The 72089-nt window shown below is 45.0% G+C and overlaps 2 protein-coding genes across 2 annotated transcripts; one reads left to right on the top strand and one right to left on the bottom strand.

The window, feature by feature from the left end:
• Positions 1-36110: 36110 nt before the first annotated feature.
• On the top strand, positions 36111-37106 carry CLAFUR5_06788 (uncharacterized protein; the record flags this gene model as incomplete). The annotated part of the gene is made up of 1 exon (XM_047905936.1): positions 36111-37106. One exon carries the CDS (start codon positions 36111-36113, stop codon positions 37104-37106), a length of 996 nt encoding a protein of 331 aa, XP_047762969.1.
• An 808-nt stretch (positions 37107-37914) lies between these two features.
• CLAFUR5_06787 (Transcription factor 1) lies at positions 37915-40885 on the bottom strand (the record flags this gene model as incomplete). Its single annotated transcript, XM_047905935.1, has 2 exons — positions 37915-40426; positions 40491-40885. 2 exons carry the CDS (start codon positions 40883-40885, stop codon positions 37915-37917), a joined length of 2907 nt encoding a protein of 968 aa, XP_047762974.1.
• Between the last annotated feature and the right edge of the window lie 31204 nt (positions 40886-72089).

Raw genomic sequence — 72089 nt, 5'->3', positions numbered from 1 at the left:
TCAGGACCCGGGATGGAGTAGATCGTAGTCACCGGAACTATAGGAAGAAAGTCAAGAAACTACCGGGCTAGATACTATCGAGGAAGACTAGGATCCGGAAGAATTAAGCGAAGAAGATTCCTCCGAAGGAGAAGAGAGCGACACTAACGACGATAACGAACAAATGACCTTTACCGTAGACGTACCGAAGAAGCTCTACGGCATAATAATTCACCTATAACGAAGGTATAAAGGATTCCTACCGAAGATAGGCGGACGACGAATACTATACTCTATTAAGTTCGATAAGACACTCGACACCCTACGAGGCATAGCCTAGAGATATCTACTTATAGAAACGACCGAAAACCTAGCAACTGCCGTTATAGAGCGACCGCCGATAGGAAGTAGAATAATAGGTACCGGATACCTCACACCGTTAGGAACATTCGTATTAAACGAATTGCGTAATATAGTACAGTACGTACGCGTACTCTACTTAGAAACGTAGAAGATCTAGGAACGTTAACGAATATAGATGTGGACATAGAAAGGCTCGCGCTAGGTTTAGGCGGAGGCCTTAAGACACGAAGCACGACGCTCCTTATACGAACAGGGAAAAGGATCAACTCCTTAGGAATGAGCGACCAAAAGGAGTTATATAATATATATAATGCTTAAGTATCGACAATAGTGTTTCGAACGAAGATTATCGTTAATAGGCATCGGACATATACTATAATAGATTCCGGAGCGAGCGGGAATTTTGCCTCCGAATTATTTGTTATAAGAAACAGGATCGCTACCTATAAGAAGAAAGAGGGTTATAAATTGATCGCGGTAGACGGATCATCCTTACCTAGCGTAGAGCGCGAGACGATACCGCTACCACTTGCTATCTAACGGCACTACGAGGAGATTGCCTTAGATGTTACTAATATAGCTAGTCATAACATCGTACTAGGTATACCTTAGTTAAGAAAGCACAACCTAGTAATCGACTAGAGAAGAGGTGTCAGGGCGAGAGCCTGGCCTGTGAGATGTAAGGGTGAAAGCGAGAATGCAGGTGCGAAGTGCAGATGCAAAAGGGTATGGTATGATTGCTACACAAAACAAAAGACGAAGAAAGCAAGAGAGGCCTGGGGAAGGCCAGATATTTATACGCGACCCTCGCGAGTGCGTGTCCCCGCATCAACAGGGCTAACCCGTGCGAAGCCGCGCTCAGCAGCTTTGCTCAAAACCTTATTCCAACCTGCCCTACGTTCCGAGTCTTCCACGTGCTTCAAGGTTTGGTAGAGGGGTGAATCTGGAGGGCTGGGTCCCGTAGTGAATGTTGCGGGGCATGTGATTCTTGGCGTTCACACACCAAGCTAGACTGTCACTTCTTGACGACTTCTGAGCGCTCTGAGGCTCTTCTGTCCCCACCTTCTGTACACTCTGTGGGGAGACCATGACAGTAGCCCCCCCGAACAAAGCTGAGTTCCTACGAAGCCGTAGTAGTTCCACATATCGAGGATGTTCAGCTTCAGTACCAGGCCTAGGCCTGATGTCATGGTCGATACACCATTGGTAAGCCCCGTCGAAAAGCTCAGATTCGAAGAGCCTGCCGATGTTGACTTCTGGGCCGTCTGCGCGGGCGTGGTATTCTTCGATTGCTTGACGATTGAAGATGATATGTTGGATAGGTTCCCATGAGGTATCCCACTTAGGGCAACCTTGCCATTCGACTTCATACTTGATCGGCGGTAGTCCTTCAACGTCGTTGGGCTCTACGCGGATTCCCCGGATCTTGCGGACGGCATAGTCGTCAGAAGGTAGGTTAACAGGCTCGTCGACTTCTACTTCATCGGGAGGACCTGGCATGTCTTGGTTTTGGTTCGGGAATGGGTCCTTAGCCGACGGCCGAAGGCGTACGGGATGGAAGACGTCGTGGATCTTTATGTTCGCAGGAAGAGCTAGACGGTAGGCGTGTGAACTGATACGCTCGGTGATCTCAAAAGGACCTAGGTTCTTCCAGTTCAGCTTCTTGGAGGGGCGGTCTGTCTTGATGTTCTTGGAGTTGAGGTAGACCATATCGCCTACTTAGTAGTCGGGAGCTGGCTGGCGACGACGATTGGCTTGATCCTCGTAGATTGCTTGTGCGTACACCATCTCGTCGTGAACTTCTTCATGGATCTGTGAGAGCATAGTAGCGAACTCGTCTGCTGCTTGCTCGTTTGCGTCTTCGGTAGGCGGGAGAGGTTCTTCTGGTTCCATGCCTGTACGAGGGTGGTAACCTCTCGTAGTATAGAAGGGAGAGTAGCCAGTAGTCTCCGAGTCCCAGTTACGAGTAGCGAACTCTACCGCAGGGATATGCTGAGGCCAATCCTTCTGGTGGTAGTCGACGAAGCAACGAAGGACCTGCTCGAGGATAGCGTTCGTAATTTCGGTCTGGCCGTCGGTCTGTGGCTGAAAACTGGTCGAGAGGTTATGCTTGATGCCTAGGATAGCACACAGACGCTTCCAGAAGTGCGAGATGAACTGGGTGCCTCTGTCAGAGGTGATGCTATCCGGGAGGCCTTGAAAGCGCCAGACGAATTCGTAGAACAAGCGAGCAGTCTCCTTTGCGGTCATGCTCCAGCACGGGATCATGTACCGGTCCTTGGAGTGACGGTCCACGATCACTAGAAGGGCCTTTGCTTTCACGCCGCTGAAGGTCTTGCCGTGAGGAAGATCGGTGATAAAGTCTATAGTGATATGCTTCCACGGACGATCAGGAGCCGGGAGAGGGTGCAAGAGACCGTGGGGACGGTGGCGGTTAGCTTTGGCTCTTCGGCAAGTAGCGCAGTTCAGCACGTAGCGGCGGACGTCCTTCTAGGAATGCGGCCACCAGTAATACCTAGCGAGGAGCTTGTGGGTCTTGGCTACGCCTGGGTGACCCCCAGAGGCGGAGTCGTAGATGATTTGAAGAATCTCAGCTCGGATATTAGAGCCTTCGGGCTGCGGTACGTAAAGCTTCTTACGGAAGTAGACGACACCTTCCTAGAGCTCGCACTCGGACAGCGAGAAGCCCGGGAATGTCCTCGCGCCAGATCTAAGGGCCTGAACTAACTCTTGGGCGTCTATGTCGGCATCGTACGCTGTTCGTACTCGTGCCATGATGCCTTCGGGCTGCTCCTCATTATCAAACCCCTCAAAGTCTGATTCGGATAAGCCGTCGGTCGTTACTAAGCCCTCTTCATCGTCGTTCAAGTCCTCAGCGTCCGAGGCGTATTCTTCAGGCTCGGATTCATCGTCACTCTCGTCAAGGTAGGCAGGAGCGAGCACGAGAGTAGCAAAGGAAGCGGCGAGCGTAGGCTGGCCGTTCGATAGGTACTCTCGAAGCTCGGAAGAGAGGTTGTGCTCTTTGATGACTTGTTGCCCTGCGATTTGCCGGCCCCCTCTTCGATCAACTGGAGAGTCTCCAGGGCGGCGGGTAAGGGCGTCGGCCATCGAGTTGGCCTTGCCGGGCGTGTACGAGATCACGAAGTTGAACCGGGAGAGGAACTCGCTCCAGCGGGCCTGGCGACGATTGAGCAGCTTGCTCTTCATAAAGTAGACGAGGTTCTTATGGTCGGAGCTTACTTGGACGGGCATAGCAGAGCCTTCGAGCTCGGGGCGCCACTCTTCGAAAGCTTTGACGATGGCGAGAAGCTCCTTGTCGTAGATCTCGTAGTTACACTCCGTGGCGGTCAACTTCTTAGAGAGGAAGGCGACAGGTAACCAGGGGGATTCAGGCGAGCGGCGTTGTAGCAGGACACCGCCCACCACGCCGTCGGATGCGTCTGTCTCTACACGGGTCTCCAGTTCGAAATCGAAGTGCTGTAGAAGCGGGTTCTCAACAAACTTCGCTTTGAGCAAGTCAAAAGCCTCCTGGCATTCGTCGGTCCAGGCGAACTTCTCACCCTTGCGCGTGAGCTTCGTCAAAGGGCGTACCACGCCCGAAAATGCGTGGATGAAGCGGCGGTAGAAGTTGGCAAAGCCTAGGAAACCCTGGACCTCTTTGACGTTCGTAGGAGCATCCTATTCGACGATAGCGTCGATCTTCTCTTGGTCTATCTTGATGCCGTCTGCGGTAATGATCAAACCAAGGAACTTGACTTCGGTCTTCTCAAACTCGCACTTGTCGATATCGAGCTGCAAGCCGGCGTCTGCGAGCTTCTGAAGGACCTTACAGACGTGCTCGCGGTGCTCCTCCTTGGTCTCGCTGTAGACTAGGATGTCGTCGATGTAGGCAGTGCAGAACTGATCGAGGAACTCCTGAAGGATGTCGTTAATGAAGTTCTGGAAGGTACTAGGCCCGTTACAAACGCCGAAGGGCATAACGAGCGACTCGAACAGCCCGTAGCGAGTACGGAAGGCTGTGAGATACTCGTGTCCTTCTGCCATTCGTAACTTGTTGAACGCAGCGATGACATCGAGCTTGGTGAAGTACTTGGCCTTAGAGAGGCGCTCGAGCGTCTCCTGAATCAACGGTATTGGGTAGCGGTTCTTCTTTATAACAGCGTTCAAGCCTCGGTAGTCTACGTAGAAGCGTAGACCACCGCCGGGCTTCTTGACGAACATGACGGGACTGCCAGCGCTGGAACGGCTCGCTCGAATGAACCCCTTCTTTAGGTTCTCTTCGAGGTATCTCTTGAGGACGATAAGCTCTTCTCGGGACATGGAATATAACGGTCCGAACGGTGTCTCTGCACCTTCTTCTAGCTCAATCTTGTGGTCGTGAGGGCGATGAGGAGGCAGCTCGTCTGCGGCTTTAGCATCGAATACGTGGAGGATGTGGTGTGCCCAAGGAGGGACCTTCGTAGCAGGGTCGGTAGGTGTACGCTTCTTGTCGAGCTTCTCGAGGGCGATGTCGATATCGCGGAGAGAGGCGGCGAAGACTTGAGCTTTGGGCTGCTTAGCAGCAGTGGTGAAGGCAGCGGCGTTCACCTGGAAGATCTTAGTATACTCAGGACCGCGCTGAGGCGGCGGAGAAGGCGGAGGTGCCGGAGGAACTTCTGGAGGGAAGCTGACAGTAAGGGAAGTCCAGTCGATGATAGGTCGGTGTCGTCTGAACCAGGGGAGGCCGAGGATAAACTTCTGATGCGGTAGGGACGTAAGGAAGCTGGTGATCGACATACGCTTGCCTCCGAGGGTGATTGACGTGTGTACAACATAAGTAATCTTACCAGTGGTAGTCTCCGTGCCGTCAAAGAGTTCAAGGGTGCGAGGGTACTTAAGTTCCTGGGGTTCGAGGTTGAGAGAGGTCGCGAGTTTATAGTCCATAAAAGACTCGCCTAGTGCGCCAGTGTCCATGAGAGTGAGATTGGAAGAAGAGAGTTTCTTTGAGCCGATATTTACATTCGTGACGAACGGTTTGCAAGCGTGGTCCTTGCCCGTCTCGTCGTACAGGTCTAGCTGTGCTGTATTGATCCTCAACTTCTTTCCTCTCTTCACTTTCGGTAAACGTTGTTCTTGGTCTTCATCGCGTCGATGAGGAAGACCTAGGCTTTTTCCTGCTTAGCGGGAGCAGCAGGAGCAGGCTCGATAGCGCCGACAGCGCCGCGAACCGGGTTGCGGGCGTTACGGGCAGCGAGCTGCGGACAGTTAGCTGCGATGTGGCCTGGACCGCCGCAGTAGGTGCAGAGTCCGGCCTGGCGACGGCGAAGCTTCTCTTCGGGAGTAAGCTTACCGTTAACGAGGCCCTGGACTCGAGGGACGGCGGCACCAGCGCTGAGATCCATAGCGTCACCTACAGAGACGGGAGGGAGAGCCGTAGGAGCGGCGGCGCCTAGTGGAGCAGCGAAGTGGCTTCCGGGACCACGAGGCTGACGACCTTGAGAACGGGAAGCGAGGAGAGAGGCGGTGTGTTTTATGTTGGAGTCGAGGCGCTGGCAGGTCTCGACGAGCTCACGGAAGCTCATAGCACTAACGTCCTTGTCCTCGAGGGCTCGAAGAAGCTCTGCTGACAAACCACGGCGGAGAGTGCTCTTCTTGGTCTCTTCGTTGTAGCCGGTGAACCCGATGTCGCGGTTGAAGGCCGCGAGGTACTCGGCGAAGCTCTTGTTCTTCTGGAGGAGGTTGTGGATGGCGTTCTAGGCGGTGGCTCTACGGTCTGGATCACCAAAGGCAGCACGGAGGTCCTGCATCAAGGTGAGGACGTCCGGGCAGCCGATAGTCTGCGTGGCGTTGTCGATGTAGTGTTGTACCTGAGCCGCGGCGTCTCCCCGAAGGAGGGAGAAGACGTACGTGACTTTGTCCTTCTCTTGCGGAAAGTGGTCGGCATTAGCCAACAGCTTGATGGTGAGCTGTGTCTCAAATGCCTCAAACTTGCTCTTGTTGCCGTCGAACTCGTCTGGGTCGTTGACCTTCTTGGAGAAGTGCTGGCGGCGGTTGTCGTCGGCGTGCGGGGCGAGGTTCTGGAAGGTGTTCACAATACCTTGAAGGTATGTTGCTTGGTTGTTTGCTTGCTCGACCTGCTAGGCGGTCTCGCGGAAAGAGGAGACGGTGCGGTTGATGAGAGCGTAGGCGGTGTCGGGGTTGGCGTTTGCCCAGGCACCGAAGGCAGCGGCGTTCGAGAAGGGGATGTCAGTCCACTCACTGAAGTGGAATGGAGTGTCTTGGTTGTCGAGGTTGACACCTCTATCGGTGGCGTGGTCACCCATGAGGATGACTCGAGTGGTTGACGGTTTGTTGGTCTTTTGTGATGTCAGGGCGAGAGCCTGGCCTGTGAGATGTAAGGGTGAAAGCGAGAATGCAGGTGCGAAGTGCAGATGCAAAAGGGTATGGTATGATTGCTACACAAAACAAAAGACGAAGAAAGCAAGAGAGGCCTAGGGAAGGCCAGATATTTATACGCGACCCTCGCGAGTGCGTGTCCCCGCATCAACAGGGCTAACCCGTGCGAAGCCGCGCTCAGCAGCTTTGCTCAAAACCTTATTCCAACCTGCCCTACGTTCCGAGTCTTCCACGTGCTTCAAGGTTTGGTAGAGGGGTGAATCTGGAGGGCTGGGTCCCGTAGTGAATGTTGCGGGGCATGTGATTCTTAGCGTTCACACACCAAGCTGGACTGTCACTTCTTGACGACTTCTGAGCGCTCTGAGGCTCTTCTGTCCCCACCTTCTGTACACTCTGTGGGGAGACCATGACAAGAGGAGTACTCACATTTAGGGAATGCGAATGCGTTATCGACATTTAGCCTACGTAGTAGTAGCGTTTACTAGTAGATAAGGCAAGGAAACAGCTTAATAGGATATAGCTTACGCCGACTAGAAGGACAGAAGAACCACCTTCGACCGGGACAGATACTAGCGTAGGGCCGCCGGGTCACGAAGTCACTAGAAGTGATAGAAGTAACGCACTATCGAAGGATACTAACATCTTAGAGTTGAGTATTCCTAAGGAGTATCGCAAGTAGTCGCGACTCTTTAAAGAGGAAAGAGGCAAGGACGCCTTACCTAAGCACTAACTATAGGATCATAAGATAAACATTTAGCTAGGGAAAGAGCCTCTATAGGGACCCCTATATCAAATGTCTAAGAAAGAGCTATAGACCCTACGAGAATAGCTAAAGGAGAAGCTAGCTAAAGGATAGATACGACGATCCACCTCGAGCGTAGGAACTCTATATATATTCGTTCTAAAACCAAACGGGAAACTACGACTCGTATAAGACTACCGAAAGCTAAACGAGATTACGATTAAGAACCGATACCCGCTACCTAACATCGAAGAAGCACAAGACAGATTAACCGGATTAGACTAGTATACGAAGATTGACCTACGAGATGCCTTCTATACTATACGAATAGTAGAAGGGGAAGAATAGAAAACCGCTTTTAGGACAAGATACGGACTCTACGAATTCTTAGTTATGCTAATAGGATTAACTAACGTACTAGCATCCTGCTAGGACCTTATTAACGAAATACTTAGAGACCTACTTAATGTATACGTCATCGCTTATATAGACGATATACTGGTCTATACGAAAGGACCCCTTTAGGAACATATTAGACAAGTCTAGGACGTATTCGAAAGGCTTACGAAGTCCGGGTTCAAGATAGCACCCGAGAAATACGAATTCTATAGGAAAGAAGTCAAGTTCTTAGGCTTCATTATTAGTACTATAGGGATCGCGATCGACCCTATAAAGACACAGTCAATTAGAGAATAGCTAGAACTAAAGACAGTTAAGGAAGTACAATCGTTCCTTAGACTCGCTAACTATAACCGGAAATTCATTAAGGATTACTTAAAGACAGCAGCACTAATAACGATGCTTATAAGAAAAGACGTCAACTAGAAATAGGGAAAGGAACAACACGAAGCGTTCACGAAACTTAAGGAACAATACGCTTTAGCCCCTACGCTTCGATTATTCGATAGTAGTAAGGAAGTCTATATCGAGACCGACGCGTCCGATATAGTAATAGGCGTATGTCTTACGTAGACACACGATAGGAAATGACACCTAGTGGCCTATTACTCCCGAAAAATGACTATAGCGGAACAGAACTACGACATCTATAACAAAGAGCTTCTAGCCATTGTTGCTACTATACAACATTAGAGAGTATACGTCGAGGGCCTACCGAAGTTAACGATTCTCTTAGACTATAAGAATCTTACGTACTTTACGACGACAAAAGAACTTACCCGTAGGCAAGCCCGCTAGTCGGAGCTACTAGGACAGTACAAGTTCGAGATTAAATACACTCTAGGAACAGAGAATGGCCGCGTAGACGCGTTAAGCCGAAGAAGCGACTATATAGAAGGAAAAGAACCAGTATAACACAAGATACTTAAGACAAACCCCGATAGAAGTCTTAGTACTAACACGAAAGAGTTCAATAATATCGTACGGATCCTAGGCGATAAGGAAGAACAGTTCCCTATATCGTAAGGAAAGTACTAGGTACTAAAGGACCGAGAAGAAGAATGTATACGATAACATCACGACGAGCCTATCTACGGACACCCTAGAACGTCGAAAACAGTTGACCTTATATAACGCAGCTTCTCATTCCTATAGATAAGATAGAAGGTGCTTCGCTATATCAAGAAATGCGTACACTACTAACAGAGCAAAGCTATAAGACATGCTAAATATAGTCACCTATAATTCAGGACACTACCGACAAAACTATAGGACGAAGTTATAATAGACTTTATTACGAAACTCCCTTTGTCTAAGGATCAAGTCATAGAACAAACATACGACATAATACTAGTTATAGTCGATAGACTTACGAAATACGTACACTTCATTCCTACATCAGAGACATATATAGTAGAGTAGCTCGGATACCTCGTACTAGACAGATTGATCCGATACTACGGATTCCCGGAAACCTTTATTACGGACAGAGATAAGCTCTTCACGTCAAATTATTAGAAAACACTTATAGGAACGATCGGAATCAAGTATAAGCTGTCTATAGCATACCACCCGGAGACCGATAGACAGACAGAACGAACGAATCAAACACTAGAACAATACCTACGGCACTACATTAACTACGTACAAGACAACTAGGTTTCACTACTACTAATAGCGCAAATTGTACTAAACAACTATAAATCAGAGACAACTTTAACGACGCTATTTTATACGAACTTTAGTAAGGATCCTAACCTATTCGGAATACCTAGATCCTACCTATAAGCCGAAAGAGCAATCGTGACGACGGAAACTCTTAAGGAAGTGTATAAAGAAGTACGTAAAGCGATCGAAGATGTATAACAAAAACTGTCTTAATAACGGCAAGACGAAAGAAAAATGGCACCTCTACTAAAAGAGGGGGATAAGGTCTATCTCCTCGCAAGGAATCTTAGAACAAGGAGAAAGACTAAGAAGCTAGATTATATCAAGGTCGGACCATTTCTTATTAACAAAGTCGTAGGACTAGTTAACTACCGACTACGACTACTACCCGACGCGAAAATTCACCTAGTCTTCTACATCTCTAAGTTAGAACCCGTAGACGCTAAAACACCTTACTAGGAGAACTTCCACTTTGAGCCGGAAGTAGAAAACGAATTCGAAGTCGAAAAAATCCTAGACAAGAGAGGTCAGCGATACCTCGTCAAATAGAAAGGATACGACGAGTCGGAAAATACCTAGGAACCAAAACGAAACCTATAAAACTGTTAGTAGAAGATCTAGGAATACTACTACAAAAAAGAAAATAGGAGAGCATGTCTACTACGGACCACGAGATCTATATCAAACATACTCGCTAGAAGCTAAGGAAGGGATCGAACCCTCGACCTTTAGGGAAACTATCGATGAACCATTACCCTAGGGGCAAGGCGAATTCATCGACACCTAGGTTATTACCTAACGCGCTACCGCTACGCTACCTAGCCGGATTTCTTATAACGGAAAAAGGAACAACGTAAATATATACCTTAATAACCGGACCTATCCACTATAAAAGATTTCGATAATAGATTAGGAGGTTATAGGAGGCTTAACGCCTAGAGAATCTATCTATAGCTCCGCCCTAGAGATAGCGGCCTAGTTATTTATAGGCATCTCGAGGATATCTAAGAACGAAGCTAATAAAGGCGACGCCTCTACCCCGGACGATTACTCGAGAGACGCTAACTCCTCGCGCGCCTCTTCCTCCTCTAGTTCATCTAACTCCTTGGCTATAGTATCGTCGGTACGACGTTCCGCTAACCGTAGCTACTTTCGAAGACAAATTTTGCGTATCTTTAGACGTACCTCCTCCTCTTCGATCCTTTTAAGCTCTAGTTTAAGCTTGTCGCGCGAATTATAAAGACGTTCCTACTCCGGACGGGAAAGACGAACATCGTAATCCTTATAGCCCTTACGAATGTACGCCGAACACTTCCTAGACCGAGAGCCTACGATATACTTTACTACCGTACCCGACGATCGCGCCTTCTAACAATTCGTATACGGAGCTGTTTCGAGACCGGAAGCTTCGGTATCTAGAGCAAGTCGTTAACGGCGTTTATAGGAAGAAGAAGACATAGTTAATCACTACTATAAGAACTAGGTAATAGCTTATAAAGCTTCGGGACGAAGCTAGGCTAAGAAGGGGATAGTATTACGGAATGATTCTAGGAGACCCTAAATTATAGGAACAAGAGCTAGTACGTGACTAATCCTACCTAAGCGCTTATACTTAGGGTGATTAGACTACTTATGCTTAGAGTGATCAGACTGCTTATACTTAGACTAATTAGACTAATTACCGAGATCTACGAATCTCCTTTATATTTAGTAACGCTAAGAAACCGCTATAGCTTTGGCGCGTACAACTTACTATTCAATATTACTATTTAGAATACACTATAACCTAACCTCTACCTTACTACTACTTAGTCCTTACGAGACAAGACAGCTACTACTTTATTACTCTCCCTTAACTTCCTATCGGCCCGAGAACAAACCTGATTGAGCTTAGTCTTCTAATCTTATGATATTATTAGGTTATACTAAACCTAATACGGGGTAGTAATATAGACTACGTACGTTTAGAGGGAAAGCTAATCTAGATAAGGAGTAGTCGAGAGCGGGAAGGGTTTTCACCTATTTAGGTTTCCCTTTATATATAACAATAGATATATACCTATATAGGCCGGATAGGGTCCTAGAATAGGGGAATAACAAATCTATCTATCTATAAACACCTTGCCTTAATATCTTTAACTATATTAAGCGTTATACTCTTAGTACCCCTAGGGATATTATCCGTACGGCTATTAAGAACAACGAATAGGTAAGCCTTGAGGATATATAGGACGAGTTAGACGACAACTTCGGTAAGAATCCTCGAGACATTAAGCTTAAGGCTAGACGCGACCTATACTAGCTAAAGTAGAAGTACGGCTAGGAGTTTAGCAAATATATCGTCGAATACCGCCGCCTTAGCGCTAAGGCCGGTAAGCCTATAGTATCGTACGAGCTATAGATTAGCCTAAACGAGTTCTAGATAAAGAAGATAGAGGACCACTAGCTTATAGACCCCGTTAGCCAGTTTATTTATATCGCTAAAGACAAGGAAGAGGTATATAATACCGTAAAGAGTATATATAGTACGAGGGATAAGGATAAGGACACCTAGTAAGGCGGTAACGGGCGTCGTAGTAGTTAAGGACAAGGCTAATAGGGCTTTAGACAATAGAGCGCTAGTATAGTAATACGAGCCGCGCCGCCTACTATAAATAATACGCTTACGGTCTCTACGCGTACCTAGAACGCTAGCCCGGCCGTACGCCTTATCCCCTAGCGTTATACTATACTACCTAAGCTTATAGACGAACTCCGTAACTAGCTACGCTAGTAAGGCCGCTACTTCCGCTATCGTAAACCTAGATATACCGGCCTCGACCCCGTATATATTCTTTATAACTCCCGCGGTAAGTAGCGTACCGGCGACGTTAACCGCGAGACTCCTATCGCTCTTAACGTTATAACCGACGCGCTAGCCCTCTAGATCGAAGTACTACCCGTTTAGGGAAATGCCTAGCTCCTTAGTACCGTCGCGCTAAAGGAGTAATATACGAATCTACGAATTATAAACACGAAGAATAAGACTACGAGATATATATCTAAGAGGAAGAATACCTATATATATATATTATTCATTAAGCTGTGATAGTGCCTCCTAGCCTATATAGCTATTCTACGTACTTCTGTCTTTCGAAGGGGAAACCGCTCGCGGTGAAAACCCCTCTCCTCTCCTATACTACTATTGTCCGTTATTTACCTTCCCGCTTTCCTTATAGAGGGTATACTAGTGTTATAGGCCTGCCCTAATAACTACCTTGTCTATATCCCCTTAGTCTCCCTCCTCTTCGCTATCTACTCCTCTGTCTCGTTAGCTAGTTTAAACTAGGTAAGGTATCCTTATCTTAGGACCTAACGTACTATCCTCTATACGTCGCTCTTATTCGTAACGATCGACGAGTAGTCGCGTCTAGCTACTCTTACTCTCTATATACTCCGCCCTTCTACCTACTATAGGTACCGTTTGACTATATATTCCGGGTTCTACGACGTATAGCTATACTTATACGCTAGGTTATCTATGTCTAGGACGTTCCTCCTATATAAGTAAGCCCGAAGCCCGATATATTCGGACCGGATTTAGATTGTTACGCTTACTTCTACCCTTATAAGGTCGCGGTATAGGAGGTAGTTATGTCTCTAGAAGGTTCGTAGGGCTAGGGGGCCTATTCTCGCTAGCGGGTTACTATTCTATTCCTGTTCCTATAGGTAGCCGGCTACCTACTCTACGAGGCTCTAGGACTTTCTCTTATTCCCCTTCCTTTCCCGGGTTCTTCGTCCCTCCTCCTCCCTCGCTAGCTACTCCGGCGTTCCTTATATTTTCCTAAAACCCGTAAGTCGTCCCGCTTTTAACACCTCCTTACGTACGGTCCTATATATAGCCGGCTATATCTCTATACGATTCGTGCTGTCTTATCGTAGATAGTTTACTATACTAGGTACCCTATCGTCTTTACCGTATATTAGATCCTTATCCCTTAGATATAGTAACGGATAGGTAGTGTCCCGGTCTCTATCTCGGCTACTCTCGTCGGTATAGTCTTATACGCTCCGAGAATTCTTCTTAAGTTGCCTACTTAGGTTCGATTAAGAGGCTGTTCGATCCGTCGCGGTACTAGCTTATCGACTCCCCCTATACTCTAGATTTATACCCCGTAAAGTATCGCTAGTCGAACGATTACTTTATATATTATTCTTACTTTGTCGAAGGTCGCCCCCTACGTTGACTTAGTAAGACGTGTTATTAATGCCTCGTTTACTTATACTCTATTCTAGGCCTTCTTAATCTATAGGTTCTAGCTTAGCTTCGGGTCTAGCTAGATTTCTAGTACTCGGAGTTCGGGGAAGGGCTTCGTCTCGTATCCCTAGATTATTATAGTTACCTATATATTATAGTAGGTCCTCGCTTTACTAAAGTAGATCAGCTAGTATTTCTCTAGGGCAAAACGGACGCCGTAGCGTCTAGCCTAGTCCTCGTATACTCTATATCTCTCCGTAAGTAGTCTATAGTTTTCCTCCGTTATCGCGGATCAGGCTAGGATGTTTATGTCGTCTACGAAGCCTAACGCTAAAGTCTAAGGTAACGTAAGTAAGGGGATGAGGTCGGCTATAAAGATTAGGAATAAGATCGGGGATAGCGTAGATCCTTAGGGGATTCCGGTCTCTATATATATCCTATCAGATTTATACCTCCCGAGGACTATTCTTATAGTCCTCTCTTTAAGGAAGGAGTATATAAATTTCGTGGCCTATACGGGGACTCCCTTCTATCGGAGTATATAGAGTAGTCTTTTATAGTAGACGTTATCGAATACTCCGGAGATGTCTAGGGAGAGTAGCGATGCTATTCTATTCCGTCTATAGTACTAGAGGGTTTAGATCTATTCGGTTATTAGTTCTATTACCGTAAGGGTTAAGCGGTTACTTCTCCCTCCTATCTATATCTCCGGGAGGATGTTGTTCCCCTCGACTAGTAGTATAAGTCTCTAGGCTACTACCTTCTCTAGGATCTTCCCTACTATATTTAGGAGCGTAATCGGTCGATATAACTTAAGCCTATTATAGTCTTCCTTCTATAGCTTCCGGATAAGTACTATTAGGGACTCTCTATACGGCTTCGGATAGTAGCCTTTCCGTAGATAAGTAGTAAAGAGCTTAGCTAGGCTCGGGGCGATTTCCTCTTTATATTCCTTTAGTAGGAGGTTTAGGATTTTATCGGGCCCTAGGGCCTTTCTTCCCTTAAGCTATCCTATTACGGCCTTAACCTCGCCTAGCTAGACTGTCTAGTATATGTCTAGTAGTTCCGGGTACGACGTGCCTACTATATCCGTTAGGTCCGCGTCGACTTATATTAAGAAGAAGTAGTCCGTAAACGCCTTCGCTTTTACCTCCGGCGTTAACCTTAGCGTCCCCGTTATATCTACTATAGGCGAGAGGTAAGGCGTCTTCTCTGTCCCTCTAGCTCTCGCCTACCTCGCTAGTCGCTATATCTAGTTAGGATTCTCTATTACGAGCCCTACCGTCGTTCTCTAGTCTAGCTATCTGTCCCGACGTATCTAGGCTTTCTTAGCTTAGCTAGCCCTTTAGTATACGTCCTATATTACTTATATATACTCCTTCGTCTACTATCGTCTAGCCCTCCTCGCCTCCTTTACCCTTTCCGCGTACGCTAGGGTCTAGAATAGCTTCTGTCTTTAAGAAGGTCGAATGTAGGGTATATACTAACGAGCTACCTCCTATACGACTGTCGTTATCCGTTCGGCTTCTTTGTCGAGCTCGGCTTCTTGTTCTACTTCTATTCCTACTTCTAGTCCCGTATTTGCTCTATTATCGTATAGTCGTACCGCTAGTTCACCTCGGATTTCTTCCTACGGGGCCTTCTTCTAGTTTAGGCGTAGCTCCGCTATAGGTTCCTCCTCGACTCCTACCTCGATTATTATCTAGATCGGGATATAGTCTAATCCTACTTCGAGTAAGAGGTTCGGGTAGCACTTGTCTAGTCTCGTTACTAGCTCTCTCGAGAGGAAGTATAGGTCAATCGTACTTACGCTTAATCTCGCCTTCTACGTCTCTATACCCTTTAGGGTCGCTAGTTCTATATCGCGGCTCGCGGTAATTTCTAGTAACTTACCTCCTAGGTATACGTATAGGGGGGTAAAGTCTAGACCCTATTACGGGTAGTGAAGGTTAAAGTCGCCTACTAGGACTTAGTATATATCCCCTTATTTAAGTATCCGGTCTAGCGTAGCTAGGATTCCTAGGTCTCTACTCGTTCGCCCTTATAGGGGAGGGTTATAGACGTTATAGATTCGGACGGTTCCCTAGCCTATTGCTATTTCGATTGTTGTTATGTCCCCCTAGTAGCCCTCCGGCTATAGTACGACCTTCTATACTTCTATACTAATAGCCTTACTTACGTAGGTATATATTCTTAGGGTGTGTCCTATGCCCCTACCGATTACCGTATAGTATCGTTAGTCGTTATAGGTTGCCGGTTTGCTTATATATAGGTTAGTCTAAGGTTCCTATAGCGCTATAACGTAGTGCTATTAGTAGTCGAGTTCTTATAGAAAGTAGAGTTAGACCTTATCTCTACTTTTGTTAACGTTATACTATATAATAGTAAGGTTGTCCTATACTACTATTACGGGTTAGCTAGGATAATGTCTATAGGGGTGCTCCGGGCTTAGGTAGTACCTACGGTTATCGTATCTTCCTCTTAGGTTAGTAGGCCTTCGGCCGGTAGGGGTGTTCTAAAAATCCGTATCTGTCCTATCTCGTTTACTACCCTATTTAGCCCCCTTAGCCGTCCTGGCGGCGGGTGCGTACTTAGTAGGGTGCCTCTTATTACCTCCTCCGTTCTCTTTCTTTTTACCGCCTTAAAGCCTTTATATTAAGCGCTACCTTACTACGGGGTAGAGTACCTCGCTAGGGTCGTTATTTATACTTAGTTAGCCTTCCCTTTCGCGGCGATCCGGGTTAGGCATTGGCTCGAGTACGCCGGGTATTTCCGGCTATAGTATACGTACCTTACTTCTTCTCGTAGGCATTACTTTCCCTAGTATAGGCCTACGTAGTATAGGTACTTCGGGGTCTTCTCCGTACATTTCGGGGCGATATGTCCGTACTATTAGTAGTTGAAGCATTAGAGTACTCTATAGCTACTCTAGTAGGTTTCCGTATTAAGCCGTTCGTAGTTCTAGTATAGTCCTTTATCTAGGACTAGGTTTGCTTATTCCGTATTTACTATCTAGACGATTAACGAGGAGTAAATCTTTATTAGTTCGACGCTTCTATATAGCTAGACGGCCTTAGAGAAGCGTACTCCTAGGGATATACTCTAGTTCTATATTTATAGCTAGGGGAGGTCGTTTTCGACCTTAAAGGTTCTAGGGACCCCGTAGGCTATTACTATAAATTGTTAGTAGGAGACCTTCGCTAACTTTACTACTTTAGTTATCTATTCCTTATACGTCTCGAGTCTTTATCGGTCTGTCTCCTATACGGTAAAAAGCCTTACTACCCCCCTTAGCTCTACCTTTGCTCCTACGATCTCCTTCTGGCCGATTCTATCTACGAGCTCCTTACTCGTAAGGCCCTCGAGTTCCCTTTTCTCCTCCGGGTCGGTAACGTAGACTCGGATCGCGTTATTAGTCCTCTAGGGCTAGGCCGGGTAGTGTCCCGCGGCGATTATAGCCTACGTAGGGTTCTTCTATTATATTACGTACTATATAGTCTAGTAGATCGTTCTTAGGGTCTAGTGTTCGAGTGCCTTAAGTATACTAAGGAGCTACGCGATTATATTTTTATATACTCGGGCTAGGTGTTCGTTTTTGTCTAGTATTACCTAGGCTTCTTTATATAATTCTATCTACGCGGAGGGGCCGGGGGCGGCTAGGATTTGTTATACTTTTCCTAGGCCCTTAGCTTATTATCGTTAGCCGTTGTCTTACTATTACTAGATTAGTTATTAGCTTAGCTACTAATAGGTTAGTTACTACTAGCTAGGTTCCTATATCGCGTCCCCGTTTATAGAGATTTAGGTATCCCTCGCGAGCTGCCTAATACTCGCGAGTTAGGCTTAGGATCTAGTCTCTATGTCGCTACCCTTTAGCTACGGCTAAGGTTAGAAGTTACCTAAATAGGTAATTTACCTCCGCGGCTCCGTAATTTTAGGGTCCTATCGGATAGGAGGTAGATTCCTGTTTTCTAGTCGCTTTCCGTAGCAATTACGCGACCGCTAGTATAGGCGCGCTACTCTTGTTCTCGTTAGGTAATAGCCTTAATAGGCGCTTTTAAATAGTACGTCGTACGAGGCCCTTAGACCGTACCGTTAGTTAATAAGAGATATAACAGATCAATACCTATATATAGTAATAGCTAAGAGAGACACCTATACGCGTATATATATAACTAACGTATAGAAAGTATATAGTATATACTAGTACTATAACTAGTATATAAGGTAGAAAAGCAAACGTACTTACCCTCTCTAATACTAGCGCCTCCTCTAAGTTTATTAACCTAAGATTCGTTTACGTAAACAAAGTCCCTACCTTTAAGCTAGAAAGGCTAAGACGCCTACGTATAGCTAACGGAGCGGCTAGACGACTGCTTAAAGTAGTACTAATAGACGTTACTATCGTTAGCTATACTAGTTAAGAGCTATACTACGTTACTAACCTTAATAAGTACGACCTAGTACTAGGTATCTCCTAGCTCGAAGAATACGGCCCTTCGTATAGCTTTAAACACAAGACACTTAGCTTCGACAAGCCTACCTACTACTAATATTATTACTAGAACGGTATGCCTTATACGATAATAATAGAAGGTAGTAAGCCTAAGGCGCCGAAACTAGTACTACCCGAGCTAGAACCCGATATTTATTTTATTAGCCCGGACGCCTATTATCGTATAGCGAAGTAAGCCTAGAAGCGATAAGACTAGCTAGACGCCGATAAGCTCTTCGTACTATAGCCGGAGGATTTCGACGACGAGGAGTATACCTCTGCCTTCGCTATAGCGCTAGATAATTTAGAAATCTTTATAAATAGGAACAAGGTATAGGACCCGAAGGCCAAGCTACCGCCCAAATATTACGACCTAGCTAATGCCTTTAGGTATAAGAGCGAGTTTAAGCTACCTAAGTATAGCCCGTCCGACTATATGATCAACTTGAAACTAGGATTAGAAGGGTAGCGACCCTATAAGAAGGCCTTTAGTATAAACCCGGATTAGCTAGTAGTCGTTAAGAAATTTATTAATAATAGTATAGCTAACGGTACGGTCGAACTATCTAAATTAGACATGTCGTCTTCCGTATTAATTATTAAAAAGCTAGGAGGTAGGCTCCGCGTCTACGCCGACTACCGCGCCCTAAATACTATTATAGTTAAGGACCGATACCTAATACCTCTATTAAGGGAGACACTTAAGCGAGTTTCTAAGGCCAAGTAGTTTACTAAGCTTAATATCGTCGCCGTATTTAACAATATACGTATCCGTAAGGGGGACGGATAGATAACCGCCTTTATTACTAGGTACGGATTATACTAGTTCAAGGTCCTTCCGTTCGGCCTCTATAATAGCCCTAGTAGTTAGTAGCGTAACATTAACGACATCCTCCGAGAATTACTAGACGACTTTGCTATAGTATACCTCGATAACGTCCTAATTTATACGGACGGCCCCTTAAATAATTCTAGAGCTTACGTATAAAAGGTCCTATATAGACTACGGGATATAGGGCTACTAGTAGATATCGACAAGTGTGAATTTCACGTCAAACGGATCAAATACCTAGGCCTTATTATTACGACGGAGGGCGTTAAGATAGACCCTATAAAGATTGAAGCTATTATAAACTAGGAGGTGCCTCGTAACGTTAAGGACGTTCTTACGTTCCTTAGCTTCACTAGATTCTATAGGAAGTTTATCTACGCCTTCTCTGAAGTAACCGCGTGCCTTATAGACCTTACGAAGTTAGGTAAAAAGAGCAAAGTCGACGGTAAGGTAGTTAAGAAGCTAACCTTTATATAGACCTAATAGTACGATATAGCCTTTAAGGAACTTAAGTAGCGCTTTAGCTAAGTAGGTATACTAGCCTATTATTAACTAGGCAAGTAGATTTAGGTAGAAACAGACTCTAGCGACTAGGTTAATATAGGGGTACTATTATTGATAATTAACGGCGGCCTTAGACCCGTAGCGTTCTACTCGAAGAAGCTTAGTCCGTAAGAATATAACTACGACATTTCCGACAAAGAGCTACTAGCTATCGTTAAGGCGTTCGAGGAATAGTAACCGGAACTTATCGGCGCTATAGACAATAAACTAGTTCGGGTACTTACCGATTACCGTAATCTTAAGTACTTTATAACTACTAAGTAGCTTAACCGGCGCTAGACACGCTAGGCTAAGTTCCTATCCTAGTTTAACTTTAAGATTACCTATCGCCCGGGCGCCTAAGGAACGAAACTAGATAGTCTTACCCGTCGCTCTTAGGATATACCGGCGGGAGTAGACAATACTAGAACGTAGTATAAATAGTAGACTATTCTAAAACTCTATAACCTAGACATTATTACTTAGTTTGCTATATAAGTATAGGAAGACCTACTAATAAACTACTAAGTACTATTAATTTGCGACTCGGACGATAAATAAGAAGACTACTATACTAGCGATATTACTACCCCCCGGTAAATAATCCGCCCCGCCTAGCGAGACGTAATATAGCCGTTACTCGAACTAAACAACGCCGAGGTACGTAGTAACGTCGACTCGGAACTAGATAGTAGAGTCCTAGTCGAAGAGATGCCTAGTAACGAGCAACCTATCGAAGGAAGTATAGAGCCGTTAGACGAACCTACGCTACTAGAGGAACGGGAGCAAACGGAGTTATATAAAGAAAAACTATATATAGAAGTATATAATAGCCGGTCTATAACGATACGTATACTTAAACTAAAGTCCGATCTCTAGTAGAGAATCGCTAACGTATAGCTATAATAATAGAACAATCGCCGCGTTAGATTAAAAAATTATCGCGGATCGACTATACGTCGACAAAGCCTTATATATCCTAGCCTTTTAGAACCTCCGTACCCGGATAGTACGTAAATACTATAATAGTAGAGTAGCTAGCTACTAAGGTATAGCGAGGACTTTTAATCTACTATAACGGTAAAACCTCTTCTAGCCTAGTATAGTAAGTAACGTCGTAAGATACGTACGATACTACCTAATATATAGGCGCTCGACTCTATTAAGACTAATAAAGTAAGGCACCCTATCCCTATACTATACGCCCGGTTACGAATAGAAGTATATCGTAGTAGACTTTATCGTTAACCTACCCGCTAGTAAAGATCCCGATACTAGACTAATCTATAAACATATTATAATAGTTACCGATATACTAACTAAACGCGTACGGCTACTCCCTACTAATAAGTTAAACGCTAAGCACGCCGCTACCTTGTTCTATAAGTATATATTCCCCGTATACGGCCTACCGGAGATAGTCGTAAGCGATAGAGGTACGTATATAAGGGCGCGCGTACTATAGGGTCCGAACGAGATAGTTGTTATTCTACAAAGCTACGAAAGAGGAGCGCGAGGCGCGGCGAAGTTATAAAGTAAAGCTAAGCCGCGCTAACCCGCTACGGAAGGTCCGCGGTTTAGCCGGGCCGACGTAGCTATAGTAAGGGGTCGCGGGCTACCCGTAATAGTACACCCCCTCCCAAAATACGCCTTAGTCCTCTAAGCGTTATCTACCTTATAAGGCTTCTTACCTATCGAGCTCTATAATCGCGCGAATACCTAATTATCCTCTAGTGCCCTATCGTTATCCGATAACATCGCATTCGCTCTATTAAGACTATCCTCGACCGGCTTCTTTCGAGAAACATATTGCCTAGTTAGCTAGCTTACCCTAGACCTAAGTCTGTCTTTAGCTAGTACTCGCGGATAATCCTTATAACTAAAGTTAGGTATTATTATAGGCTCTATAGGCTCTACTCGAGTATCGAATATATACGGAGTAGATTCTATTAGAGGTAAGGCTCGAGGCGACTTATTCGTAACGGTGTCTTTCGGAATAACCCTAATCGTGTTAAGCCCGAGCATCTTAGTAGCTAGTAGGGACTAGTTAGATAGAGCTACGAAGCCTATAGGCGTAGACAACTCCGGCCGGTTATAGTAAAAGTCTATAATAGCGGCGGCTACGTGTTTAAGTATATCCTCTATAGGTTACTAGGTCTTACTATCCTCCTCGTTCTAATATCTAGCCTATTTCACCTTATACTATATATCTACCTTACGCTTATGCCCCTTCTTTACCTTACTTACCCGCTTACGGGTCTATATATTAAGGATCTTTTCTACCTCGTATATATACGTAGGTACTACTACTATATCGGCTACTATATTAGCCTCGGTAGTATTAGGTTCGATAGTTACCGGTAGTAGCGGCGCTAGATACTACCCTTTAAGTAGTAGGAAATCGGGGTAGTCGGCTCGTTATAGTAGTAAGGTATAGAAGTAGTTATTAAGTCCTACTAGAGCGTCTAATAGTTTTAGTCGATAAGAGAGTCTAGCCGGCATAACTTCCGTAATCTAGTAAGGGCCGGTATATCTCCTATCTAGCTTCTTAGATAGTCGAGTCGTACGGATGTTCTTAGTACTAAGATATACCTAATCACCTACCTTATAGTCTAGAGGAATACTTCGGTAGCGATTTGCTACTTCTACTTAGAGAGCTTATAACATTCGTATATTCTCTTAAAGGTGCTTATAAAGCTCGCAAATTCTACGTATAAAGGTTTCTACTGATCGCGTATCTAGTCGCTAGAGAGTAGTTAGTCCTCCCTCCTTTCTAGCGTTTAGGTCAACTCGCTCTATAAACTTAGGGTTATAGCCTAAGGTAGCGTAGAACGGCGATATACTAGTAGTCTTAGATAGGTGATTATTGATCGCGAACTAAGTAAGGCATAGCTATTCTACCTAGTTATCCTATGCCTTATTAGTAGATATACGAAGATACTGTTCTATCGCCTAGTAAGTACGTTCTAACTGTCTATTAGTTTCTAGGTAATACGAAGAACTTAGCTTACGATTTATACGGAGTATCTTATAGAGTCTCTTCTAGAAGGTAGTGACCTACTACTTACTACGGTCTAATATAATAGTGTTAGGAAACCCGCGCCGACAGAATATATATTTAAGGAAAAGCCTTGCCGTATTCTATACTATTATCGCGCTAATAGGGATCAGCTCGACTTCCTTAGTAAGCCTATTAGTAACGGTTATAATATTATTATAGACTATACCGTTAAGAGTACTTTCTAGGAGTCCGATAACGAAGTCGACTATAATGTGTTTCTAAGGCCGATCTAGAACAGGAAGTGGCTATAATAATCCTAGTAGCTAGGAGTGTAGAGATTTTGTTATACGGTAGGTACGGTAATTTGCGGTATATCTACGTACGGATCTCGCTAATTCAGGCTAGTAGAATTCACGTACTACGAGTTTATAAGTACGAGCTCGTCCTAGATAGCCTACTACTAGAGCGTCATAGTTTATCTTAATTATCCTAGTCTATAAGGCTTAGTCATTTAGTACTTATAAGCTCTAGCCGTCGTATTGATTTCGAATATATAGTAGGTCGCTATCTACTTTATAGTATACTAGGTAAATCTTCGCTCTATATAGTAGTATAGGAGTACGGTCTTTCTATAGGTCCTTAATCGCGGTCTTAAGCTCGTTATCGGTTACGTACGCCGTCGACATTCAATACTCGAGTTCGGCTTCCCGCTAACTTTTACGCGTCGCCGGTTATTTAGTAGGCGTATCTCGTTCTATAGGTATAAACTCTTTAGCTTTAGGGTTTAGCTATACTAGTTCCTCTTCTTCCGGCGTATCTTCTACTATTACCTATAGTAAGGCGATCTTAAGGAATCGCTTAGGAGGTAGCAATGTCTAATACTAATACTAGTTCCGAGGGTCGTCCACCCCCTACGGAAGGTCCTAGCTACGTCTCGTTAGGCTGTCTAGCTTTGTACCTTAAAGTCCTAGACGGTATATTATCTTGAAGTTGAACTATAACAAGAACTTAGCCTAATACGCTTGTCGCCGATTTAGCTACTTTGTCTTTATAAAGTATTCTAGGTTCTTATAGTCGGTACAAATCTTGACTAGCTATAAGTCCTTATTATCTACCTCGTAGGCGAGCTCGGGTCTCTATTCTCTAAAAGCCTTAATAATAGCTAATAGTTCCTTATTATAGATTTCATAATTACACTCCTATAGACTCAACTTCTTCGAGTAGAAGGCTATAGGATATAGTATACTATTCTCATTATACTACGAAAGCACGCCGGCGTTTATAAAATCTAAAGAATCTGTCTCTACTACTATTTCCCTACCTAGTACGTAATGTACGAGCATACCGGCTTTACTAAACGTAGCTTTCAAATTGTCAAAGGCTCGTTAGCAATCTAGTGACTATTAAATCCTTCTGTTCTTATAGTTACTTAGTCCGTCCGACTTAGTTAGGTTTATAAGAGGAGTAGCTATACGCGAAAATGCTTCGATAAACCGCCTATAGAAGTTAGCAAATCTAAGGAAGGCCTAGACATCCTTTAGGTTCTTAGGAGCTTCCTATATCTAAATACATTCGAGTTTCTCGGAGTCTATCTCGATACCGTTAGGGGTTATAATTAGCCTAAGGTACTTTACCTTCTATTAGTAGAATTCGCTTTTATCGATGTCTACTATAAGTCCTATATCGCGTAGCTTAGTAAGAACCTTCCGTACGTATTTAATATGCTCCTCTAAGGTGTTACTAAAGATAAGTACGTTATCTAGGTAGGCCGATACAAAGTCGTCTAGGTGTTCTTATAAGACCTTATTAATGTATAATTAGAACAATACTAGTCTATTATATAAGCCGAATAGCAATACTAGACACTCGTAGATGCTATATCGTGTCGTAAACGCCGTTAACCACTCGTACCCTTTAGCTATCCGTAACTTGTTAAAGGCTACTATAATGTCTAGCTTCGTAAAGTACTTCTTACCGTATATACGGTTAAGCGTCTCTTATATTAAGGGAATCGGAAACCGGTTCTTAATAGTAATTGTATTTAATCCTCTATAGTCGATATAAACACATAGCCTACCTCTAGGCTTACGTACTACTAGCACTAGTATAGGAGACTAGCTCGTCTTTTGCCCTACTTTCCGTACCTTCCCTTTAGATATTTGCTCGTCTAGCTATTTCTTGACTACCTCGTTCTCCTTCTTAGCTAGGCCGTAGGGCTTGCGGTATAGTAGCTCTTATAGACTATTAGGCTTAATGTGAATCTTATAGTCTACGCCTAGTCGGTAAGGTAGGAGTCCTTTATAATCCTTAGCTAAGAAAGCGTCCGTAATATCGTAGTATATCGGCGGCAACTTCTCCTTCGGGTTGTGATTGAACTGCTTGTTCAAGAATTAGTCTAGATTATTAGTAGCTATTACACTTAGCTTAAGCTCTCCGCCGTCGCTCTTACGCCTAGTAGGTATAATATAGAAGTACTTAGCCCTAGGCCGGTACGCGTATATCTCCTACGCGCGTTAAGAAACGCCCTAGTAGTCTACTTCTTTACCGTCTATATCTTCTAGGTTATATAATAAAACGTTTAGCTCTGCCCCTCCTACTATAAAGCTCGCTACTTCTCTAGTAAAGGGCTCTAGTCCGTACCGTACTAGTGCCTACTTCCTCTTCTCGCGGTAGTTTAGGGATTATACTATTATTGATATCTTATTCTATAGATAGTGACTAAAGTAGTAATCCGATCTAAATGCTACCTTGCCTATCTCCTAGAAGATGTTTAGGTTATACGCTATAAGCTACGGTAGGCTAAAGACGATGTCGTATTCGAGGTCGGTAACGTAGTATAACATTTACTCGTAATAATCGCTAATAAATACGTCTATAAGGGCCGTGTATATAATCTGCCGCGTAGTAGCCGTTCTATCTCCTAGTGTTAGTCGTCGGCTTTACGTCAAAGGGATTAGGGGTATTATATATTTGCGTATAAATTTCTACTTAAGAAACAGAGAGGTAGAAGTAGAATCTATAAGGCCTCGAGCCTTTCTATATTATATTATTACGGGTAATACTATATAAGGGTATATAGCTAGCTATTGCTTATCTAGTACGTATACCGATATCTTAAGCTCCTTACTATAGTCTATTACCGTCTCTTATATTCCGTGTCTCTTAATCTTATACTCTTTCTATCCTAGGAAGTTCGGGTAACCGCTATCTACTACGCTTAGGTAGCGGTCGTACCATTTCCCTACTACGGATCGGCGGCTAGGGAACTAAGGTTTACGTTCGGATTTAGCGTAGTATTACGTAGACGCGGTAGGCGATAGTCGCTATCGTACCTATATATTAGGCATTTAGGGTTAGTCGATACGTAAGAACCTATACGGTAGCGGTAGTACTTACCCTACTTCTTAAGGTCTTCGCGCTACTTACGGTTAAGCGTAGGTAGGTTCTATAGATATGTCGGTAGATCCTCCTTCTTCTTAGTACTGGCGTACTATAGTAGGCGCTATACTAAGGTACCTACTATACCGGTAGCGGTACTAGTAACTACGTTACCGTTATTCTAGTTATTCTAGCCGCTATTACCGTTCGAGTTACTATTACTACGGGGGCGCTCCTTCTACGGGTATAGTCGATCTGTCTCGTAGAAGCTCTCGTCTAGTACGGTATACTCCTCGATAACGTCTTATATACTATCTAGGCGGCGGTCGACTTCGCGGTCGCCGAAGGTCTTAATAAAGTACTTACGGTTTAGTCGGTTACGGAATAGTATAAGCTCGGTGTTATCGGTCTATAATATCTAGGCGCGCAACTTCGAGTAGCGGGTATAGAAGGCTATAAAGGTTTCGCCTTATTCTTACTTATAGGTAGTAATGTTAACTATAGCCTTAGTTCCTTTATTACGTATACTATATTAGCGTATTATCTAATCTAATAACTCTTCTCTAGTCTTAAACTCGTTAAAGGACTACTGTCTAGGTATAGGGATCCTCGGCTTAATACTTCGCTAAGGATTACCTTACGTCTACCTATATACGAAGCGTAGACTATCTATCTTAGTACGGAAGGTTACTATAGTTAGCTTTAGGAGAACACTACTATACTAGCTGTCGAAATTAGGGTCGTTATCGTTCTTAAAGTACTTAGGGTTAGGTACACTCTTACCGATCTCTATACCGCGAGTAAGGGTACGGTCAATAGTAAAGAGTTGTTCTAGAAGGTCAACTAGTAGTATCTAGGTACGGGTATTACGTATTCTTAAGTCACGACTATTATTAGGTCCTAGTCGCGGACGGTTATTACTATGTCCTCGGCTATTATTACTACGGTTATCGTCGTCTCTATCGTTATTACTACTACCGCTACCGCTACCTCTACTAGTAGCTTCGCGATACTTACGTAATAGCTACTCGAGTAAGGTCTCGCGTAGGCGGGAACGAGAGGGTCGGCGGCCTAAGCGGCCCCTACCTCCGTTCTATATAGTGTCTCCTACCTCAAGCCGAGCCTTTAGGTCATCGACTTCTTGTTATAGGGCCTAGTTCTTCGCCTTAGAATCTTGTACCTTCTTCTTCTCCTTCTCGTAGATCTTGCTAAACTACTTATATAGGTTATTAGCTTCCTTATATTTCTTCTCTAGCTCTTATAACTTAGCTAGGTCGTAATCCTTCTTACTCTTAAGATCTACTACTATTTTCTATATAACAAGCTCTTCACTTCGTAGCATCTTATAGATACGGTCGTATTCGGTATATAGCGTAGTATACTAGGTGTTCTAGAGGTCGTTAGCTCGCTCTATTATATCGAGTTGTCTACCCTTAGTAATCGCCGTATTGACTACTTATAGTACGAAGTCGTAGGTAGTCTTCGGGTGTTAGGATATAAGGGTCGTAAGGTTGTCTAGGGTAACATTCTAGTATTTAGATACGAGAATATGTTCTACCTTGTTAAGTAATAGATATACCTTGTCTAGGTTACCGCCTAGGTTCTCTTCGAGCTTGAACTCGAACAGTTCTATAAAGTCAATCTTACTACCTTCTTCTCGCTCGAAGGCCTTCTAGTAAGCTTTATTAATCTCTTATTATAGCGCGATACCGGTGTCTACTATAACCCGCCGGTTATCGTCCTATGTCTAACTCTAAGGAAAAGAGGACAGGTCGGGGAAAAGAGATATACACTACTTACTTTTTGCCCTTAGGCTTAGGTAGCGGTAGTATACCGCCGTTCGCTATTTATAAAGTCATATTATCTAGGTTCGGCCATCGAGAGAGAAGGGAATCATCGATCTCTGCGCCAAAACACGACACATTCGAAAGCTCTTATCAAGGCCATTCCAACGATATAAAAAGCAGGCCACTGCCCCTAGGACTGAGGGAGTTCTACCTCATTCAATCTGGACAGCTTGAAGCTCTCTTCACCCTGTTTCTTCAGCTCCAAACGCCGCGGAGGTGCCTAGCTACATTAGGCAACTCCTAGGCAATGGCAGCCCAGGCTACGGCACTAACGGCGCCTACGGCCCTACAGGCGAAGCCCCCCCAAGACAACTGGCAGCAACTTATAGAGGACGCAAAAAGCATGGAAACTAACGATCAGCTCCCTTACCGGTCTCTACAGGTAATGATCACTCAGCTACGCACGGCGCTTGTACTGTCGTATCACCGAGGGCAACAAGAAATGAGGACGACGTCCCAGGCGATTAGCAAGGCCACCCGGAATCAACACCCCCATAGCTGGGCATCGGTCGCGGCATCGATACCAGGCCCCCGCCCAACGCACGATGCAGTTACGATCCGCATTGCAGCAAAGGAAGACCAGGCCGAAGTTGCGAAGCTATCGAACAAGGAGCTCGCCCAACGAATCAACCAACCAGGGGTGGTCGCAGTGAACCAACAGTCCAACGGCACTCTACAGATCTATACTAGCTCTGCTACTGCTAGGAGGCACCTAGAGGCACAGCCACAGTGGGCATCTAAGGTTGCGGCATCAGCGAAGGTCTCAACGAAACAATTCACGATCCTAGTCCACGACATGCCTAAGGAGTTTGACCCAACCAACCAGGGTCACCTACGCGCTCTCCAAGAGGACAACCCGGTCACTCTTAACTCTCCAATCCAGAAGGCGACTTGGCTCCATAGGAAATGGCCAGAAGGCAAGAAGGCCTCGGCGCTAATAGTATGGCTACAAGACGCGAAATCGGCGGATCTAGCGATAGAACAAGGCCTGGTCTGGCAATACAGCCTCAAGACAGTAGAAAAGCACTCCTCATCCTTTCGTGTCCTCCAATGCTTCAAATGCCAACAGTATGGACACCAAACCTACACGTGCACAAACAAGCAGGCCTGCTCGAACTGTGCAGGAGACCATATGTCTAGGGACTGTACATCGACTACGAGACGGTGCGCGAACTGTCCGGGGCACCACCCATCGTATAGTGCGGAATGCCCACAGCGGAAACTAGCGAAAAACAAGGCAATCACAAACAGAACCGTCGCCCCAAGATTCTACGGCGACCGTGCGGCTAGCCCACACCGGAACCAACTAGCGGCGGTCGGGCACAAGCGCCCTAGGGCCGAGAACGATGTAAAGGATGCGCAGCCTAGGGCGTACGGGAGGCCACGTGCTCTGCTAGCTGCGGCGAGGGAATCTAACCAGGCCCGGCTCCCCTTTAGTACACAGCCGACAGGCGTAGACCAGGACGCACAGGGCAGTAGGACACAGGACGATACAGAGGAAATGATTGTCGATGCCGATGACTAGCCTCGACACGCTTAGCATCATCCAGTATAACGTCAACCATAGCAAGGATATAGTCCAGAACCATTTCCTACACGAGGCGGACCCGCGCGTCCACCACGTCCTTGCAATCCAGGAGCCATGGATTAACCCGCACCATAAGAGACCAACGACCTGCAAGTCACCAGGCTACACGACATGCCTACGAGGCGACGGCAGACCCCGCACGTGCTTCTATGTCAGCAAGGACATACTGGAATCCGACTGGGAGGTAGTGTACTACGCAGACGAAGAAGGCGGGGGCGATATTACCTCCCTCCACGTGGGTAGTACCTGGATACACAACCTATACATGCAACCGCCAGCCTCGAGGTCTAGCCGCGACCTAGGGGTCTGCAGACACCTAGACAGTGCGCTCAAGAGACAAGGGTGCCACATCGTAGTAGGAGACTTCAACATACACCACCCTTCCTGGGAAAGCCTTATGCAGCCGCACCCTATAGCCGACGAAGTACTCGACTTGATGGCGAGCAACGCAATTGCCCTCAATACCCCGAAGGACCTGGGCACCTGGAAGAGAGGGGGACTCCAAGGCACGATCGACCTCTCCTGGATCTCAGATAGTCACTACCACACGGTAACCTACTGTGGGATCGAACATGAACTCGAGGCGTCGTCAGACCACATGCCAGTCAGGACCTCTATTGCGACACAGATACAACGCACACCAGCGAGAACCCCTAAGCCAAACTGGGGAAAGGCCCACTGGGCCAACATCCAGGCGTACCTCGATGACTCCAAGAGGCTAGTCCAGATCGCGCAGCAGCAATACAACAGTAAAGACGAGATAGACGAAGCAGTCCAGGGGTTGACAGACGAAATAAGAAAAGCGACCTCACTTCACGTTCCGCTTGCCCAACCAACGACATGGTCCAAACCATACTGGACGCCGGAGTGCACTGCGGTAGTAAGAGAAGCAAGGAGAGCCCGCCGGGTGTGGACGAGCAGCCATAGCGAGGAGGCCTGGAACGTATACAGGGAGGCATGCCAACAGAAGAAAGCCATAATACGGAGGGAGAAAGCAGTCGGCTGGAGGGCCACAGTGGAAGAAATCGCCGGCAAGCCAGAGAGGATGTGGAAGCTAGCGAAATGGGCCCGACAGGACCCTACACAGGGCCCCTCCTTCTCTATCCCAGCGCTACAATCGCCTAGTGGCCCGGTTAGCGACCCCGAGGCCAAGGCGCGTCTACTGGCTAGCAAGTTCTTCCCACCCCCAGTCGAGGCTGATCTAAGCGACATAAACAGCTCTACTCCCCTAGCCCCTAGCATCGCGGTCCAACAGGAGGTGTCCGAGGGAGAAGTTACCGCTGTGCTGAGGAAGTTGCCGGCGAAGAAAGCCCCGGGGCCGGATGGGATCCCAAACGAGCTACTAAAGAAGTGTAGAGATCAACTAGCCCCAGCAGTTGCAGCGATCTTCAACGCCTGCCTACAGACCGGATACCACCCGATAGCTTTTAAACAATCGACGACAGTGGTCCTACGCAAGCCGCAGAAGGAAGACTATACGCAGGTGAAGTCGTACCGCCCAATTGCGCTCCTTAACACTCTTGGGAAGGCGCTTGAGAAGCTGGTTGCAACGAGACTCTCCGAGGCGGCAGAGGAACACTCCCTACTCCCGGACACCCAGATGGGTGCGCGCCCACAGCGATCGACGCTATCCGCGATGGAACTTATCACCTCTCAGGTAAAGGCCATCTGGTATAAGAATAGGGACAAGGTGGCTTCCTTACTTAGCCTAGACATATCGGGAGCCTTCGACTACGTGTCACACCCGCGGCTTCTCTACATCCTAAGGTCGAAAGGACTCCCTGAGTGGCTTGTCAACTTCGTACGGTCCTACCTCCAAAACCGCAGTACGTCGATCCTGGTCGGCCAGTACAGAAGCCCATTTCAAGCAGTCCACACTGGAATCCCGCAAGGCTCAACGCTAGCACCTATTCTGTTCCTCTTCTTTATGGCGACGCTGCTCCCAGCCCTAGAATCCCAGAACACCGCTGCGAGCGGCTTCGTAGACGACACAAACATCCTAGCGTGGTCTTCCTCGACTGAGGAGAACTGTAGGCTACTAGAAGAGAAGCACAAGATCTGCGAGGACTGGGCTAGGAGGCACGGGGCTCGGTTTGCCCCAGAAAAGTACAATCTGATACACTTTACGCGCCGGCCACGGTTCCACAATATGCAAGCTTCTATCCAGATACAGGGGCACACGACTAACCCGGCAAATCAGCTCAGGATCCTCGGACTATGGGTGGACCCGGCGCTACGGTGGAGGAAGCACGTACAGGCAATATTACGGAAAGCTGAACAGAATATGGCATCATGCCAGAGGCTCACTGCGTCCACATGGGGGGCGGACTTCCGGCAGTCACGACTTCTATATACGGCTATTGTACGGCCAGTCCTTACCTATGGCAGCCAAGTGTGGTCCTTAGGCGAGAGGGCCTGCCCATCGAAGGGACTCGTCGCGCCGCTAGCGAAGATCCAAAACCAATGCCTAAGGAAGGTCACCGGGGCATATAAGTCGACACCAACGAGGATGCTTGAGCACGAGACCGCTATACCGCCGATCGACCTATACATCCAGGGACTACGGACCTCCTACTTAGGCAAGTCGGCACAGTACCCAGTACAGAAGGTCATCGCCAGTGCAGTCGCAAGGGCCCGCGAATCAGTACCAGCGCACAAGGGCATTCGACCCGGAAACGAGCCGAACTACCGGGCAAGGGACGAACAGCTAGCAACACAATGGGAAGGTGAGAAATCGTTTGTAGAGCAACTATGGAAAGAGAGGTGGAACAACCAGGTTGTAGGGCATAGTGGACGCCCTCAGCCAGCGGGACAACCTAAGGAATGGTCAGCTACAAAATCCGCGGTCAAGCACCCCCCGAAGCTCATCCACTACCGCCTTACGAGGGCACAGAGTAGCATAGCAACCCAACTGCGAAGCGAACACATCGGCCTCCAGGGGTACCTATCATGGAGGAAGGTTCCAGGATACACGAATACTAGCTGCCCCTGCGGCTATCGCTCCCAGAACGTACGGCACGCACTCCTCGTCTGTCCGAGGTGGTCGCTAGGAAGGGGGGAGTGGATGGCAAAGGCGAGGAACCGGACGATTGGGGCACTTCTTAACAACGCTGAAGACCTACGGCGCATTACGAACTGGATACTAGAGAAGGGCTGGCTAGAACAGTACCGCCTAGTAGGAGCAGTGCAGGAAGAGAGGACACGACGCAGCGCGACGAGACCGGCTAGGAGCGGGGGCTAACGGGGTAGTGACATGGACTACGTACGTTCAGAGGGAAAGCTAATCTAGACAAGGAGTAGTCGGGGGCGGGAAGGGTTTTCACCTATTCGGGTTTCCCTTTGTACATAACAATAGATATATACCTGCATAGGCCGGATAGGGTCCTAGAACAGGGGAATGACAAATCTATCTATCTATTATCTAGGTTCGGGGGAGGCGTAACGGTGCCTATATCCTGACTGTCTACGAGCGCGCGACTACCTACTAATAATATCGCCGCGTTACGTTCTCTAGGTATCTACGCGCTATACGCCTTACCGTATTCTATATTCTAATACGACTCTACGCGTTCTCGAGTTCTACGGTTCTATCTAATCCTATTATTACGCGTCCCTTACCTAGATCCGCAATCTAGATAGGGTAGTAGAACAAACTATAAGGGCGCGCGTACTATAGGGTCCGAACGAGATAGTTATTATTCTACGAAGCTACGAAAGAGGAGCGCGAGGCGCGGCGAAGTTATAAAGTAAAGCTAAGCCGCGCTAACCCGATACGGAAGGTCCGCGGTTTAGCCGGGCCGACGTAGCTATAGTAAGGGGTCGTAGGCTACCCGTAATAACGTAATTCGTTAGTACGCTCTTCCGTAGACTCTACGTAAGGCTTAGTATTTACTAAAATCTTTCTATAGCCTTCTATCTAGAAACGGACGGGCAATTAGAACGTACGACCTAAGTACTCGAATAGTATATCCGCGCCTATACTAATTATTAACAAGATAACTAGGTCAAGTTACTACTAGACGCCGAGTTCGCCCTTAATAATTACGAGTCTATAAGTACCGGAATGACTCTATTCTTCGCCGACTCTAGCCGCTACCCGCGGATAGAGTTTAGTAGTCTAGCTAAACTATAAGTTATAGCTCGGGAAGTACCTAACGTCGAGGCCGCTAACGCGTTAGTTAATAATATATAAGACACTTAAGTATAAATACGGCGGGTACTCGAGTCTATTCGCCGCGACCGCCTAGATAAGCTATATAACGTATATACTTTTACGTAAGTATAAACGGCCGAAGCCGTAAATACTCGGCGAGCGCTAGCGCCTACCTACTAGCCTAACGATATAGTTCTACTAGATGCCCGTAATATTAGGACTATACGCCTAAGTAAGAAACTCGATTATAAGTTCCTTAGGCCGTTTCGGGTCGTTAAGGCCGTAGGTAGACGCTCGTATAAACTCGAACTTAGCGATAGGATATAAATTTATAATATATTCTATACGTGTAGGTTACGCCGCGTAGTAACCGAAGGGATACCTAGATAACGTAAACTACTACTAGCGCCCGTAATCGTTAAACGCGAAGGTTAGGTATCGGAGGAGTACGAAGTAGAGGATATAGTAGATTCTAAGATTAGGTATAATAATATATAGTATATAGTTATTTAGAAGGATCGTATACGGAGCTAGGCTAAGTAGTTAGCCGTACTACCTAGATATAAAGAACTCGCGATCGCGTTCTACTAGCGATACCTAGATAAACCTAAGCCTACCTTCGACGGACTCGATTAGCCGGTAACTTAATACGGGCTAGCGCTAATCCTCGGACCGTATATATAAACGCGGTATAACTATAGCTTCCTCGATAAAGCTCTCGAGACTAGTACCGGTATTAGTACTAGCGATAGCCCCCTATACGCTCCGAGTATTAAACGTAGAAGCGTCGTAGGAGATCCTTATTCGAGGAGGGGGGGTACTATAACAAGACAGCCCTTTTCTACGAACTGCCTCGTAATATAGTATTGTCGGCCGTACGCCCGTACGCTAGCGGCCGCTAGTACCCGCTAGCTCGATTCGCGCTACTTTATCTTCTCGCGCCTCTCGCGCTCTCTTAGACAGCTCGCGTAACTATATATGTCTTTGCCCGACTCTATTATAGTACTCTTGCCCGTAATAGATAGGTTTATTAGGCGGTATTATAAGCTAAAGGTTCGTACAATACGTAGATACGATCGTTAGCGAGCCCTAATAGAAGATCTAGACGTTATCGAGAAGTAGTTCTTACTTATACGTAATACAAAGGAGAAGTATAGTATCCTTAACTAGGACACCTATAACTTCGACGAGATAGGGTTTATAATAGGTGTTATTACGTCTTAGAGCGTCGTTACGGGTTTAGAAAGGCGTAGTAGAAAGAGGAAGGTCGTTTAATAGGGTAATAGAGAGGGAGTAGAGAGATAGCGTATTAGATAGCTCTAATATAAAGCGAGATTAGTAAGCTACGTAAGTCTAACGAGACCCTTATATATTAGAAAGTACGAAAGCGTAAGTATATTCAGTCTAGAGGGTCTCTAACCTTCGATAAGGCGTCGTAATTAATACCTTTAGAGGATACTAGGAGGTAGGAAGTAAGTAGAGAGTCGCTAGATAGTGTTCGGCTAGTACTAAGGCTACGACGCTATAAGCGATATAGCGAGTCGGGGTATAACGTACGTACCTATTAAGTAGACTCGCTAGATAGCAAAGAATCTAAAGAGGAATTGTCCTCCTAGTAACGATTCTATAGGATGTCGTCGTATTAAGATACCGTCGTAATTAAAGTAAAAGTAGTATAGTTCTTAGTAAAAGTGGCCCGCTCGGTAGTGTAGCCCGCTCGGTAGTAAAGTACGTTATAAGTTATAGAGAGATAATTATTTCTATGTGGTATATACCTATCTAGAAGTCCTTAAAAGTTTAGTGTTAATTAAGCGTGTGTTTGGATAGATACAACACCCTTACTAAGCGTATTAACATCCGAGCTTACTATGCTTGCTATATAGACGTGCCCACCCCTCCCGACCTGTGTTTGCTTAGGAACGCCTCCAGCCTGCGTAACCTATAGTACCACAGCGCTGGATAGGGTACGAGCTACCCACCGGCGACAACAAGGTTGTCCGTAGGCCTTTAGAAGGATATTTTGTCTTAATCGTACTAGGACTGCATATCTTAAGAGGACCAGTCGCATTGCTATTCAATTCACCGCGTTGGCCTTTAATGTTGTAGTTATATAGTGCTTCTAGGCGAAGTCCAGTCTCGAGGGGTGGGCACGTCTACGCGGCAAGCGCAATAGTAGCCGGTGCCGGTTCTTCCGAAAGGTCGTGTCCGAGGAACGTGTCCGTAGACAGTGGACATCATCGCATATGAGCGAAGTGCTCGGCCCTTTACTCACGTTGCACGTCAGCGAGGCAGACTGTGCCGCATAGCCGACTGTTGCTCATACTCGACAGCGGCTCTCCGACCAACGGCATATGCCTCGTGCTGAAGGTTGACTTGACGACTGGATTGCATCGTCAGATTTTTCGACCCTGCTAGACTTGGACAGCCTAAGCAGACGATGCATCCGCGAGATATCGAGCTAGCACCATCTGGAAGGCATCGGAGACTGAGGATTGTGATAGCCCTCCTACATGTCAAGAATGGCAACGGCCGATTTATCTGGACTACCTCCTGAACTGCTGCTTCGCATTACGGACTGTCTGAATGCTACAGAACTACTGCCACTCTCTGCAACCAACTGGTCCTTTCGAGACTGTCTGGTACCAGTCATTTTCAGCACCCTACGTGTTACAAACAGGCGGGATGAAGCCAAGGTAGCGCTTGACTTGGCCAAGAAGCATAGCCAACACATCACGACACTTTCCTTCGAAGGCTATGCCAGTCCGACGGAGAATGACCGGGCAACCCGAGGCCGTAGCTGGGGACCAAAAGGAACTTCAACACTACCCGCAGCAACACGGAATCTACTGACAGGACTTCACCTACCAAAGTTTCGGACTGCCAGAATACGATTCGCCTACGATTATGCCAGCGAGGACTGGGCCACGGACCCTTCGACAAACGGTCGAACAGCAGGCTTTCACGACTTTGACGCATCGGAGTTCGACAAGCAGATCGCGCAGCAAGAGCCGAAATGGAAATGGAGAGCCTTAATGGCTGAAACGTGGCTGGCGCTTGCCCAGAACAAGCAAATCGAGAATCTCGAAACTATCGACTTACCGCCACGAGGGACGACTGCATTCATCAATCCCGCCTTCCAAGACTTCCTACGACGCTTAAAGCGAGTGACCCTCTCGATTTGGGGATCCTCAAAAGGAGCCGGCTGGAGAGTCCAAACGTTCCCAGGCTACATCGCCTTCCTGTCTTGCATGCACAACTGGTTCTTCAAGCAGCTCGAGACCACCACAACATTGGCGCTGTCCGCCTCACTAGACGGCCTGCCTGGACTTACGGGGACATTACTAAGCGGCATCGCACTCCAGCGCGATGCGCTCCCATTGGTCAGCACACTCGAGCTCAGCTTGACAGCCATCAATCCAAACCTGATAGCCTTCATATCAGGCCACGCCCAAGCCTCCGAAGTCTCAGCTTCGACCGGTGCCTCTGCACGCCCAACATCGTCTTGATGGGTATGGAGGCGAAGGATGGCGTGAAATGGGCGGATCTGTTCAAGATCCTGCAGCATTACCGACTCGGTCTGATAGCTCTGAAGGTTACACCGCGAATAGCGAGTATCACTACGGAAGATGCGCGGCTGGAGGCGGATTCGGAGACGGTGAAATTAGTACAGAAGAGGCTGGAGGGTGATTCGTCTCTGCACGTTTTTGGCTATGGCCATATGCGCGAGTGGGAGGATGCGCCTAGTAAGGATCACGAGCTGAATCTTGAAGCTTTCATGCTGGGAGATGATATGAGGGAGTTTGCTGTGCTGATGGATGTGATAGCGCGGAATGTGAAAGCTAAGCGGCGAAGACTTGACTGAAGCTGAAGGGTTGCGATGCACCATCATAGAAAAGTTTATACAGACAATCGACTTCAACGAGCTAGCTCCTGAGGAGCAGCAGAATGTGTTCTACGACTGTACCGCAAATTTGAGAAAGATACTGCAAAGGCATCAAGTCTTCGATACTCTGCAATCGTGCTCTTTCCAGCTTTCATGAACCAATAGATCACAACTGCGGACCTCCAGACTGCAGCGACATCGCCATGAGGTGACAGCATGGTCAGTACTGTGAGTTCCGATGTCCGTGAATGAGCGATGATCTTGCTTTCGCCGTGGCCATGTCGCTGCGGGAAATGCTAGAGCACGCCAACCTCGTGACTCGAAGGCAGTCGGCATTGGTGCCTCCCAGGCCCTTTCGCCGTCATGTCTGCGTGCTGGCTGTTAGTTGTCGTGCTGCTCCGCCTATTATCACCACGACCCAGACCAGATCATCACGTCCTAGCCGCCTTCCTTAATCCCTCCATAATATTGATCAAATTATCTACCAGCGGCGGATTCCTCGTCTCATTATGATTCTGCCGCATCGTAGCGACCACAGCTCCCACAACCTCATCCGGATTGGCAACCATCGCAGATCCCTCAGTTGGTGGCTTGACCGTCCACGTGCGTATGGCGGCATTGCCTTTCCCGTTGATGATCCACCGCTTGACAGCATTGTCATCGCCGCCGTCGAGGAAAGCGGTGGGATTGTGGTTGGCCATGGGTTCTGGCTCGGTTGCGCGGGTGATGATGCCGTAGGACCAGAATGCTAGACTTGCTTGGTAGACGGCGATGGCTGCGAAGTCGCAGATCAGGCCTGGTCGTAGGTTGCGGGCTGCTCTGAGCACCTGACCGGCATGCCACAGGGCTTGGCGTGCAGTCGGTGTCCGCGTCCATTGGACGAGGGATGGGTATACCCTACGGGATTCGTCTTCACCTTCGACTCCGGCAAATAGTTGCACGTCGTCTAGAGACATGTGAAGATGCATCAGTAGGAGTTCCACGATGAGTGTGACCTTCGTGTCCTCTACGGAACTTATGCGGAAGCATTGCAAGAGCTTCGTCAGCTCTGAATGGCGGGTGTTCATGAGCAGCGAGTTTCGCCACTGGTTGTTGTAATCCTTCATGGACGAGTCCAGCTGTCTGTATTCCCAGATCATGCGCCATGCAGCACCGAGAACTGCCATCGACGCTTGACGCTGATCCACGAAAATGTCTCGGACAGCGAGAATGTCCAGATCCTGAATACAATCGACTAGCGAGGGCTGTCTCTCGTGTCTCGGTCCCGGATTGCGCATGTACGTAGCTTTCCATGATTCGGCCGATGGAGCGTGCCATAGATTCTCAGACTCGGGTAATGGCAGGTACAGTTCGGCGTATGAGATCAAGGGGCTGCTGAGCAAAGATACAGAGGCCTCGAGGTCGTGACGGAATAGATGCAAAGCGAACCGCTTCCGCGACTCTTGCTTCACCCATTGCCTCCACTTTTGCTCCAGGACTTCGCCTTGATCCTCAGGATATGGAACGATCCGCTCGTATGTGCCTCGCCGGAAAAGCCCGCCACGTCGACCCATCGTCACGAGCACTTGTTGAAACCCTTCAGCAAGCTCCATTTTGCGAGAGTCGCCACTCCACAGGCCGATCTTCAGCTGAAGGAGTGAAGCCTGCATGATTTGTAGATCTCTCATTAATGTGTTGTCCTCTTCCACCTGCACCTGCACCGCAGTTCTGATCGCCTCCTGAATGGCATAGCCAACTTTGCGGATCGACGAATCAGGTGTCAACACTGCACCAGCGGCAACAATAGCTGCAAGTACTTCCGGTCTTGTCTGGCCAGCCAAAAGGGTTGGTGCATGAATCCAATGTTTAGCGTGTGATCCTGGCGAAGTCAAAGAGAACTGGAATAGACTGTCCAAGAGGCCAATAGACGGGAAGCATGCGACCGCCCGAGGTATGCTGTTCGGCTTGCACGTACTCAAGATCATAGCCAAGATCTTATCTCGTGATGTCTGAGACAGTGGCTCCGTCGTAACGCGTCTGTCGATGTCGAGACTGGTCGGTGTTGGTAAAGACAGATTCTCCTGCTCCGCACTTCCCGAATCCTTGGACAGTGGCCTAAAGCGCCATACTGAGGCCTTCGGTAGTGCATTTGTGTCTATTGGTGCCATAGGCATGGGTGCGGATGTATAGCTTGGCATGATGTCTGAGCCTGTCGTCGGGAACCCTATGCTCGGTGTGCGAAGATCAAAAGGGTTTGCATTGTTGTAAGTATCAAGGAAGCTCAGATCCAGATCGTTCAGCTCCATGTTCGTATCGACACCAAAATCGAACAGCTCTCGCGGTGTCCACGGGCCAGTCTGATAGTCAATGACCTGGACGCCATTGTTCGGCTGGCCACTCTGAGGCATCATCTTGTCTCGAAGGTAGTCAAACATAGGACCTGGAGTCTGGGGTGGTAGCATGGCCGGATCGATAGCCATCTGAGCCTGGGGTGGCGGCTGTGGAGTCGACTCTGTCATCTGCATTGGAGGTAATGGACCTGCAGGACCAAATGAGTTTCGCTGTTGTAAGTGTGGCGGGGACATGTGGTGCATCGGCGTCATGGTGTTCATGTTCTGCATGTGCTGAACATTCTCGTTAGACCATTGTTGATGCTGTTGATGCTGATGTTGCGGCTGCTGGTCCTGGGCGTATTGATTTTCAGGTGGCGATGGCCTCTGCATCTCATTCGGCGGATAAGTAGGCGTAAAGTTGCAAGTGATGCCCTTCTTGGTACATCGCTTGCATGGCTTCTCCTCTTCGCACTTCAGGTGGAGCCCAGCGCAGGCCTCGCAGGCTTGCGACACGCGACTGTGCTGAACGATTGTGGGCTTTGACTGAGGATCATCTTTGTTATGCCCCAGAGTGTGTCTCTTGAGCAGGTCAGCGCGAGCAAACGCTTTTGTACAAATCTGACACTGATAGCTGTTGGCGATGACAAGAATCAGTCGCTGTCTCGGAAATATACGGTAGACAAGAGCACGCTCACGGCTTTTCTTGGGTGTGCATGCGCACATGGCGACTTAGGTGGTCAAGACGCGCATAGCTCTTTGAGCACTTTCCGCAGCTATACAGGCGGAGGTGGTTAGACGGTCCAGTGGTGTTGTTAGCATTTCCGTTGCCTCCGGTAGGTGTCGACGTCGATGCATTGGGCGTTGAGCTCTCGTCGGAGGTTCGAGGGCGCTTCTGCGCGGGTTCACCGGTCTGTTCATCGTCGGCACCAGCGACGACGGTGGAAGGTGGTCGCATCGACTCACCGAGAGAAGGGTACTCCATCACGGTGTCCAGACGGCCTTCGATAGTGGGTACCCCGACGGTCGAGCGCGGAAAGGTTGGAGGCTGTGGAGGAAGTTTTGATCTCGGCTCCACAGCATCACAGAACATGCTTCCCCGCACGAGTCATCAAGCGTCTGGGTCTAAAATGGTACTGTGCGGCGCTGTTTACGTGCGCCGTGAAGGCAGTGGAGCGGTGCTGCTTACCGAGTAGCAAGAAAGCAGTGTTACGATACTGCTTCGATAGTAAAAAGAGGCTCTAGCCGACGTTCTCTGCGCCTGTTATCTGTTCCTTTGTTTCCGAGCCTCTGTTGGAGTAACTGTTCGACACGAGCCGAGGCTACTTGTCTTGGCAAATTTTTTGTAGCCAATCATTTTGGTCACGTGCTGACAAAGTTGTAGGTTGAGCCCCCTTGTTAAGCGTAGCGACCGAGCGCTAGCCATCCACCGTGGTGCGAGCTTGCGACGAAGGTGGTGGCGTCAGCGAGGGAGTGGAGCTCTATCACTACAGTAGCTCTGAGAATTCCTTGGCGCTCTGTGATTGATCAACTTTCAAATTTTGGTAGCACGTAAATCAAGTTTTGGTACCACGTGATATCTACACGTAGCTTAGCTACATATGTATCTATACGTAGCTTATGTCGCGATCCGAGCGTGCACATGGGCAACATCCCATCATCAAAACTTGAGGCCACGTACGCCAAGAATCAGGTGACTGATTAGTCACCTGCAGCCTCTTCAAGAGCAACACTTGTCTATTCTAGATAGACACATGCAATACACAACCTGCTTTTGAAACACCCTATATAAGCCCGTACAATAACTTCCTACACTTCTAACGTGATAGCTTATAACGTGCTTCACTACCGAGCGGGCTATACTACCGAGCGGGCCACTTTTGCCAAGAACTGTACCACTTCCACAGATACAGCTATACAACCACCATTACAGCGTATATTGTCTTCAAACGAGGCCAAACTGACCTTAGCTGTCCAGGCCACGAAACGCGACGTAATAATCACGAATCGACTTGCTACAAAGGTATACGACGCGTCTCGAACTATACTAGGGTATCGATTAAATAGACGACCTCCTCGGGGTGACTACGAGCCTAATTCGAAGAAGCTTATAGAGCTAGAAGAGAGGGTCATACTTGAGTACATACTCGAGCTAGATCTTATAGGTTTCCCGTAATTAGAGGCTAGTATACGAGTAATAGCCAATTTATTACTATAAGAGAAGGGTCTTAAGCCCGCTAGTCTTAATTAGATAGACAGGTTTATTAGGCAGTATCGTGAGCTAAAGGTTCGTATAACACGTAGATACGATCGTTAGCGAGCCCTAATAGAAGATCTAGACGTTATCGAGAAGTAGTTCTTACTTATACGTAATATAAAGGAGAAGTATAGTATCCTTAACTAGGACACCTATAACTTAGACAAGACAGGGTTTATAATAGGTGTTATTACGTCTTAGAGCGTCGTTACGGGTTTAGAAAGGCGTAGTAGAAAGAGGAAGGTCGTTTAATAGGGTAATAGAGAGGGAGTAGAAAGATAGCGTATTAGATAGTATTAAATAGGTACGAGTTACGTAGTAGTAGAAGACGGCGGATTATATAAAAGACGAAGAAGGACCTAATAGGATAGCGTATATCTATATACAGTATCGCTAGTATTAGTATAGGTAGATACTAGGTGTCCGGATATTTACTAGCCTATAGGCTAGTAAACCCTAGTTACGTGATCTAGTTATATAACACACCTACACCTATATACTTGTCCTACGGCCTATATGTTCTTAACACTCCTACTCAGGCCACATAGTCTCCTACAATCCCTTTACGTAAGCTAGAGCTGCCTTATCAAGTTTTAGAACTACTAGCTATTAAGGGGCTTTATTAACCTATTAGTAGCTATATCCTTTATATAGCAGTAGTCTACTACAATCTTCTTCTACTACTAGAGATGTCTAACATAGTTATATATAACATTAATATGCTTTGACCTTTTATATATATAGGCATCTTTAATAAGTGCTAAAGCGGCTTAGTTGTTACCTATAAGCTTGACTAGCCTTAGCTCGTTAATAGTGCCCTTGCTTACCCTTATACTCGGCTAGAAAGAGCTCTTTCCTACTAGTTCTAGGCACCCTATTTCCCTAAGGACAGTAGCAAGAAATTGTGACTACTTTACGGCTACGTTTATAGCTATAAACTTAGCTTCTATTATTAATATTATAACAGACTTCTGCCTCCTACTTATCTAGGACATAGGTGATCTATAAAAGAACTATACGTATTGTTAAGATGTAGCATCTCAAAGGGAGTCAACAATCAGGAAGTGATCTGGCAGCCTGAGGCATCCACAATGACTCAGCTTGTAGGGAGATACCTTCTCTCCCCTTTAGCTTAGATAGACATCTAACACAATCAACATATTGGTTCCTGATATATTGCTGCATGCTCGTGCTATTAGTCAGTTGAAGATTGATCTCTTACTCCACTCCGCTGCCATCCACCCGTACCTGTTTTAACAGGTTATGAGCCCGGGTTTGTGCAGGAATAAGAGCAACCTATATCAGTACAGGTTACTTGTATCCCTTGCTATCGTAGCAGAAAACATCTGGGAATCAGAAGTCTACCCCGTCTATCCTATCAAGGAGCTTAGTTCGATACTAAGTGATAGGTAACCCAGACAAGGACTCTGTGCGGCTTACTCAAAGCCAATACCTTGAAGATACTCTGTAGGCAGAACTGCATCGAGATACTATCAAGAAGGACTTCAAGTAAGTCATTTGAAGCTCTGCTAGGAGAGACAGACCTGTGTCCTAGCCCCGAGACCTCACACCGCTCCTTCTTTACTTTACCAAGCAGGCCTTGGTATCCACACCTACGAACTTTCCCATTCTACACCAGAAGCCTCAGCAGGATCTGAGCCACCACCTTGGAACATACACACCTTGTTTCATTACATCCAATTTATTATGGATTCATACCAAGAGAAGACAGAGGAGAAGGGAGGCAAAATCCCAATTCTTGGGAGGGACAATTGGAAGAGATGGTTCAACCTTCAGAGATACAAGATGGAGAGCCAATCAGCATTCTTTGCAATTGATGACCTAATGGAAGTGTCTTTTGACAACATCAAGGGCAAGACTCTGAAACTCCAAGAAGAGGCTACAACCAAAGAGATCCTCAATACGCCAACATGGACAAGACACAATGCAGTATGCAACTTCAGTATCCTTAGTAGGATCACAGAAGAAGATGAATTTGAGCTTGAGGGCTCATGTGAATCTGGAAGAGCTGCTGAGAAGTGGGTGTATCTCTGGAACAAGTATAGCCAGGTGCTACCAACCCATGCACATGAGCTCACAAAGCAATTTGTGACCTTTGAGATGAGTGAAGAGTTCACCATCAGATCTGCATGGACACACCTGGTTTCTCTTGGAAAAAGGATTGCTGATGTTGACCCAGAGGGTCAGCATTACAGGAAAGCTGATGTGAGGATGACCCAGCTCTTAAGCTCACTGCCACCTGACTACCATGTAGCCAGGGATACTATCATGGCTCAGCCAAAGATGGATCATGAAAGGACCTTAAAGATCCTTGAAGCTCAAGAAGCCAGGTTGGATCCCTCTAAGGCTGAGTATGGCATGGCAGCCACCTGGGTCAAGCCCTCAGGTCTAGCAAGACCACTCTCCTGCCTTCTCTGTGAGAAGGATCATCTGATCAAGGACTGCCCTAGTTTGCCTGAGGCAAGAAAGGTCCTTAGATCTCATTCCCAACCACCATCTTCCCAGAATACAACACATGTCAAGAAGAAGAGAACTCCACCACCCACTTCAAGGAGGACACCAAGAGAGAAGTCCTCTATGGAAGAACTTAAGAAAATGGTGAAGAAACTCAGCTCTGACATGCTGTCACTCCAGAAGAACCAGGCCCAGTCTTATACCTCTAAAGCAAAGAAGACTGGAAAAGGTTTCTCCGCCCAAGAGTCACCATGCAGCTCATCCCCAGAGACAATGTCTGATGATGATGAGTATGATGGAGTGGCTCACTCAACTTCAGAAGTCCAAGGCAAGTTCCCCTCGTCAGAGTGGTTACTTGACTCCTGTGCTTCATCCCATATGACTGACCAAAGCTGCCTCTTTAGATCTATGACTCCCTTGACAAGGAAGAAATGGATCAAAGTGGGAGGTGGGTTTTTATTGGCCACTCATATTGGGAATGCAGAGATGAGTGGGAGAGCTGGCAGAAAAGTTGTTTTGGAAGATGTCCTGCTTGTACCCAAGCTAGGAGTGAACCTGGTTTCATGGAACCAGTTTAGCAAGCAGTTTGGTGTGCAACCTCCATCATTTTCTCTTGTTTCCCCCTCTGGTGAGACTGTTGTCCAGACAAAGCTCCTTGGGGGGGTTCCATTCATTGATGAGATTTCTCCTCTCCTACAAGAACGGGCACATTACTCATCATGTGCACCACCAATGGAGAATGCCTTTGTGACTGCTCAATCAGAGACCGACCTGAAGCAGTGGGAGCTTTGGCATAGAAGATTTGCACACTTTGGGAAGAATTTGCTCCAGAATCTTCACAAGGTAACAGACTTGAAAGAACCCATTCCTATCCCTAAGGATGGCTTTCACCAGTGCAGAGTATGCTCAATAGCAAAGATGAAGAAGTACAAAGGCAAAGTTACAGAGAGAAGACCTGAAAGACTTGCCCTTGTATCTATTGACATATGTGGCCCACTACCAATCTCAAGACTAGGATTCAAATACTGGCTTGAGATTGTTGACAACTTCTCTAGGAAGAAGTGGACCTTTCCTCTTAGGAAAAGAGAAGATGCTCCAGTTGCTCTCCAGAACTGGAAGATCAAAGCAGAGAGGAAATCATCAGCGCAGCTGAAAGCAGTAAGACTTGACAATGCAAAAGAACTTATTGCATTAGTGAAGCAGTGGGAGAAGGATTTGGGGATTGGGCTCGAGCCGACTGAGGCATACAACTCTCTACAGAATGGACCAGTTGAGAGGTCAATACAAACCTCAGAGGACTCTATAAGGGCAATGCTTGAAGAGGCTAAAATGCCGGTTGAATTTTGGCCTGAAGCACTAGAGGCCCAAACTTATATGAGGAACAAACTGCCAAATGGCCCAGATTACGATGGGTTCAAGGTTTCACCAGATGAGGCTTTTGATGGTATCAAACCGACCATCAACCATTTGAAAGTTTGGGGATGCAAAGCTGTTGTCTATATGGACACAAGATCCCAACCTCAATGGGCAAGAAGTGACAAGCTAATGAATAGGGGTAAAGAAGCAGTGTTTATTGGGTATGTTGAAAACACAGCTAAAGCCTGGCTCTTTTGGGAACCAGACATGAGAGCTGTTAAACAACACACACATGCAGACTTCTTTGAGGACCAGCCTGGAGGTGATATGGGTCTCAATGTTCCAACATTGAATCTACCAAGCAGTGCACCAGCTAGGAAGCCCTTAGGAAGGCCGAGGAAGAACGTATCCTTAGGACAATCTACCCACCATTCAGGCGTCTATCAGAGCCCCCCCGAAATAGATCAGCCAATTGAGAGCCCTAAAGTCGCTCAGCCGAGAAAGCTGTTTGTGCAACTTCCCCAGCCTCCGGAGAACGTAGGGGAATTTCAGAAAATCGATCAGCCAATTGAGAGAAGCTCCCTAGATCCCCAGGAAATAGACGTTACTAGGTCACAAGTGACGGTCCCTAAATCATCCCTTGGAAAGAGAAAGGCTGACTATGATGTTGAGGGCTATGACATGAAACAGAAAGCCCCAAGATCCATGGTCCCTAAGCCCGAACTAACCACTGAAGTGGGAGAAGCAATGGACCTCTCAGAGAACCTTGCTGCTTTTCACCAAGCTTTCTTTGCAGCCATGCAATCAGTGGACAGTTCAATACCATGGGATAGCGAATTCCTGGAAGAAGTTGAGGAAATGGCCTTTGCAGCAACTGTAGAAGCCATTGCATACAAGCAAGAGGTCCCAATTCCAAAATCCTACAAGGATGCTGTGAATGACAAGAAATGGGGACATCTTTGGAAGGAAGCAATCCAAAAGGAACTAGATGCTCTACAGAGTAACAACACCTGGGAAAATTCTGTTCCACCAAAAGGAGCAAATCTGGTTACATCAAGATGGGTCTTTGATATTAAGAGAAGCATTAGTGGAGCTATTGAAAAGTTCAAGGCTAGACTAGTTGCAAGGGGCTTCTCACAGAAGTTTGGTGTTGACTTTATGGAGACATTTGCACCTACAGTAAGACAGGACACCCTTAGGGTGTTTATGGCTATTGTGTGTAAGAAGGATCTTCATCTTCACCAAGTGGATGTGAACAATGCATTCACAGAAAGCACCCTCCATGAAGACATCTTCATGTTACCACCACCAGGAGTTGAGCTTCCACCAAACATGGTGTTCAAAATCCTCAAAAGCTTGTATGGACTTAAGCAAGCAGCTAGAGATTGGAATCAACTCTGTGTGTCAAAGCTCAGAGAGATTGGATTCACACAGTCAGAAGTGGATCCATGCCTACTTATCCATAAGAAGAGGGAGATCATAATCCTTATACATGTGGATGACATTCCAATTGCTGCACCAAAGTTGACAGATGTTCTCTGGTTCAAAAGAGAACTTGGCAAGATCTTCAAGATCAAAGATCTAGGTGAACCTGAAAAGATCCTTGGCATGAGAGTCACAAGGGACAGGAAGAGAGGAATCCTGAAACTTGACCAAGGACACTTTGTTAGGGACAGCCTAGCCAAGATGGGAATGAACCATGAGAAGGCAGCACCTACACACTCACCCATGGACAGCTATGAGGCCCTCAAACCTTCAAGCCACATGGATGAGAGGTGTGACAAGGCAGAGTACCAGAGTATTAATGGTACTTGGATGTGGCCAGCAACAATCACAAGGCCAGACATTGCTTTTGCCCTAGGAAGGATGAGCTCATTTGTGAGTGACCCATCCACCTACCACATGAAGGCTTTGAAGAAGATCACTAGGTACCTAAGATCATACCCTGATCTAGGACTTCAGTTCTCAAAGTCTGGAAAAGGACACCTTATTGGATACTGTGATTCTGATTATGCAATGGACAAAGCAGACAGAGTCTCAATCCTTGGGTATGTCTTCTTCCTCTGTGGGGCACCAGTTTCTTGGATGAGCAAGAAGCAAAAGTCTGTAGCAACATCCACAATGGAGGCTGAATACATGGCTATGAATGCATGTGCGAAGCAGTCCCAATTCCTAGCTTCACTGCTGAGGGAAATGGATTGTCCAGAGTTAGTGGGAGACTGTTCCCATCAACCAAGAATCACTGGAAACCAGGAGACTGTATCAAATTTGAGACCAGTCCAATTAAGAGGTGACAATCAAGCTGCCCTCACCCTAGTGAAAGATGCACATGTTCATGACAAGTCGAAGCACATTGACATTGCCTATAACGCTGTTAGGAAACTTTGGTGGAGGAGGCTTATTGCTGTTGAGTACACCCCAACCTCTGAGATGGTTGCAGACGGGTTTACAAAACCAAAGACTGGTCCACACTTCCAGAGGTTTGTAAGCCAGCTGAACCTGTCATAAAAAGGTCCAAGTACTATTGACAGGAAGTGAGCAGACTGTAACCTCCCATACGAGATGAGTGGGAGTGTTAAGATGTAGCATCTCAAAGGGAGTCAACAATCAGGAAGTGATCTGGCAGCCTGAGGCATCCACAATGACTCAGCTTGTAGGGAGATACCTTCTCTCCCCTTTAGCTTAGATAGACATCTAACACAATCAACATATTGGTTCCTGATATATTGCTGCATGCTCGTGCTATTAGTCAGTTGAAGATTGATCTCTTACTCCACTCCGCTGCCATCCACCCGTACCTGTTTTAACACGTATCCTAGAATTAAGACTCTATCCACTTTGTCTATAGCGTAGTTAGAGTCTGAGTATCCCTAGATATTGCCCCCTCCCTTTCTATATATAAGACCTAGGTCTAGGTACGACCGTAGGTATCGGGAGAGCTTCTTTAAAGCCTTTATATACTACTACGAGGGATTAGTAACAAATGAGCTGATTCTTCTAAGGGGGAATGCTAAGTCTAGCCTTATTATTGTCATTAGCTATATCTAGGTACTATTATAGCTCTAGTAATCCTGTTTGTTATACCTCTTATCTATAGGTACCGTAGGCACCAAATACTCGTAGCTCTCTATAGGTGAGTAGGTTAGCGTAGCCTTCTCTCTAGCTATATTTATCTTGGCTAAGTTAGCGTAGATATAGTGTCCTTAATCAAGCTTTAAAGTGCCTTAGGACCTGTCTCTTATAATCCTTATTCTAAGGATCTTCGTAGGTTCACTAAGATCTTTAATCTTAAACACTTTTCCAAGCTTAGCCTTAAACTACTAAACATCTAATAGCTTCGGAGCTATAATAGGTATGTCATCTATATAGGTAAGGACTATAAGGTCTCTATCCGTATAGATAAGTAGGTATAGATCTACCTAGGACTAGGTAAATCTAATCTTCTCTAGCTTTGTAATATAGAGCTTGTTCTAGTCTCTAGCTACTTGCTTAAGACTATAAAGGCTTCGTAGGATCTTGAACACTATATTTAGAGGTGCTTCAACTCCTAGGGTTGGGATTATATAGATGTCTTTAAGAAGGCTACTTTAGGTAAAAGCATTATTTATATCTACTAGGTACATCTCGAGATCTCTCTTATATACTACTGCTATGAATACTTGGAGAGTATTAGGTCTAATAGTAGGTATAAAGGTCTCTTCGAAGTCAACCCTATATTTCTATAAAAACCCTCTTATAACTAGTCTTGCCTTAAACTTCTTAATAGCTCTACTAATCATTCTTTTTACATTAAAGACCTACCTAGAAGTAATTAGATTCGCACCCTTTAGCGGTACAACTACTTCCTAGGTATTATTGCTTACTAAGGCAATAAGTTCGTTCTCGATTACCTCTCTCTATATATATCCCTATTCGGGGTCTCCTACGGCTACCTTATAGGACTTTAGGATTAGCACTTCCTGCTAGTAGGCTATAGCCTGCCTAATAGTAGCAAATATATATTCTTCTACGTCGTTCAGAATCTCCTCTACCTAGCTTATTGTAGGGTCTAGATAGAACATCTAGGCGATAAGAGCCTTATAGTGTTTAGCCTTATACTCTTTAGAGTTATTATCTCCGTCCCCCCTTAACCTCTTGTTACCTATAACCTAAGGTAGCGCTAGGTGTTTAGATAGGTCGAACTAAACGACATCTTCTTTTGCTTTTATTAGAGTACCCTAATCTCTAAACTTTTAGTATTCCCTAATGTCCTTTAGGGGAGGGGGAAGTTATATAAATAGCGGTTGCTATAGTGTTAATGACTTAGGTAGGTTCTGTATAGATCCACCGTTATCGGCCTTCGACAGTGTTAAAACCGCCTTAATATTTTCTCCTAGCCTTCGTAACGGTGTCTCTAATAATCCCCTATCGGAAAATTTCGCCCTAAAGGGCTTCCTCCTAATAGGATTGCGCTATAGCGCTCGACTCGGCTAGTTAGTAAAGGTGATACTAAGATCTATATCTCCCCCCTTCTTATTCTTAAACTAGTCGACGTGACTATACGCTTTTATTGCTTTTATATCGGGATCCTAGAATAGCTATTGTTTTATAGTGTTTTCTAAGTAGCCTATAAACACGGCTTCTTTTCCTCGGTTTATTAACTTGTCTCTCCTTAAGCCTTAAGGTTAGGCTCTTAGGTCTATATAGACTATAGCTTTATATCCCTAGACGCGGAAATAGTCGACTAACGGTACTTAGCTAGTAAAGGCTTCTTCTAGTGAAAGAGCAATACTATCAATAATCGGACTATTAGGTAGTCTGTTTCTAATTATAGTCTATGCTTATAAAGCTTCTAGCTAGAACTTAACTAGTATACTAGAGTCTTTAAGTATAGCCCGGACTATGTTCTTAGAGGCTTGAATTGACCTTTCTATAGGTCTATTTTGAAGAGAGTTGTAGGCATTAGTTATGTCTATCTAAGTACTAAACTCCTTCTCCTACTCTTTTAGCAAGGCGAGAATTTCCTTTGTACTATTACTACGGATCGTAGATAGAAAGCACCTTGACTACCGTTCTGCCTAGACCTTCTAATCCCGTAGGGCTATAGGAGCGTCGCTCCTAGCCTTTAAAGGGATTACCTACTTCTTCCTAGAGAAGTTGTCTACAATCTTAAGCTAATATTTGTATCCTAGCCTAGAGACTACGCCCTAAAAAGGCCTATAGATGTCAATAGAGATAAGGGCCAGCCTCTCCCCCTTTCTCTCTATAGTAGGTCCTTTGAACTTCCTTATATTTATAAGGGAGCAGACCTTATAATTCTGGTGTTTAGAAGGAATAGGAATAGGATCTTTCTTATTAGTGACTCTATATAGGTTTCTTAGCAGTCCCTTACTAAGGTGTATACATCTTCTATACTATAGCTCCTACTAATCTTCGGACTTAGTGTTAGCTATAGCGGTACCGTTACGTTCTTAAGAGAGTATACTAGTATACTATAGCTTAAGAATTTCCGAGATCGAGTAGATAAACGGTACTCCTCCTCGAAGTTTAGTCTAGATAACGGGTTTACTAGACAAGGATTTTAGGGTGAAACTAGGTAGTTAGATAGTAAACTGTTAGCTAAACTAATTCTACAAAACAAGACTAACTCTAAGGCTAGGAACAAATAGGACATTTTCTAAGACAATTTGTTTCCTAGAAGGACTACCTATTACTACACTTCCTATATATATAGCTTGTAGATAGCCACCCCTAACCTTGATCTACTTCCTCTTTTAAAGAGGCTTTAGTATCCTAAATAGTAAATCTTAGTCAGTTATATATAATGATATATAAGAGTCAAGTAACCACTCGGACGAGGGGTACTTGCCTTTAGCTTCTATAGTAGAATAGGCAACCTCATTAACATCACTATCTTCTAATAGTATCTTAGGGTCTAATACGTCTTCCTAGGTCGTATAGGCCCTTATAGGCTTACTAGAGGAGGCCTTTGGCTTACGGCTCTCCTTTATCTACTTTATAAGGTCCGTTATTACCTTAAGGACATCACGAAGGTTTAGTAATAATGACCTCCTACGAGGTGGTAACGGTTGTCTCTTAGTAGGGTAGGTAGCCCTAGCTAGTTTGTCCTTGTTCCTAACAGCCTACTGAGCTATAGAAAGGTGTAGGCACTTGCTTATAAAATAGTCACTATTATAGAGATAGTACGTGAGCTTACCCTAGAAACCCTTCTTAGCGAACATAGCTATCCCTTAATAAATTATTGATTCTTACTTCTCCCTAAGGATTGTAAGAATGCCTTATAGTGAGAGATTCACCTAGGCATCAATTATATCGCGAATTGAGCTCAATAAGTCTAGTAGAGCTACTAAGAGTCACTAGATCTTTCTGTCCTTAGTCTTAATGTCTTAGAACTAAGGCGAGATTGAAACAGCCCTCCTTATAATTGAGCTAAGCTCCTACTAGGCGTTATCTATTAGCTAGTCCTCTATTATTACAAAATTGGTATATTGCTAAAGCCAACTTCTTCTAGTAGCGAGAAGTCTTCTCTTATATTTAGCTTTAGCCTATTCCTATAACTCCTTCGTATACCGGATCTCGTATATTATCTCTTAGTCATCTATCGACAGATAGATATACATCTTATACAGGGCCGTTATATTGTGCCGTCTATACGATACCTTCCTTATCGCTTGATCTAAAGGAAGGGATGACTCCGATAATGTAGAGGGTGTCGCTATAGATAGGGTTATAGCGGGAATGTCCGTAATAATGTCTTCGAGGACCTAGTCAACCTGCTTTAATACTAGGTGTATTCTTATTAGCTTAAACTATGTTTCGTAGTTCTCTCTTATTAGAACAGGTGCTACTCTCTTTCTTATAAACCTAGTCTCGTTCTCTATTTTTTAAGTTAAGGGACAGGTTAGCTACCCTTAGGTAAAAGGATATATTCGGTCGTACGCGATCGGATCGGATCGAAATAGGATAAACCGAACGCGAGGTTAATAGCGGAGAGGATAGCTATCCGCTAGGAAGAGGAGGAAGTCGGAATCCGCTAAGGAGTGTTTTAGTACTAAGATACTATAGCGTAACTCTCTTAGTAGAGGGGGTTTCTAAGACACTACGGCTCTCTTAGAATAAACAGCTAGTCGATACGAACGCGATGTCCGGAGAGCGACTCTTCTTAGTAAGCTCGCCTACTTATCTAAGGTATTAGTATAGGCTCCCTAACTCGGAGTCTAATAGTGCCTTACTAGGCTCTTTTACGTCTTATATATATCTATAGCACGGCTATAGCTTCCTATATAAGGCGGGTACGGCCTCTAGTCTACCTTCATTTTGTTCTAAAGAGGAACAACTCTAATACGACTTTGTTAAGGGTGAAATACCGAGTTACTAACTCGGGCTTATAACCTATTAAACAGGTACGAGTTACGTAGTAGTAGAAGACGGCGGATTATACAAAAGACGAAGAAGGACCTAATAGGATAGCGTATATCTATATATAGTATTGCTAGTATTAGTATAGGTAGATACTAGGTGTCCGGATGTTTGCTAGCCTATAGGCTAGCAAACCCTAGTTACGTGATCTAGTCATATCACATACCTACACCTATATGCTTGTCCTACGGCCTATATGTTCTCAATAGATAGCTCTTATACAAAGCGAGATTAGTAAGCTACGTAAGTCTAACGAGGCCCTTATATAGCGGAAAGTACGAAAGCGTAAGTATATTTAGTCTAGAGGGTCTCTAACCTTCGATAAGACGTCGTAATTAATACCTCTAGAGGATACTAGGAGGTAGGAAGTAAGTAGAGAGTCGCTAGATAGTGTTCGGCTAGTACTAAGGCTATAACGCTATAAGCAATATAGCGAGTCGGGGTATAACGTACGTACCTATTAAGTAGACTCGCTAGATAGCGAAGAATCTAAAGAGGAATTGTCCTCCTAGTAACGATTCTATAGGATATCGTCGTAGTAAGATATCGTCGTAATTAAAGTAGAAGTAGTATAGTTCTTAGTAAAAGTAGCCCGCTCGGTAGTATAGCCCGCTCGGTAGTATAGCCCACTCGGTAGTATAGCCCGCTCGGTAGTATAGCCCGCTCGGTAGTAAAGCACGTGAACGTAAAGTACTAGTAAGTTAGGAACACTAGTAAGCTAGAAATTTTGTCTTAGTACGACTAACTTCTTAATTATCGTACTATGTCTTAATAATATAATATATAATCGTCTAATAAATAAGGCGGAATTGCTCTTGCCCTCTCTACCTATCGTTAGGCCTAATTTCCGAGTCTCCTACGCGTAGCTATAGTATATTACGTATCTTATTCGATGCTAACTAGCCGGTACTACGGAATCACTCCTCGCGTCGATACTCGCCCTATCGAGTATAAACTTACGTTAACTAAAGAACAGATAATTCTTCGATATATCCTCGACCTCGATTCGCGAGGATTTACGCCTACCCTTAGCGAGGTAGTAGATATAGCGGATAAGCTACTTAGTAAACGCGACGCGGATCCGGTAGGTAAGAACTAGGTAGAGAGATTTGTTTCGCGCTCTACCGAGCGAAGGACCGTTAGAGAATACTCTAGGAAGATCTAGAAGTTATAAGCGCCTAGTTTAAGCTTATATAAGAGACTAATAAATAGGCTCGAGTTACGTAGTAGTAGAAGACGGCGGATTATACGAAAGACGAAGAAGGACCTAATAGGATAGCGTATATCTATATATAGTATCGCTAGTTAATAGTATAGGTGTTTTAGGAGGGACAGCTATACTTAGGACTTGACTAGTAAGCCCTAATTACTAATCCCTTTAAGCACCTAATATTGACCCTATAACCTATATATTCTTAATACTCCTACTTAGGTCAGAAGGTCTTAAACAATCCCTTATATAAGCTAGAGCTACCTTATAAAGTTTTGAAACTGCTAGCTATTAAGGGGCTTAGTCAGCCTATTAGTAACTATGTCCTTTATATAGCAGTAATCTACTATAATCTTCCTTTACTACTAGAGATTCCTAATATAGTAGTATACTATATTAACATACTTTGACCTATTATAGACATAGGTATCTTTAATAAAGGTCAAAGCTACTTAGTTGTCACCTATAAGCTTTACGGGTCTTAGCTCATTAACAGTACTACTTGCCCTAATCCTAGGTTAGAATAAACACTCTCTAACTAGGTCAGGACACCTTATCTCTCTAAGGACTATAGCAAGAAACTGTGACTACTTAGCTACTATATTTATAGCTATAAACTCAGCCTCTATTATTAATGTAGTAACAGACTTCTACTTCCTACTTATTTAGGACATAGGTGATCTATAAAGGGACTATATATGTCTAAGGATTGAGACTCTATCTGCCTTGTCTATAGTATAATTAGAATCTAAGTATCCCTAGAGAATATCTCCTCCTCTTCTATATATTAAGCCTAGGTCTAGGTATAATCTTAGATATCTAGAGAGTTTCTTCAAAGCTCTAAGATATTGCTTTAAAGGTTTAGCAATATATAAGCTGATTCTTCTAAGGGGGAAAGCAAGGTCTAGCCTTGTCATTATTATTGGCTATATCTAGGTACTATTACAACTCTAGTACTCCTGTTTATTACACCTCTTATCGATAGTAGCTAAAGGTCTTAGATCATTATAGCTATCTATAGGTAAGAGTGTAGGTGTGGCCTTCTCTAGAGAGATACCTATCTTAGTAAGGTTAGTTTAGATATAGTGTCCTTAATTAAGCTTTATAGTACCTTAGGACCTGTTTCTTATAATCCTTATTCTAAGGATCTTCTTAGGTTCCCTAAGATCTTTGATCTTAAACACTCTTCTAAATTCAGCCTTAAATTACGAAATATCTAACAGCTTTAGTGCTATAATAGGGATGTCATCTACATAGGTAAGGACTATAATGTCTCTTCCTCTATAGATAAGTAGGCATAGATCTACCTAGGACTAGGTAGATCTAATCTGTTCTAGCTTAGTAATATAGAGCTTATTCTAATCTCTAGCTACTTGCTTTAGTCTATATAGGCTTCTAAGGACCTTGAAGACTATATTTAGTAGAATTTCAACACCTAGGGGTGGGATTATGTAGATGTCTTTAAGAAGGCTACTTTCGGTGAAAGCATTGTTTATATCTACCTAGTGTATCTTAAGATCTCTCTTATATACTATAGCCATAAAGACCCTAAGGGTATTATACCTAACAGTAGGTATAAAGGTCTCTTTAAAGTTAACACTATATTTCTATAAAAACCCTCTTATAACTAGTCTTACCTTGAACTTTTTTTTAGCTCGACTAATCATTCTTTTTATATTAAAACCCACTTAGATGTAACTAGGTTTGCACCCCTTAGTAGTACAACTAGATCTAAGGTGTTGTTGCTTCCTAAGATAATAAGTTCTTTCTAGATTGCCTCTTTCTATATATATTCCTAATTAGGGTCTCCTACTGCCTCCTTATAGGACTTTAGGATTAGCACTTCCTGCTAGTAGGCTATAGCCTACCTAATAGTAGCAAATGTATATCCCTCTATATTATTTAGGATTTCCTCAACCTAGCTTATAGTTGGATCAAAATGAAACATCTGAGCAATCAATGCCCTATAATACTTGGCTTTATGCTTAGTAGAGCTATTATCTTCATCCCCCCTTAACCTCTTATTGCCTATAAGCTAAGGTAGCTGTTGAGGTTGATCCTCCTAAACAAGTTCCTCTTCCTTTTCTTTTCTTAGAGTCCCCTCTACTCTACTCTTCTAGTACTCTCTAATGTCTTTTAGAGGTTAGGAAAGTTATACAAACAGAGGCTTTGCCTAGAGCTACTATAGCTATATTGATGAACTAGAGACCTAAGTAGGAGGTCTTCTAACGGGGTTTCTCTTTAGGGCTCTACTTGACTAGTTTATAAAGGTGATGCCGAGATCTATATCACCCCCCTTCTTATTCTTAAACTAGTTAACTTGCCCTTGTGTTTTGATGGCTTTTATATCAGGCTCCTAGAAGAGCTATTACTTTGTAGTGTTCTCTATATAGCCAACAAAGACAACTTCTTTACCCCTATTTATGAGCTTATTACTTCTTAAGCCTTGAGGTTAGGATCTCGGGTCTATATAGACCACTACTTTACATCCCTAGACTCTTAAATGGTCAACTGATGGTACCTAGCTAGTGAAGGCTTCTTCTAGTAAAAGAGTAGTACTATCTATCATTGGTCCATTTGGAAGTCTGTTTCTGACCACAGTTTAAGCAATAAGGGCCTCTAGCTAGAGTTCAACTAGCATATTTAAGTCCTTAAGTATAGCTCTTACTGTATTCTCAGAGGCTTGGATTGACCTTTCTATAGGTCCATTCTGAAGTGAGTTGTAGGCATCAGTTGTGTCTATCTGAATGCCAAACTCCTTCTCCCACTGTTTTAGTAACGAAAGAATTTCCCTTGCACTATCACTACGGATTGTAGATAGAAAACACCTTGAGCTGTTCTCTACCTGAACCTTCCATTCCTTTAGAGCTGTAGGAGCATCACTCCTAGCCTTCAAAGGGATTACCCACTTCTTCCTTAAGAAGTTGTCTACAATCTTAAGCTAGTACTTGAAGCCAAGTCTTGAGACTGCACCTTGAAAAGGCCCACAGATGTCAATAGAGATGAGGGCCAGCCTCTCCCCTTTCCTCTCTGTAGCAGGTCCTTTGAACTTCCTTATGTTTGCAAGGGAGCAGACCTTGCAGTTCTAGTGTTTAGAAGGAACAGAAATGGGATCTTTCTTATTAGTGACTCTATGTAGGTTTCTTAGTAGTCCCTTGCTAAGGTGTGCACATCTTCTATGCCATAGCTCCTACTGGTCCTAGGACTCAGTGGCAGTCATAGCCTGTTCCAATTCACACTCAAAATGTGTACCTAACTTGGACAGATCTAAGTCATGCTCCTATAGAGAGGCATATGCTTGAGGCATAGCTTCAAGCTGCTCTGAAACACTTTGAATGAATGGAACACCCCCTCTCAGCTTTGTCTAGACAACAGGTTTTCTAGAAAGGGATTTGAGGGTGAAAATGGGTGGTTAGACAGCAAACTATTGGCTGAACTGATTCCAAGAAACAAGGCTAACTCTAAGGCCAGGAACAAACAAAACATTCTTCAAGACAATCTACTTCCTAGAAGGACTACCCATCACTGTACTCCCCTCATGTGTGGCATGTAGGTAGCCACCCCCCAAACTTGATCTACTTCCTCTTCTGAAGAGGTTTCAGGGTCCTGAAAAGTGAATCCTGGTCAGTCATATAGGATGAAGCACAAGAGTCAAGCAACCACTCTAAGGAGGGGTACTTGCTTTTGGCTTCTATAGTTGAATGGGCAACCTCATCAACTTCATCATCCTCTGATAGTGTCTTAGGGTCTGATGAGTCTTCCTGGGTTGCATAGGCTCTCCCTTGTAAGGTCCTTCATCACCACTAGGATGTCCCTCAGGCTTGGGGATGGGGACCTCCTTCTTGGTGGTAATGATTGTCTCTTTGCAACAGAGGTGTTTCCTCTGTTGTGCTTGTCCTTTCCGACAGTATGCTTGGCTCTAGAGAGGTGTAGGCAATCCTTGATCACATGATCACTATCACAGAGATAGCAGGTGATCTTGCCCTGGAAACCTCTTCCTGTAAATATTACTGTTTCCTTAGATACAACTTCCAGCCTGGATTCATGTGACTCAAGCAGTTGTAGACAATCTTTATATGACGGTCCTAGCTGGGCCAGGATAGTGTTCTTGGTCTCAAGATACACCTTAGGCAGGGCTTGAAGCAGATGCTTTAGCTTCCTTGTAGGCTCTCTATAGTGAGCCTCTACTAGGTCAACTTCAGCAATCCTTCTTACAAGATTGCTAAGGTGGACCTAGGCCTGTCTGATAGTTATGCCATCTATCATTCTAAAGTTGATCAATTCTTGAATAACTGTCATTGTATATATAGCATAAACCTTGCTATACTTTGCCCTCATCTTAAGCCAGATCTCTCTAGCTTGTCTCATCTCTAACACCTCATCTTAGTCATCTTGTAAAAGGCAGATGAAGATCTTATATCTTGCCTTTATATTTGCTTTCCTCCTAACTAGACTATATCTTGACTCTTTAAGTCTAGGTAAGGGATCTAATGACTTAGATAGTATTAAGGAGCTAGGTGTGCTTGATACTAGATGGCTTCTATCTATAACCTGAAGTATATCTTGAGCTTCAAGATAGTCTTATATTAATAAGAACTATGTCCTCTAGTTGTCCTTAGTTAGGATAGGTGCTACTCTCCTCCTACTAAGGGTGCTATATCTAGTTTCCTCTATACTTTTATATATAGGACAGGATAGCTACCTATAGAAGAAAGGTATTCGTTTATACGCGATCGGATCGATAGGAGGTAAACCAAACGCGAGGTTAATAGTAGAGAGAATAGCTATCTACTAGAAAGCGAGGAAAGTCGGTCGTAAGGATCGTGTTTCTAAGACACTGTCTATAGCTCTCTTAGGGGAGGGTGTTCTAAGATACTACGGCTCTCTTAGATAGAATAGTTAGTTAGTAAGGACAACGCGATGTCCTAAGAGCAACTCTTCCTAGTAGGCTCGCCTACCTTTCTAAGGTATTAGTATAGGCTTCTCTTCTTGTTATAGTCTCTCTATAGAGTGTATAGAAGGCGGGGACAGAAGAGCCTTAGAGTGCTTAGAAGTCGTTAAGAAGTGAAAGCCTAGCTTAGTATATAAGCGCTAAGAATTATATACCCCGTAACATTTACTACGGGACCTAGCCCTCCAAATTCACTACTCTACTAACCCTTAATAGATTCACTTCGGCTCGTAACTATATGACTTACGGTACTCCCGCGAGTACCCGCGACTACGCTAGACCCTAGAAGAAGCACGTAGAAGACTCGGAACGTAGGGTAGGTTAGAATAAGGTTTTGAGCAAAGCTACTAAGCGCGGCTTCGTACGGGTTAGCCCTATTAATACGGGGACATATACTCGCGAGGGTCGCGTATAAGTATCTAACCTTCCCTAGGCCTCTCTTACTTTCTTCGTCTTTCGTTTTGTATAGCAATTATACTATACCCTTTATATCTACATTTCGTACCTATATTCTCGCTTTTACTCTTATATCTTATAGGCTAGGCTCTCGCCCTAACATTACGAAAGACTAATAACCCGTTAACTACTCGAGTCATCCTTATAGGTGCCTATACTACCGATAGAGGTGTTAACATCGACAACTAAGACACTCTATTCTACTTTAGTAAGTAGGCTAATATCCCCTTCTTAAACGCCGCTACCTTTAGTACCTAGGCAAACGCTAACCCCGACACCGCCTACGCTCTTATTAACCGTACCGTCTCCTCTTTCCGCGAGACCGCCTAGTAGGTCGAGTAAGTAAACAACTAAGTAACATACCTTTAAGGTATTATAAACACCTTCTAGAACCTCGTACCGTACGCCGACGATAACCGCCGCTAGTACTTCTCTAAGAAGGTTAACGACCTAGACGAGTTCGATAGTAATAAGAGTAAGTTCGAGGCATTTAAGACATAGCTTACTATTAAGCTGTTAGCTAATGCCGACTACTTTCCGTAAGAGAAGGACAAGGTTACGTACGTCTTCTCCCTCCTTCGGGGAGACGCCGCGGCTTAGGTATAATACTATATCGATAACGCTACGTAGACTATCGGCTACCCGGACGTCCTTACCTTAATATAGGACCTCCGTACTACCTTTAGTGATCTAGACCGTAGAGCCGCCGCCTAGAACGCTATCTATAACCTTCTCTAGAAGAACAAGAGCTTCGCCGAGTACCTCGCGGCCTTTAACCGCGACATCGGGTTTACCGGCTATAACGAAGAGACTTAGAAGAGCACTCTCCGCCGTGGCTTATTAGTAGAGCTTCTTCGAGCCCTCGAGGACAAGGACGTCGGTACTATAAGCTTCCGTAAGCTTATCGAGACCTACTAGCGCCTCGACTCTAATATAAAATATACCGCCTCTCTCCTCGCTTCCCGTTCTTAAGGTCGTTAGCCTCGTAGTCCCGGAAGCTACTTCGCTACTCTACTAGGCGCCGCCGCTCCTACGGCTCTCCCTCCCGTCTCTATAGGTAATACTATAGATCTTAGCGCTAGTACCGCCGTCCCTCGAGTCTAGGGCCTCGTTAACGGTAAGCTTACTCCCGAAGAGAAGCTTCGCCGTCGCTAGGCCGGACTCTATACCTACTACGGCGGTCTAAGCTATATCGTAGTTAACTATCCGTAGCTCGCTACCCGTAACGCCCGTAACCCGGTTCGCGGCGCTATCGGCGCTATCGAGCCTACTCCTACTACTCCCGCTAAGTAGGAAAAAGCCTAGGTCTTCCTTATCGACGCGATAAAGACTAAGAATAACGTTTACCGAAAGTGAAGAGAGGAAAGAAGTTAAGGATCAATATAGTATAGCTAGACCTATACGACGAGACGGGTAAGAACTACGCTTATAAACCGTTCGTTACGAATGTAAATATCGGCTTAAAGAAACTCTCTTCTTCTAACCTCACTCTTATAGATAATAGCGTACTAGGCGAGTCTTTTATAGACTATAAACTCGCGACCTCTCTTAACCTCGAACCCTAGGAACTAAAGTACCCTCGTACCCTTGAACTCTTTAACGGTACGGAGACTACTACTAGTGAGATTACTTATGTTATAAATACGTTAATTACTCTCGGAGGTAAGCGTATGTCGATCACTAGCTTCCTTACGTCCCTACCGTATTAGAAGTTTATCCTCGGCCTCCCCTAGTTTAGACGATACTAACCTATTATCGACTAGACTTCCCTTACTATTAGCTTCCCTCTAGAAGCTCCTCCGGCACCTCCGCCTTCTCCGCCGCCTTAGCGCGGTCCTAAGTATACTAAGATCTTCTAGGTAAACGCCGCTACCTTTACTACTACTACCGAGTAGCCTAAAGCTTAAGTCTTCGCCGCCTCTCTCCGCGATATCGACATCGCCCTCGAGAAGCTCGATAAGAAGCGTATACCTACCGACCCTACTACGAAGGTCCCTCCTTAGGTATACTACATCCTCTACGTATTCGATACTAAAGCCGTAGACGAGCTGCCTCCTTATCGCCCTTACGACTATAAGATTAAGCTAGAAGAAGGTGTAGAGACACCGTTCGGACCGCTATATTCTATGTCCCGAGAAGAGCTTATCGTCCTTAAGAGATACCTCGAAGAGAACCTAAAGAAGGGGTTTATTTAAGCGAGCCGTTCTAGCGCTAGTAGTCCCGTTATGTTCGTTAAGAAGCCCGGCGGTAGCCTACGCTTCTACGTAGACTACCGAGGCTTAAACGCTATTATAAAGAAGAACCGCTACCTAATACCGTTGATTTAGGAGACGCTCGAGCGCCTCTCTAAGGCCAAGTACTTTACTAAGCTCGATGTTATCGCTACGTTCAATAAGTTACGAATAGTAGAAGAACACGAGTATCTTATAGCCTTCCGTACTCGCTACGGGCTATTCGAGTCGCTCGTTATACCCTTCGGCGTTTATAGCGGGCCTAGTACCTTCTAGAACTTTATTAACGACATCCTTTAGGAGTTCCTCGATCAGTTCTACACTACCTATATCGACGACATCCTAGTCTATAGCGAGACTAAGGAGGAGCACCGCGAGCACGTCTATAAGGTCCTTTAGAAGCTCGTAGACGCCGGCTTATAGCTCGATATCAATAAGTACGAGTTTAAGAAGACCGAAGTCAAGTTCCTTAGTTTAATTATCACCGTAGACGGTATTAAGATAGACTAAGAGAAGGTCGACGCTATCGTCGAATAGGATACTCCTACGAACGTTAAGGAGGTCTAGGGTTTCCTAGGCGTTACTAACTTCTACCGCCGCTTTATCTACGTATTCTCGAGCGTAGTACGCCCTTTAACGAAGCTCACGCGTAAGGGTAAGAAGTTTGCCTAGACCGACGAATACTAGGAGGCCTTTGACTTACTTAAAGCGAAGTTTGTTAAGAACCCGCTCCTATAGCACTTCGATTTCGAACTAGAGACCCGTATAGAGACTAACGTATCCGACGGCGTAGTAGGCGGTGTCCTACTATAACGCCGCTCGCCTGAATCTCCCTAGTTACCTATCGCCTTTCTCTCTAAGAAGATGACCGCTACGGAGTATAACTACGAGATCTACGACAAGGAGCTTCTCGCTATCGTTAAAGCTTTTAAAGAGTAGCGCCCCGAGCTCGAAGGCTCTACTATACCCGTCTAAGTAAGCTCCGACTATAGGAACCTCGTCTACTTTATAAAGAGTAAGCTACTTAATCGTTGCTAGGCCCGCTAGAGCGAGTTCCTCTCCCGGTTTAACTTTATAATCTCGTACACGCCCGGTAAGGCCAACTCGATAGCCGACGCCCTTACCCGCCGCCCTAGTAACTCTCTAGTTGATCGAAGAGGGGGCTAGCAAATCGTAGAGTAACAAGTTATTAAAGAGCACAACCTCTCTTCCGAGCTTCGAGAGTACCTATTAAACGGCTAGCCTACGCTCGCCGCTTCCTTTACTACTCTCGTACTCGCTCCTACCTACCTTAACGAGAGTGATAATAAACCCGAGCCTAAAGAATACGCCTCGGATGCTAAGGACTTGAACGATAATAAAGAGGGCTTAGTAACGACCGAAGGCTTATCCGAATTAGACTTTAAGGGGTTTAATAATAAGGAGCAACCTAAAGGCATTATAGCACGAGTACGAATAGCGTACGATACCGACCTAGTCGCCTAAGAGTTAGTTTAGGCCCTTAAATCTAGCGCGAGGACATTCCCGGGCTTCTCGCTATCTAAGTACGAGCTCTAGGAAGGTGTCGTCTACTTCTATAAGAAGCTTTACGTACCGTAGCCCGAAGGCTCTAATATCCGAGCTAAGATTCTCTAAATCGTCTACGACTCCGCCTCTAGGGGTCACCTAGGCGTAGCTAAGACCTATAAGCTCCTCGCTAGGTATTACTAGTAGCCGTATTCCTAGAAGGACGTCCGCCGCTACGTACTAAACTACGCTACTTATCGAAGAGCTAAAGCTAACCGCTACCGCCCCTACGGTCTCTTATACCCTCTCCCGGCTCCTAATTGTCCGTAGAAGTATATTACTATAGACTTTATCACCGATCTTCCTTACGGTAAGACCTTTAGCGGCGTAAAGGTAAAGGCCCTTCTAGTAATCGTAGACCGTTACTCTAAGGACCGGTATATAATCCCGTGCTAGAGTATAACCGTAAAGGAGACTACTCGCTTATTCTACGAATTCGTCTAGCGCTTTTAAGGCCTCCCGGACAGTATCACCTCTAATAGAGGCTCCTAGTTCATCTCGTACTTCTAGAAGCGTCTATATACTATCCTAGGTATTAAGTATAGCCTCTCGACTAGTTTTTAGCTATAGACCGACGGCTAGACCGAAATTACGAACGCTATCCTCGAGTAGGTCCTTCGTTACTTCGTCGACTACTACTAGAAGGATTGGCCTTAGTATATCCCTACGGTAGGGTTCGCTACTCGTAACTAGGACTCGGAGACTACTAGCTACTCTCGCTTCTATACTACGAGAGGTTACTACCCTCGTATAGGTATAGAACTAGAAGAGCCTCTCCCGCCTACTAAAGACGTAAACGAGTAAGTAGTAGACGAGTTCGCTACTATACTCTTATAGATCTATAAAGAAGTCTACGACGAGATAGTATACGTATAAGCAATCTACGAGGATCAAGCTAATCGTCGTTGCTAGCTAGCTCCCGACTACTAAGTAGGCGATATAGTCTACCTTAACTCTAAGAACATTAAGACGGACCGCCCCTCTAAGAAGCTAAGCTAGAAGAACCTAGGTCCTTTTAAGATCACCGAGCGTATTAGTTTATACGCCTACCGTCTAGCTCTTCCTATAAATATAAAGATCTACGACGTCTTCTATCCCGTACGCCTTCGGCCGTCGGCTAAGGACCTATTCCTAAACTAAAACTAAGACATACTAGGTCCTCCCGATGAAGTAGAAGTCGACGAGCCGGTTAACCTATCTCCTAACGACTATACCGTCCGTAAGATCCGGGGAATCCGCGTAGAGCCTAACGACGTTAAAGGACTACCGCCGATTAAGTATAAAGTCGAATAGTAAGGTTGCCCTAAGTAGGATACCTTATAGGAACCTATCTAACATATTATCTTTAATCGTTAAGTAATCGAAGAATACTACGCCCGCGTAGACGGCCTAGAGGTCAATATTAGTAGGCTTTTCAAATCTAAGCTCTTCGACGGGGCTTACTAATAGTGTATCGACTATAACATTAGGCCTAGGCCTAGTACTAAAGCTAAATATCCTCGATATATAGAACTACTACGGCTTCGTAGGAACTTAGCTTTGTTCGGGGGGGCTACTGTTATAGTCTCCCTATAGAGTATATAGAAGGTAGGGACAGAAGAGCCTTAGAGTGCTTAGAAGTCGTTAAGAAGTGAAAGCCTAGCTTAGTATATAAGCGCTAAGAATTATATGCCCCGTAACATTTACTACGGGACCTAGCCCTCTAAATTTACTACTCTACTAACCCTTAATAGATTCACTTCGGCTCGTAACTATATAACTTACGGCACTCCCGCGAGTACCCGCGACTACGCTAGACCCTAGAAGAAGTACGTAGAAGACTCGGAACGTAGGGTAGGTTGGAATAAGGTTTTGAGTAAAGCTACTAAGCGCGGCTTCGTACGGGTTAGCCCTATTAATACGGGGATATATACTCGCGAGGGTCGCGTATAAGGATCTAGCCTTCCCTAGGCCTCTCTTACTTTCTTCGTCTTTCGTTTTGTATAGCAATTATACTATACCCTTTATATCTACACTTCGTACCTATATTCTCGCTTTTACTCTTACATCTTATAGGCCAGGCTCTCGCCCTAACACTTCTAACCCTTTAAGATGGTCAAAGTCTAACAGTGCCTTACTAGGCTCTTTCACGACTAATATACACCTATAGCGAGCTGTAGCTTCCTATATAATACGGAGGCGGCCTCTAGTCTGCCCTTCTTTTTAGTATTATAGAGCAATAACTACTACGACTTTAATCTATAAGACCTAAAGGCTAACCCGGACTTATAGCCTATTAAATAGGTACGGATTGCGTAGCCGTAGAAGATAAGAATTACAGATTATATAAATGAAAAAGGACCTAATAGGATAGCGTATATCTATATATAGTATCGCTAGTTAATAGTATAGATGTTTTAGGAGGGACAGCTATAATTAGGACTTAACTAGTAAGCCCTAATTACTAATCCCCCTAAGTATCTAATATTGACCCTATGACCTATATATTCTTAATAGAGACGATTACTAAGTATAGCGTACATAATAAGGATATCTATAACTTCGATAAGACGGGCTTTTAAATAGGCGTAATTAGTTCTATAAAAGTCGTTACTACCTTAGAACGACGCTCTCGCCCTACGGCTACTTAGCCTAGTAATAGAGAGTAGGTTATAGTTCTTTAGAGCATCTATACCGCTAGCTACTCGACCCCGCCCTTTATTATCTATAAAGGGCGCGTCTATATTTTAGTATAGTACGAAGAGGTAGATATACTACGGAATTAGAAGCTTACGGTCTCCGAGAATAGTTAGATAAACAACGTACTTAGCCTCGAGTAGTTAAAGCACTTTGACGCGTATATAGAGGCGCGTTCTATAGGTAGCTATAGGTTACTTATCTTAGATAGCTATAAGAGCTCTTTAAACTAGGGTTTTAAGGACTACTATCTAGACTATAAGATCCTTACGCTCTATATACCGGCGTATTCGTCGTATATCCTATAGCCTCTTAACGTGGTTTGTTTTGCGCCGTTAAAGCTAAAGTACTTATAACGCGTATAGGACTTAGCGCGTTAGCGCGTCTTCTATTCTAATAAAGAAACCTTCCTTCCGGTATTTAAAGACGCGTTTTTCGACGTATTTACCGCGTTAAACTATAAGAAGGCCTTTAAGGCTATAGCGTCAGTTCCTATTAACGCGTAAGTAGTACTTGATCGCCTTAATATACGCCTATAAACTCCGCTAGGGCTACCTCCGCCTTAGACGACATTATAGTAGTCTTAAACTCCGAGTAATTTGAAGGAGTTTACGTCGGAATCTAAGCTTATATACGACGCTATACTAAGCAACTCCAAAACAGCTTATAATAGCTTCTCTTAGCTTATAAAAGGCGGTAAAGTAATACTATAAGAGAATATACTTCTTAGAGCTCGTAGCTCTAAGCTTAAGCGACAAGTTAAGACTCTTATAAAGCGCCGATCTCGTAAACGAAAGCGTCTCTAGTACGGCGGGGTCTTAGAGTATAGACTTGGCTCGTTATAGGTAGTCATCGAGTCGTTAAAGGCTATAGAATAGTTAAAGAAGAGTCGTAGATCAGAGGGTACGAAAGAGGGCTAGCTAAGTAGACGGGGGTATAGTAACTAGGGTCGGACTAGCTATAACGTACGAACGTACTAGGAAGATAAAGAGAACATCTCTAAATCGGATAAGAGTATTGAGTTCACTAGTTCTCTATTTAATAGTAGTGAAAACGATTAATAAAGAATACGAGTTAGTCGTACTAAGACAAAATTCCTAGCTTACTAGTCTGTCTAGCTTACTAGTACTTTACGTTAGGAATAATTAAGTACTAAATACGTAGAGGAATAATTAAGTACTTAATAACGTGCTTCACTACCGAGCGGGCTATACTACCGAGCGGGCCACTTTTACTAAGAACTGTACCACTTCTATAGATATAGCTATATAACTACTATTATAGCGTATATTGTCTTTAAACGAGGCCAAACTGACCTTAGCTATCTAGGCCACGAAACGTGACGCGATAATCACGAATCGACTTGCTATAAAGGTATACTACGCGTCTCGAACTACACTAGGGTATCGATTAAATAGACGACCTCCTCGGGGTGACTACGAGCCTAATTCGAAGAAGCTTATAGAGCTAGAAGAGAGGGTGATACTTAAGTATATACTCGAGCTAGATCTTAGAGGTTTTCCGCTATTAAAGGCTAGTATACGAGTAATAGCCGATTTATTACTATAAGAGAAGGGTCTTAAGCCCGCTAGTCTTAATTAGACAGACAGGTTTATTAGGCGGTATCGTGAGCTAAAGGTTCGTATAACACGTAGATACGATCGCTAGCGAGCCCTAATAGAAGATCTAGACGTTATCGAGAAGTAGTTCTTACTTATACGTAATATAAAGGAGAAGTATAGTATCCTTAACTAGGACACCTATAACTTCGACGAGACAGGGTTTATAATAGGTGTTATTACGTCTTAGAGCGTCGTTACGGGTTTAGAAAGGCGTAGTAGAAAGAGGAAGGTCGTTTAATAGGGTAATAGAGAATTAGTAATAGTAATTAAGACTATCTATATAGACGGAATAGCACTCCTACCCTACGTTATCCTTATAGGCAAATAGTATATTAGTACCTAGTACTTAGACGGTAACTTAGGTCTAGACTAGACAATCGGGCTAATAGAGGACGGCTAGACTAATAATAAGTTCGGTATACGGTAGCTAGAGCATTTCTAGAAGTATACTATAGCTCGTACGACTAGGGTATAGAGACTACTTATTATCGATAGCTCCGAGAGCTATTACTCGAAGGCATTCTAGAATCTATATAAGGAATATAAGATCTTGGCCCTATATATACTATCGTACGCCTCGTAGTTACTCTAGCTATTAGATATAGGTTACTATTTGCCTTTAAAGAAGGTATACGGTACTTAGCTCTCGGGCTTAGTACGCTAGCGTATTACTTATATCGATAAAGTAGAGTTCCTACGCGCCTCCCTATAGGTAGTGATAGACAAGCTTAATAATAAGCTACGTACGCTAACCCCTCTAGCTCCGGACTCTACCCCTTAGGAGTCGAAGACACTATAAACTACAAAAGAATTCGACTCTTAATCGACACTAGTAACGAACAAAATGCGTACCCGGGCAGGTTTATTACTAAACTCGTTATAGGAAACCTTTATAGCAAGTCGATTCGTAATTATCGCGTCGCATTTCGTAGCCTGGATAGCTAAGGTCAGTTTGGCCTCGTTTAAAGATAATATACGCTATAATAGTAGTTATATAGCTATATCTATAGAAGTAGTACAGTTCTTAGTAAAAGTGGCCCGCTCGGTAGTATAGCCCGCTCGGTAGTAAAGTACGTTATAGCTTATACTAGCCTAATTTAGGTGGAAGAGGGGTCTAGAGGGCCTCCCCCGGGAATAAAGAGACGGATCTAGATATAACGTTATAGTAGTAGTAATAATAGTAGCGGTAGCAAATAGATTACGCCCGAGCTAAACGGACGACTATAACCTCTACTATAAGGTATTTCTCGCGCCCTTATTAGCCGACCGGTTTAATAGTAGAGATAGGCTAATCTAGTATTATTAGTAGCGTTAGTAGAGCCTAGATTACGCTAGCTAACTAGAATACAAGAAATACCTTCGAGTCTACTCTACTAGCCTACTATACCGTACCTTATACGCTAAGTCGTACTTACGTAGGCTTACCTTACCTACCTCTACGTACGCTTACCTTCCTCGCCTATATCTACTAGACACGGTTTCCCCTCTATATAAACGAAAGATCTATCCTATTACTAAGTACGGCATATTCGATAGCGTATATTAAGAGTAACTTAGGAACTTATAAAGTAACTGTCCGTACTGGATGCCTATCGAGATATATAGCTCTAAAGCTAGCCTATTTCGAGGTTCTAGTCACTCTATTTCTATAGCTTAGCTACGGCCCTAAGCCCCCTTCTAGACTAGCCGAAATTTACCTAGAACATTACCTGACTTAGATTATAAGCTATACTAGTAGTTTACTATTAACCTACTATACACCCTTAACGTATATAGCTCGAGTAATATATAGAACACTTATAAGACCTTACGCTATAACCTAAACAGTCGCCCGCTAGTCCTATCGAAAAGGAGAAGGCGAACTAGAGATATAGACTCTAGACTAGAAGCCTAGCTAGCGAGTATTAAGCAACTTATAAGGGAAACCTACGCCTACTAAAAACAGATATAAAGTACACTACTACTAAGCTAGTAACAGTATAGCTAGTAATAATAGCTAAACTAGTAATAGCTATAGTAACCGCGTCTATAAATATAGAGTAAGCTACCCCTCCGGGTTAACTAAACCTCTATATAGAAGGACCTCTATAAAGAGGCTTAAGAGATACTTAAAGTAGATAAGCGCCTAGCTAGGGCGTATAAGAACACGATCGCCTAACTCCTCGGAGCCCTTAAGGCACTCGAACATTAGATCCCGAGAGCAATCTAGTAGATAATATAGAAAGCTACTACCTAGTACACTCCTATATAGGCAAACGTAGTAGCTAGCTCCCCTAACCTACGGACCTAAAGGACAAACAACGCTATTGGGGTGTACGTTACGGACCCGGAGGAGAAGCGAGAGCTAGAGGGCCTAATAAGTAAGGAGCTAGTAGATAGGATTGGCTAGAAGGAGATAGTAGGAGCTAAAATCGAGCCTAGAGGAGTAATACGCCTCTTTATAGTATATAAGACAGACCAATAAAAGCTCGAGACCCTTAAGGACTAGATAGTTAAGGTAGTAAGGTCGGTAAAGGTCTCTTACTAGTAGTTTACGGTAATAGCCTATAGGATACTAAGGACCTTTAGGGTAGAGAACGACCTCGCCCTACTCTAGATATAGAACTAGAACACCTTACCGAGAGTACGCTTTACTAAAGTAGCGTAGCTAAATAAGAACGTCAAAGCTACTAAGACGTACTCCTCTCTAATCGTCTAGATAGCTACCGCGGAATAAGCGAACTAGGTCCTAGAAGGAGGACTATTCTAGCAATACGAACGCCTCGATACGGAGATATATAAGAGTAGCTATAGAGTGCTCTAATGCTTTAACTACTAACAATACGGCTATATCGCGCTAAAGTATACCGAGAAGACCCCTAAGTACCTATACTACGTAGGACCGTATTAGGGGAAACAATACCTACGGTAGGAATCGAGGTGTACGTACTACGGCCGTAAACACCCGGTATACTCGAACTAATGCCCTATAAGGATAGTAGCGCAAGAAAAGGCCCGCTAGGCTAGGGTAATAACCCCGGCGAGGTACTCTATACTAACGCTTAGCAATTTCTAGTATAGAGGATTCGAGGCCGTAAAGAGGAAAAGGATAGATAAAGCGATATAAAATATATAGTAGAGTACTTACTAGCCCCCGGGACACCTAAGGGGGCTATAGAGGGCGGTATATATAGCTAGATAGATACGAATCTTCGGGTACCCCCTAACGACCGAACGCTAACTAACCTAATAGGATAGCGCGATAAACGAAGGAGCTATATAGCTAACGAGTACCCTAACAGACCTTATCCTAGCTAGTCCGTAATACTAATATAAGCCAACCTCACTATTATATAGTGTAACGTTAATAAAAGTAAGGACAAGGTTTTGCTCTACTTCCTCTAGGAACTCGACGACTAAAGGTATTATATCGTAGCGGTCGACGACGAGAATCACCTGTACGTGGTGTCGGCTACGAACCTCTCGTCTAGCTACGAGAGAGCCAAGTATTCTCACGCTGGAGCGTCGTGGGCGCGACGGGCGCGTAGCGTGGGCGAAGCCGCGGCGAACAGAGGACTACCAGCAAAACGGGTATAAAAACCATCCGACGAGCGTGTACTCGTGTCGGGAGCGAGTCCCTCTTCTTTCTACGTGTAAGAAGGGCGCGGAACCGTGGCCTATACGCTCGACAGGACACCTCTGGTATGAGTGCAGAATTTTCACCTCCGGAGACCGCAAACCGAGCGGGCTAAGCGACGAACATTAGACGAGCGGACTACAGAACAACAACTGAGCGGACTATGCAACGGCGTCGAGCGGACTACGAAACAATCTGGTGTTTGCCAGCGGGCAATGCGGTGGGTAGGTGGACACGCGACGAAGCCTGTAAGGGCCTGTTGAACACCCGGTATGGGAACGAGGGTTTTGCCTGAGGCACTGCCTGTCCCGCTACACAACGCACCTAGTCTGACATGGTAGATTGCGACGAGGAAAAGACGATAGCCTGAGCAAGGAAAAGACGGCTGTTAGGACGGGGAAAAGACGTACAATGCAAGTGGATTAGTTCTGTGATCGGGGAGGATCGAGGGCAGGGTGATAA

Source organism: Fulvia fulva, chromosome 6 (assembly GCF_020509005.1).
Source record: "Fulvia fulva chromosome 6, complete sequence".
Classification (NCBI taxonomy): domain Eukaryota; kingdom Fungi; phylum Ascomycota; class Dothideomycetes; order Mycosphaerellales; family Mycosphaerellaceae; genus Fulvia; species Fulvia fulva.
This window is presented reverse-complemented; position numbering and strand designations above follow the sequence as displayed.